This window comes from Verruconis gallopava, assembly GCF_000836295.1.
Source record: "Verruconis gallopava strain CBS 43764 unplaced genomic scaffold supercont1.35, whole genome shotgun sequence".
In the NCBI taxonomy this organism is placed as follows: domain Eukaryota; kingdom Fungi; phylum Ascomycota; class Dothideomycetes; order Venturiales; family Sympoventuriaceae; genus Verruconis; species Verruconis gallopava.
Window position 1 is genome coordinate 1 of NW_015622171.1, and position 57,511 is coordinate 57,511.

The following is a 57,511-nucleotide window of genomic DNA, read 5'->3' on the forward strand; positions in this document are numbered from 1 at the left end:
ATGTATAATTTATTTCGATAGTCAGATGAACGCTTTTTTGAAGTTGCGAGTACTAACAAACTGCGACCATTTGCACTCAGACGCTTCGCTGAAGGGGTTTTAGGGTTTGGCGCGCTGTGATTGGTCCAGGAATTTAGAGGACTTGGCAGAAGTTCAAAATAGTTTAGCGTCAGCCACAAAAACGCCCCAGCGAAGCGTCTGAGCCTGCTGAGATAAACTTTCTCAAGTTCTCAACAGTCAAGTCGGGTAAGTTCGCACTTTGCTGAGGCGGAAGTTGCAGGTGGCACAATGCGCCTGCCGTTTTTGGATGATCGAGGGTTACCCAGATAAAAAGCGATCGTCCATTCTGTGAATTGCACGAATATCATCCTCACCGCACGTCGTCCGTCTGAAGATTGCACTTTGCAACGAAACGCTGCCAGCGAGACAACAGGCCGATTGGTTGGCCACTGCGAGACTCCTGTCGGTGCTCGCCCTGTCCTTGCCTTATCGCCTTTCCCCTCATCTGCTGCACCGTATCTGGTGCCGTTATCAATTTTGTTGGGTGCCCAACAGCTCGTATATATATATATATATATATCAACCCATCCCTTATTGTGTATTCCTGTACTTCACTGATTTTCCCCTCACCTACAGATTTCTTACTTGCTCACCCACCTGTTCTGGACATGCTGATTTTGATGCTGTAGTCTTCCCACACTTTTGCGCGAAAAAAGAGTACACCGCCGATGATCGGTCTCGGCCACACGAGAACCTCGGTTTCCTGTGCGATGATGACATTGGCTATTTTCTCTGTCTGATCACACGACGCTTCAGACCTGTCTCACCTAGCGAGCGTATAGTAGAACCACACGACCTTTTGCAGAGCGCTGCCGCCCCTACAACCAAGAATGGATGTGCCTTTTTTGCGGACCAGTCAGGTTCCACCGACGACTCCAGTTCCTGTTGGCCATGTGGTCTTTGCGTAATGACGTTGTCCCTGTGCAATGTTCGATCCGTTCGTCACCGCAGTGGCGGACACTATCCATCCGTACCCCATGCGCTCCTGCTTGTTTTGCGGTGTCACTGGATCTGAGGTCGGAAAAATGGCGCTGGATTATGACCGGCGTCGTGTGATCGTGTCTAGCCGCATGTACACACCGTTCTCAGCACCAATACGTTCTTCTATGTTCCGCCGTTGCCGTTTCCTCTTCTCCTCGTGATTTAACTCCTCGCTTTTCTTCACTTTCTTAACAGTTTGTAGGTTCTGACGGGTTTGTCACTTCTTTCGTTCTTTTGATAGTGTACAAGATGATTCCGTTGGTACCTTTCGTGGTTTTCGCTTATTTAGCACTCTACGCACTCGCATTTAGCATTCCTGCACACCTACTACCAAGCCAGAAGCCCTTGGGAAAGCAACCTTCCTGGTTGTCAAAGGAGAAGACCGAATTTGGGCCGCAATCGTCATTAGACGCATGGCTAGAAGAAGAGCAGAAGATAGCATTAGAAAACTTACTCAATAATATTGCGCCTGGCGGTGCGAGGGCTCCTGATGCTGCACCAGGCACTGTGATTGCAAGCCCAAGCAAGGAGCATCCTAATTACTACTATCAGTGTATGATCTTTGTCTGGTAATATATCACGTATGGTGCTGATGAAAACAAGGGATCCGAGATGCGGCCATTACGTTGGCAACTTTAGTCGATTGGTACGAGGAAGATCCCACCAGCTACCTCTCCTCGAAAATAGTCTCTATCATGGAGGCATACGCTGCATTTTCACATCGGCTACAGCACACTCCTAACCCGTCTGGCACATTTGAAGACCATCTATCAGGTTTAGGGGAGCCAAAATTTCATGTCGACGGTTCTGCGTTTACGGAGAACTGGGGACGACCACAAAGAGATGGGCCGCCACTCCGTGCGATCACGCTCATGCGCTACATGAAGGCATACAATGCGTCCCATGCGGATCTTTGGACGCAGCGGTCAGGCTTTTTCCAGGATTTATATGATGCGCGCATGCCGGCCAACAGCACCATCAAGGCAGATCTAGAGTACACGAGCCACTATTGGAGAGCCGAAGGGTTTGATTTGTGGGAGGAACTCATAGGCCTACACTTTTTCACCGCCATGGTCCAACTTCGTGCGCTGCGAGAAGGTGCCAGGGTGGCATCACTGTTTGCCGACCCCGGTGCGGCACGATGGTACGTCGACCAGGCCGAACGCATGCAGTCCGATCTTCTACCCAGGTTCTGGAGCGAGGAGAAGGGACATCTTGTAGAGACTCTTGACTCCGGTCGATCCGGCCTGGATTGTGGTATCTTACTCGGTGCCATTCACGGGACCACTACCGAGTGCAGCACGAACCCCACGGAGGCGGAGCAGTGCGTGTATGCTCCGTACAGCGACGAAATTCTCGTAACCTTGCTTAACTTTGTTCGCGACCAAGCCGCCCGCCATCCGATAAACACTCAGCCGATCATTGCGTCTCCTTACAAAGACATTAGCGATCTCGCTGGAGTCGGTGTGGGACGTTATCCAGAAGATGGCTACGATGGCTACGAGACAATTCCGGGGACTGGCAATCCATGGTTCTTGTGCACAAGCTCTGTGAGCGAAGTCCTGTATCGCACGCGTTTGCATCTTCAAACCACCGGCGTCCTTAATGTCACTGAGCGCGGACTCCCATTCTGGGAGGCGCTTATTCCGACTCAGCACCCGTCACCAGGCACCTATAAGAGGGGGAACGACGTCTTCGAGGAGGCTGTACGCCGCCTCAAGAGCGTGGGTGATGCTTTCTTGAAGGTAGTGCGCACACATGTCGATGGCGAAGGAAGGATGAGTGAACAGCTCGACAGACACAATGGGTACATGCGTGGTGCCACTGACTTGACGTGGAGTTACGGCGCGTTTTTGCAGGCGACAAGAGCACGGAAAATGGCTGCATGATGTTATTTGCCCACAAGGACACGGATGCATAGTCTGTATTCTTTTTTTGTACCCCCAGATTTGGATGGATTACGATGACATGATGGAACGAAAAGATATGATACCCTGGAACATTCGCTTCATGACTTAGATGCTTTTGGCTTGACCTAGGTTTATAACATACAGTGGCGCGGAGAAGAGAAGAGGCAGATACGTTGCAATGATTATGCGTCTAGCGTCTATCTTAACGTTCGCGCGAATCCTTTCCTTATATTGTGGCGTGAAATACAGACAGCCCAGATTCAGGGTGTTTTTTCCCATCCGTACTGCGTACAAATATGATTGTGCATGGGTGACTGCTTTCGAAGGAGGTTGACCAACTCGAGGCATCCTAATGAAACCTAGCTAGCCCAGTGAGTAGAATCGACTCATGTATGTATAAAGAAAGGTATCTTGTTACACAAAAGTAATAAGTGCAGTCGGTCAAGATTTTCACGCTGGACAAAAATGGTTAGACACGGCTTGTAGGTCCAAGTGCACATCGGTCTGCAATACACAAGCAGTGCTTCCCTCATTGGTCCTACAAGTTTATAAAACACATGTCCTCCGTTCCCAAACTCATACTCGTAGGTGGCATTTACTCGGAGTGCCCGTCCAGCCTGACAGCCATATCATATATTTTCAGACAAGTGCTCTTCCACGCGCACTGGAATCCTTGAACCAAAGATTTGAACGCCAAATACCAAGCTCTTCACACCGTGAGCCAAATACAAGTCCAAAACTCAAAGAACGGGGTCTTGGAGAAAAAAATTTTTTGAAAAAAAAAAAAAAAACGATGCCAATTCTTCGTCTTCGAGTTAACCAACAAAATCGGATTATCTGCATCACCGCTCTCTAGACCCAGGCATCCCCAGGCCCACGATCTCAAAGCCAACTGGGCACCCTTGCACCGCAAGGAAGGCAATACCTGCGTACACGACCAACTTGGTCACAACTTCGACATCGTACCTGACTCTAACTCGTTCGATTTTGCCGAAAATTTCTTCCTCCTCCCTACGACGCTCCTCCAAGAATTCCTTCTCGGCGAGCGCGTAGAAGGGAAACTCCTCAGTATGGGAGGGTAGCCGTGCAATTGGAGACACGCCGCCAATGGCCTCCGAATCGAGAGAGCTCATAGGTGGAGTAAGAAGCGGGTCAGAGAGATCGCTTGAGTGATGGAAATGCGTGTGAGATTGAACGCGGGAGGCGACGGGCGTAGGAAGGTCTGAGAAGTTGAGTGGAGAAGGCCTGGTTTTAGAGCTTGTGGGATTCTTAGAATCAGTCGTCTGGAATTTTGCACTTTCATCTAGATGGCCCGAGCGTTTGGACTTGAGCTGCTGTCCAGTTGGATCGTCGTTGTTTGTCTTCCCACTTCGCGGGTTTTCGTCCTCTGAACTCTCGTGCTCTACAATCTCCGGGAGAGGAGGCCGTTCCGGTTCCTTGCTCAAGCTGCGCCGCCGTTGCTCCTGCCTGTACGCGATCTGCTCATACGCGTCTGCTGCAGACTGCGGGCCTACGGACACGGCACGACCGCGTCGCTGGCGCACGTCCCCGATGATCTGAGGAATGTCTCGCGCCGAAGGAATGACATTGTCGTCTCTTTTCAGGTCAGGGACTCGCTTGTACTGCGATGCTTTGAGGAAAAATGAGCGCGGCAAGTCAGCTCCGATCTTCTCAATCAGACGAAATATCGGGGGGAGCACTCGGAAGAGGAATGGCTTCATAGTGGCGCGCCATACGAAGACGGTGATAACGCCGACAACAACGCGTAGAATGCTCTTGACCAATCCGATTTCTTCGTAAGAATATGGTGTCGTTCCAGGGACGGGATAGTTGACAGAGTAGGTTGTGCGCGGAAATGTGTGCAGCGCCGCCCAGGCGCCGATCAGAACGCCAGAGAACGAGACGCTGTCGTCAAAGCAGGGACAATCATCTGCCGGCTCTGGGTGCGCCCGCACAATGATCAACATAACCAACGCTGCGATTAGAGGGTTGACGTAGGTGCCGGCCCACAACCACTCGTGGAATGCATCTCCAAATGCTATCTGCACGCTGGCGATGATGGCGCCAAGCAATGAGCCAAAAATGCAATCAAAAAAGCCGTGCATGCCGCAGTACAGTCGTCCAAAGATGATGCTTGCTCCGTACACATAGAAGCCCACTTCCACCCAGAATTTGGCCCATTCGTCCATGCTATCTGTGTTTCTAAGGAGCCAAAGCACGTAGGTGACCACACTTGTGGCATTCGTGCTGTGTGTGCTGGGAAAACCGTACTCGAGCTGAGCAGAGCCGCTCATGGTTATGCGATGGAGAGGAGGACTCAGTGGCCGTGGCAAACACAACATGTCCTTTAGTACCCCACTAAGAATAACACCAAATGCCAACAAGTTGACGAGCGCGAGACCGAAGCTCGTGTATCCGAACCAAAAACAAAAGGGCAACGCGATCATATAGAAAGTGTGGGTACCCAAGTTTGCGGTGAAGGCAAAATACTGATCCAGCAGCGGCGTGCGCAGGCATGATTGCAGCGTTGCAAGATACGGTGTTTCTAAGCGGACAATATGGATGAGACGCTCTCTCAGCTTATACCGCCACAACGGGAGGGTGCTTGCGTCTAGGTCAAGAAACATTAGCACGTCCGGCGCTCCATACATAGCGGAGGAGGGTTGCGAATGCCGATATCAGCGTCAATCTGCATCAAAGACGAGAATAGATGCGGGAGAGCGACGTACAATGATCGAGCACTCTCGTTCCAGCGTCGGGACGCTTGAGTTGCCCATGATTTTGACAGGCCGGAGCAATTGCCATGGTGCGGCCATACAATTTGTTGCGAAGCTGCTAGTATGAGCGCATTGGAGGCGGAAACCGGGAAGTTCGAGAGGTCGGGACGAGGAAGGAGACGACGGCGACGACGGAGACGATAGCGAAACGACAAGTATTCGTAGTCGGGGTTCTGATAAAATCCCCCAAGAGCCGTGAGCCCCGTTGCAGTTTAACCGCTTGTGGTTTAGCGCAGTCGGCTTGAGGCTCGACAGGGGAGACCCTGGTGGTAGTGCCCAGGCGTTGCCGTGGCAGGCCCTCCTGCAGTAAACACATACAGTCGACTTACGTTCCCGCTCAGTCTACAAACCCTCTCCTTCGTCATCGTCATACAACAACAGCCAGCCTCCCGTCTCTCCCCTTCTTCTCACCTATCCGTTGTCACCACTTATCCAGCCAGAGCAGGGAGGCTTACGAATCTGAGCGTCAGCCACTGCATCTCGCAACCAACGCACCTTGGACAGACGTAGCGTGCGCCGTCGAGCGAGGCTTTCCTACATTATCATATCTCTTCGCTGTAACCGACGCAGTCATGGCATCAATACAGCCTGTTGTCCAGTCGTCAAATTATGACTATCTTCGCCGCAAGGACTCTTCGCGGGTCTCGAATGGGTCTTCAATTCAGAGAGACAACTCGTTCAGACAGCCGCACCCTGTTCGTCAACCCAACGAGCGTGTCAGCAACGGCACCATGAGCACCACTTTGACGGACATGACTGCTGCCTCGAATGCTGACACAGTCAACACCGCCACTACGGAGCCACCAGCGTACTCGAAGAAGATTGTCGTTGTTGGTGATGGTGGCTGTGGAAAGACGTGCTTGCTCATCAGCTATGCTGAAGGACGGTTCCCTGAGGTACCTTTTCTCATACAGCACCAGGCGGATATCGTGCGTTCTAGAACTAACGACAAGACTAGAAATATGTTCCTACTGTGTTCGAGAACTACATCACACACACGACTGTTCCGGGAACACATAAGCCCATAGAGCTGGCTTTGTGGGACACCGCTGGTCAGGAAGAATACGACCGTTTGCGTCCACTCTCCTATCCGGAAACGGACCTACTCTTCGTCTGCTTTGCCATTGATTGCCCCAACTCACTCGAGAACGTCATGGATAAGGTGCGTGACTAACATCATTGCTTCCTCAGCCCTTTTCTAGCGATATTTGCTCTAATGTTCATCTAACAGTGGTATCCTGAGGTCCTGCATTTCCTCCCTAACACACCCATTATCCTTATCGGTCTCAAGTCCGATTTGCGCCACAACAAGACCTGTATTGATCTCTTGCGCTCGCAGGGGCTTACACCGGTGACAAAAGCCCAAGGAGAGGCTGTCGCTCAGAAGATGGGTGCCAAATACATGGAGTGCTCCTCCAAAGAGTGGGTTGGCGTCGAAGAAATTTTTGACCAGGCCATTTTGGACGCTGTCGCTGCAGGCGAAGAGCTTGAGGCACGTATGAAGGGCCTATACAATGCCGGCGGAGAGGAAGGTCGGGATAATGGGTTGAGCAAAAGTAACGGAAAAGGTAAGCGAAAGAAGGGCTCCAAAGGATGCAAGATCCTTTAGATCTTTCTATTTCGTTTCTTCCGGCTCGCTCATATTATGACCTCTGAGTGACGGGCGACTTTCGATCTTGTCGTTGATTAATTGGGACATCGGAACAGCAAGCATAGAGAATTGGCGTTTATGTTGATGGTGAGAAACCGGGGCCGAACCACTCTGGGAAAAGGGAGTCGCATTGTTCCCTTTTACTCTCTTTATATTTTCTTTGAGCTTTTATTCAGATGGTACGATGAATGATAGGAACAATGTATTTGCATGAGCAGACTGCTCTCCCGCTGTCTGCACCCGAAAAGACGAGAAAGGAACGTAAAGTAAGGCAGGGAAAGAAAGAGAAACATATTGTACCCGTTGCACACGCTTGCTGCGTGAAAGATGAAGAAGGGCGTTTGGGCATAGCTTCAACACCAAAGCAAAAATCGATTATTTGTATACACGCACCATGCCGCAGTCTGGTACGTGTCTGGGTATCGTCAAATACACTATGCTTCTTTTATTCTTTCATAAAGTCCGGTTTCCGTTGCTCCGATGCGTCATCTTTCCCTTCCGCCGCTCCCCGCAAAGCCCGTTCGCACGATGGGTGGCGTCTCCAATGCGCTTGATTTCTCTTCCTCTCCTCCCCCTTCTGCGACCTGTTGCTCCGCATCCGCAGGGCTAACCTTCTCCGCGGCGCCAGAATTGCTGCTGCTGCCGTTATTATTGCTTCCCATCACGCCCTCAAACTGCGACCACAGCGCTTCCACATTGCTGAACTCGTTGCCGATGCTGATCACCGACTCGAGGGAGCGGTTCAGACGGTTGAGGTGCGTCAGTGTTGAGTCCAGTGCCTGTTCACTTTTCTGTTAGCGAGCAAATCACAGCTGCTGAGAAGGGGGGCATAGAATACCGCGGCGATTTCGTTGACGAGGTGGGCGCGCTGAGTGTGGAAATAGGTGTGTTGAAAGGGTGCCGCACCATTTGGTGCGGATTCTGAGGCGCCGAGAGGTGTTGACATTATTCCCGTGGATTGCGAGCTGGGTCTTGGCTCTTGAAGATGCGAATATGAATCTTTGAAGCGGAGACGCGGAGATGGTCTACAAAATCAAAGCCCGAGGCGCGGGGACGACGCGTGAGTCACGTGTATTCAGCAGACTCTTTTGCGAAAGTCAAATGAAGGTTTGCTTCATTCGCATTCTCAGCCTCAAGTGTCAAGACAGACCTATCATGAGGGAACGATATTTTAAGCACATTTCAAGTACGGTGTTTTTAATAACTGAAATAATCAATTAGCCGAACGGTGCGCTCACCAGGAACGCATCACAGACTTAACATCATTTTCACGGTGGATATTTTTGCTAAAGGAGCCTTTGGTCCAGAATTGCAGGAGAATATTAGGGACTAGACAAAGGAACTAAAACCTGCATTGGACAGACGGCTTCTACAATGAAAAGAAATCTCTGAATACTAACTACATTTGAATTTTCCATGAAGATTGAGTACGCAGTATATTATCTACCTGCACGTTTCATCTGAACATCCTGAATTTGGAATGAACATGTATCTGCGGCTATCAATGGCCTGACCCCAACTCTGACCAACCCTTTCTGTGTTCGATCACGCATGTGAAGTTTGATATAAGTGGCGAAAACGATGTTGTGCCATATGATGCTGCCTGATCTGATTGCGAGCCTATATTATGACAAGATACTTTTTGAATGCCTGTATTTTGTGCACCCCAATATTTAGTTCTAGAATCCCACAGTCGTGAGACTAAAATGTCTTGTCGATTTTGTGGAAGCCCTTAGTTGTGTTTTCTACTCTTCACGGCCAGCACATTGTAATCGACACCCACAGAGCCTGAATGGATCTCCATCCTATGTGCAAGAGGCCCTGTAAGAACTGCCACTGACGATCATATGAATCATTGTGGAAGCAAAACGGAGATGTCCGAACTACACCAAAGGTGCAACATTGAGCAACTTGCAGCTGGTCGATGTCGTCACGGCGAAGCTGAAGAAAGAGAATGTCTCTTCCCTTTTTCGCGCCTCCAGGGTTGGTATGATGAGTCTCCCAGTCGAAGTCCGCCTACAAATCTACCGGGCATCGATCGAAGGCGAGGGGAATACTGGATATAGGATCCATAGCTGGTTCAAAGGCCGTGGTTAACACGCGGGTACTGGTCGTAGTGCGATTCTCAAGCAAAATGCAATGTTCATATATGCTAATCGCACCTTCAATCCCAAGATTCTTTGTCTTTGCAAGGTCATTTACGCCGAAGCGAAAGACGAGATTTATCGTAATATTGACTTCCGAATCGAAGCAAAAATACCTTCCATCCATTTGGTACGACTTGACTACTGGCTGGCCAAGCATCCTTTCGGCTGTACCAAGTAGCTTTCCACCACAATGGATTTCCCAACCGACGTTTCAAAAGTAAGAGGGTCAAACAAGTGGTATTGGACGCGGCGTACGTACGTGACGTACGGATGCAACTCACATTTCCGCGCTTGTCAAGTAAGGTGCCTGGCTAGGCTGCTTTGTAACGTGCCGAACCTAGAAATATTCACCATCAAACTTTGCATGGATCCTTGTACAAAGCTGAACACCGGTTATTTGCTCATTTGACAGGCTCTGATCGACAAGGAATATGTAATGCGGCTCAAGATGCTCAAACATGCGTTACCATCATGCGTAGCTCTTCGCTTGGTTGTTTCATTTTCAGAAGGGCATCGTCAATCTCTCAGGCATGAGATGTTGGACGACAATTGCGAACAGAAGAATAAAAAGGAACGTGTTATTCAACACTTGATTGATCAAGGATTTGACGCCGAGTTGCTGAGTAGCAATAGATGTAGTGTGGCGCGCTTCTCCTGGGGAATTCGATAGAGTAATTGTAAGAGGATATTTGTCGACCTAATGCCGATTTCGTGAAGAAGAGACATTGGGAGTGATTGGATCCTCCGTTCGTATCTGATTGTATGAATACGCTTCGGGGACAAAGCCTAATACGATCAAAAGCCATGTTATGTGCGCTCCTTCGTACTGAGCACTTAGGGCCATCATCAGGCTGTTACCCGCTACCATTAGCGTGCCGACCCCGCCAATTTCTTTCAATGCACGTGCTACAAATCTGGGGAAGCGCCTGGCCTATGGAGACCTCGGTTCGCGGAGCTTGCCTTGGTCCCAACACAAACGACATCGCTGCATCGTAGACAACGGGCTCCCTTGGTGCAGATCATGCGGCACCATCTCAACAAATGCCCGCGTGTCGATACGTAATTTCAATTCCTCCTCAAGTACACCGCTTTCGTCATGTTTAGCCGGCGTCGAAGGCGTTGAAGAATTTGAACTCTCATCCATTCTTTTTTCTCTTCGAAATGGCCTCAAACAAGACCCCAATGCCTCCCTCAAGTCCCGAACCACTGACTCGTCCATCGGCTCCTGATCTTTCTATTGGTGCAGGCGAGAATGTTGGTATCCATCCTTCCGGTTATGTCGAACCCAGCACCAAGCGACAAGATGGCGACCACTCCCGCGAGCTCATCGAGACCATGGCGCGCTTCCGCAAGTCCCCCTTTGACTTCTTCCGAGAAGTCTCACTGCACATTTCCGGTACCGGTTGGCGAAGTTATGACAAGATCATCGGCACTCCGATCTACTATCCCGGCTTCAGCGAGCAGATGAAAGAGCGTGTGTTGCAGTCGCCGATGCTGTTGGACAAGATTCATGAACTTGCGAGGAGGAGAGTAGAGACGGAAGAGAAAGAGGGCCTTTTAGCCAGTCTTGGAGGTAGAGACAAGAGATGTCATGAGATTAGGGCCAATTTACTTGGGGTGGCTGAAGATATGATTGAAAAAATGATCTGCAAGATGGAGAGCAAGCGCTTTTTGCGAGGTGCATATTATCTAGCAACTCAGTTGTTGACGAGGGCCTACCAACATGGTATCCATGTCAGCAGCGAGGAGGTATTGAGACTTCATGCAGTCGCTGAGGAAGCAGCCAAGAAAAAGCAGTCTATCGTCTTCCTCCCGAGTCACAGGAGCCATGTCGACTACTTATCTCTTCAGATAATCTGTTACAGACTTGGTCTTGGGCTTCCTACTGTTGTTGCTGGAGATAATCTTAATATCCCGCTGTTGGGGCCGTTTCTGCAAAACGCTGGCGCAATGTGGATTCGACGGAGCTTTGGCGACGATCAATTATATCGTACTGTCGTTCAGGCTTATATGGATACTCTTCTGCAAGGCGGCTACAATATTGAATGCTTCATCGAAGGTGGTCGCTCGAGGACAGGCAAACTCCTGCCCCCAAAGTTTGGGATTCTTACGTTCATTCTTGAGAGTGTGCTCAGTGGCCGTGTAGAAGATGTGCTTGTATGCCCCGTCTCGACGCAATACGACAAGGTCATCGAGGTTGATTCTTATATATCGGAATTACTGGGACAACCAAAGAAGAAAGAAAATTTGACGGATTTTTTGAGCTCTGGAAGCGGTGTTCTAAGCATGAAGCTTGGACGAGTGGATATGCGCTTCCATGAGCCTTGGAGTTTAAGAGATTATGTTAACGACCAGTTCCGGCGGTATGTTGGCGAACCGGAGCGCGTTCCTACACCAGATGACTGGGACCAGGAGAAGAAGGTTAGACTTTTGAGGACTATGGGATACAAAGTTCTTAGCGAAATCAACGACGTCAGCGTTGTTATGCCTTCAGCGCTCTGCGGAACTGTACTGCTAACTTTGCGTGGCCGCGGTGTTGGCAAGTCAGAGCTTATCCGCAGAGTTGACTGGCTAAGAGAAAGAATAACTGAACGAGGTGGACGAGTGGCACACTTTGCTGGACTACCTACAGAGGTTGTTGTAGGAAAGGCGCTGGATGTTCTTGGACCAGAACTTGTGGGTACACTTCAGAACCTAGCGGAAGAGACATATTATGCCGTGGATAGGTACGTATCTCTACTAGCCAGATCGTTAGGACGACAAGTTGACTGTCGAACAGATTCCAACTCTCGTTTTATCGCAACATGACGATTCACCTCTTCATCTTGGAAGCACTTGTCTGCGCTGCCCTGTATTCAAAAGTCAAGCTTGGTGGGGCGCTTGAGCTGCAACGAATGTCTTATACGCAACTGAGGGACCAAGTATTCTTCCTTTCTCAGCTTTTCCGTGAAGAGTTTATCTTCCCTACTCGTGGCCTTGATGCCAATCTCGAGCAGGCTTTGCAATCTCTGTCCAAGGACAACGTTCTAGACGTTCATAAAGACTCGGAGGGAAAGATTGAAACGATTGAACTCAGCATGCAGGAGCGAGAGAATGGGAGAGAGAACTACGATTTCTTCTGCTTCCTGATATGGCCTTTTATCGAGGCGTCTTGGCTGGGTGCTGTGTCGCTCATGATCTTAACCCCCCCTATAACTCATCAAGGAGACCTGTGGCTAGATATGAAGAAGGTGCAAGACCAGGCGCAGCTCCTCGGAAAGACCCTGTACCATCAGGGCGATTTGTCATATTTTGAGGCTGTCAATAAGGAGACCTTGAAGAATGCATATACACGCTTCGAAGAAGAAGGAATCATCATCGTCACTAAATCCCGGGATTCAAAAGTCGGCACAAGCGTGCGGTTGGCCGATGACTGGAAACCACCTCGGTCAAGCAGCGGGGAGTTGTTGGCAGAGGGCAAGCTGTGGAATTTCGCTGACCTGATAAGTCAAAGTAGAAGAGAAGGAAAGAACCGCAGAGATGGGAAGACAGTCAGCACCAGAGTGCTGCGTCTAGCAGATTTGGTTGGCGCAAGGTTGTATGAGGAGAGTGTAGCTCTTTCAAAACGTACTGGAAAGGAAAAGGTTGATGCTCGGCCCTCGGAGGAGGATGCAGAGGAAGCGCGCCGTAAGGAACGACGGAGGAGAATTGTGGGCAGGAGCGCAAAACTTTGAAGCATATTCGGTCTGTATGTATTTTACGCCCTTTTTCGCAAGTAATCATCCATTGCGAATTTGAGCTTTCAGTCCCATGTACTCCAAATACGTAATCAACAAGGATCAATGTCCGCCGAATTACTGTGCAGAAAGCATATTAAGACAACTCGCTTCGATTATATTGGACCACGACTTCGGTCTGCTTCTCAGTTTCAAATGTTTGTGACTCCGCAAGAAAAGCAGAGTGGCTTGCTCGGGCAACAGTGTTTACAGACCTTCCTAGACCGCGATTAACGTATCAAATGCGTCCTTATCTACACTGTTGCCGTTGTCGCTTTTCGCAGTCTTTACTTTGGCAAGGCATCGAAAGGGCGCTCATTTGGATCCGATTACGATTGAACTAGGGAGGAAGTGAGATCAGACGTGACCACAGACTACAAAAAGTTTAACATCCATGATGGTACTCGGTCCGACGCTATATAAATGTGGGAGGACGCCACGGGTGTAGAGGACGTCGTCGAGGCAGATGAATCTGGTCCGTCACGTAGTCAAGTGGATATGCCTCGAGAACGCTACTACTATAGGCATCGCACTTATAGCAACAGAAAGACGTCTAGTAAGTTTCCTAAAATGCTGCAGGAGAAAGACTCGTCTACCAAGAATTACCAACCAAATAGTACGGATGCTTCGAAGTCCGTTTTCCCATTTCTGAGTGACGTAAAGGCTAGACGCCACATATTAAGCAGCGACGTGCCGCGGAACTGCTCTGATCCAATTTTGCAAACCCGTCCTGTCTAATAGCTACATTAATCCCACCTCATTTTTGATTCTGCGCAAGTCCTATTGGGCGAATCATGTCTTTGGCTACCGCGATAATCCCTGACAGATGTCAAAGCCTTGACAAACAGTGAACCTTCGTAGCAGTCGACATGCGTATCGATGCTGGAATCGACACGCTGGTATAGGATGTAATTGCAAAGCCCTGGGTGCAAATGATATCAGATATTCCTGTCGTGCCAGCACGGTTATTGTTGAACAAGATAATGTCGAACCGTCTGCTACCCTAGGCTACTCGTTAACTGGCGAATCTTGGCCGCGAATGGTACAGAAGTTGCCAGCGTCTCATACGGATTCCGAATATTCTTTGGTATCTTCCAAGATAATTGAACGCTTGCTGATGGAAGGAAAATTTGGCGTACATCTTTTTAGCGGAGTGAAACAGCTTTGAAGCATTTAGCAAGCAGTGTGATCGATGTAAAAACTAAAAAAGCGAGCTGAGAGAAGCTGGTAGTTGGCTTAAATTTTGGCCAAATACTCCCAAGATCAAGAGTGTGACCATGACATATAGGCCTAGAAATGTACAAACAATCTTAGGCGAGAACGAGTCGCTAAGACCCACATGGATTATGTGTTCTTTTTTTCTTGATAGTCTTGAAGCTTTGCTCCAATCACCCATCACCTTCGCCACTTCCCAGACCTTCCACATCATTTACTGGGTTGGCTGGAACTTCAAACATAGGTACCTGCTTCAGGTTCTTTGCCTGCAGCCCTAACTTTTCCGGCAGCGAAGTCTCACTTTGAGAAATGCTTGGCTCTCGTTCCCGGGTTGCGTCACTGTCTGCTCTCTGGCTCTTCCAAGTTCCACTCGGCGAATGTGTCATTCCCATAATTGAAGCAGAGGTTGCTGAGACATTGGGAATTGAGTGCATAGATATTAGGCCAGAGGCGGTTGTTGACCCTCCAGATATCGATGTTCGCCGCCGAACGTCCTGTGCTGCGGAATGTAGCATAGACGCAACTGGGGAGGAAGATATAGCTTCCGATATGTTTGAGGCTGATACAGATGTATCGATTTTTGGTGGCAATTCATCATTCGCCTTGCCAATCCCATCTGATGCCACTTGGGAGGGTGAATCCGGTATGGTGGTCGAGCCTTCCATGGTATCCACGCCCTTGACAGTGTTGATCTCTGTCGCAGAAGCTGAAGGTGCCGTCTTTCGTTTTGCTCTGGCCTGAGCCACAAGATCCTCGAACTGACTCTTGTGCTTTCCTGTCCATTCGTTCCCATCAAAGTCTTTCCGCATAACAGGAGCGGGTCCCGATTGACCTTGGCCCGGTGCGTGCCCACCCTGCGTCCTCTCCCACACGTCCAAGTCTCTTAATAACTCTCTGTTGCTCCTTGGCCTCGGCGAATCCGAGTTTGCGTTGAATATATCAACCCACTGTGTGTGGCGCCGAATTAGCAGCTGTCTGTTACCCCAGGACGGTATTCCAAGCTCCTGAAGTTTCTTCCGCAGCGCAGTGTCTTTTAAAAGGCTGTAGTTCAGGTGGGGTAAATGCTTTGCAGGGGAATTTACGCGCTGCTGGGAAGGTCTGGCAGGTTGACGGGGATGTGGAACGTAAGTCGGAGTATTCTCTTTGACCTGTTGGCCGTTGCAATGATCGAGATGAGCGAACACAGCCTCTTCCTTCATTCGTCTGTTGCACATGGGGCATGCAACGAGGCCGTCGTTTGGCTCTGGTACTTGCTCGTCGTGTCCAGGGACATAAATATCCTCCTCTTCCTCGCTATCCAGCGCGATTACGTCCTGAGATGCAGGCACGCTTTCTCGGCCCTCTATCCTTGCAGAACTTCGAGTCCGCCGTGCAGGAAGTGTCTCGGAGGCGTGAGGACTTGAATTAAAATTGCTGAGCTTCCGCCTTTTGCGCTTTGGGTGATCGTCCACCTGGCGACTGTTTTTGGCAAGATCCAACATCGTCTGCCGTGATTTAGAAAATGCGTCAACACACTCCTGCATCGCCCAATTCCGCCTCAGCTTGCTACTTTGATCATCGCTACGGCATGTTGGACACTTTCCGTCGCTTGAAAGACAGCGTCGTATGCACAGAGAACAGAAAGTATGCGAGCAAGACGTGATCATAGGTGTATCGTAGAACTCTTTGCAAACCTGGCAGCGCAATGCAGAATCTAGAGCAAAGAGGGAGGAGAGTGAAGTATCCAGCCAGTCCGTGGGATCGGATACTTCGACCTCCTTAACGTCCATGGTGGTGTTGGGCTGTTCAGAAGTTGCGCCGCGGCAACATTGGTCGAAGTTTTGCTATGACGCGCCGCTTAATGAGACGCGCCCGGATCACGTGCTCTCGCGGCCAAGATGCCATTTTAGGAATTGTAATTTGTGTCAAGAAACAGCAACTCCTTCTCAATCAATACTAGAAAGTCTAAGCCATGGAGAGAGACATACATAGTAGACTGGGATATTCAACAAACCGCCCTAAAGGGCATATCTAATTTTCTACATCAAGATGGACGTGCCTGCAACAGGAAGCATATTCCTAGAGTCCGCAGATAGGTTTCGTCTACGTCACTTTGAAGGAAGTGTAAAACCACGTGAAGATGAGCAAAGGTGAAGGAGAAAATTGGAGACAACGAGTTAGGCGAAGAAGACGTGGCAACAATCTATACTTGGTTTGCAGGTAAACGTCTTCGACAAGCCAAGGGCACAATTCCTCTAACCCGTCCTCTGCTTCCTACGCCCTACACGTATCAATCAACACCACTAGTGACCAAGGTGACCAATTTTTAACATGTGATGTCGCCTGTCGTCTCCTCGCTGGTACGCCAATTGTTCGCAAGAACCTTTTACTCACTTCACTAACTGATTTGACTTCATGGAGTCATCTCATGTATCGCTAACGACCATGACACAGCCAATCGCAAACCAGACCCAGTCTTGATACTCGTAGAGATTGCAAATCTTCCTAAGAACGTAGCGACTGCAGCAATGTCATTTGGAAGCGGCTCAACAGATGTGCAGAGGAGCACGCTCACCTTACAGCAAAAGTTCGAGCAGCTCCGTGACGCATACGCTATGAAGGGGGTTCCCATAAAGACGACGGTACACTGGAACTGGTCGGACAGTGGCATGACCAGCAGCCCAAAGCCGTAGAGGTTGACAATATGTGAGAGGGCTCCCATCAAGGACCACGAAACAGAAGGAGACGGTGCCGGATCGAGAAGACTACGAGCTTGCAGCGTAAATACTCATTGGCGAAGTCTTGAGGATAATGAATGGAGGCGAAGCCTAGAGCAGGACCAAGGGGATCCACACGGCTTCCAGGTAGTGGACCTCCGGTTGGAGGTGAAAGATACAAAATCACCATGCTTCGTGGTGATTAGACGTCAAGCTTAGCGCGATCTGGCAAAGATCAAGCGGACGAGCACAAATAATCATGAGATCAGGACAGGAGGATGACTCGTCAGGTTGGGTGTGTATTAGCTGGCGAGGAACGGGGTTCCATCATAACCAGCATCAAAGTGTGGCGGTGACCAAGCTAAGGGGACGTGGAACTGAATGGACGCAAAGTCGTAGCCGCTCAGGACAGAGTCAACTATTGCCAGGTCAAAGTTCTGATGTGGTCATATAACACGGACAGGCGTCGGGGTGTCAGGCCAGCGGATGTCGAGCAACGTCTCTCCGTCGAACCCTGCACACTTGGCACACGCCTGACGCCTCACTGGGCTAAACTTAAAGTTCACGTATCTGACGTCCACGTTCACAACTCCGAGGTCCCCTGCATGACTAGATTCTGTACAGCCTGCAATGTTTTCAACATTACACACCACATAAGCTGTATGAACCTGCCCAAAGTACCTTTCGCCTCTAACGAAAATCTCCGCGACCGATGCGAAACAATCTACGAAGCGAAAAGCGTACACGACCGACACGGCCGCCGCCGGCGGGCAGACGATGAATCCTACACAGCACGATGCGGCGTCCACAGCTTCGCACCCGCAGCAACCCTATGCTGAAAATGTCGAGCGGTCGCACGCCATTCCGCGGGAGCGCGCAGCATCTCCAGCGAGCTCGATAGCCTCACTGCCATATAGGCGGGCAAATGCCTCCATTTCGAATCTTTTCGCCTCAACCTCTTCTCTACCAGGCTCCGGGCGTAGCTCTGGGTCTAACACGCCTACCGCGCTAGCGTCTTCGGTGTTCTCGCCTGGAGGCGGAACCGCTAATGGAGCTTTTTCGCCCAGTACATTTGTTGCGCCAACACAAGGGCGGGCGGACGAACCCCGGAATCTAATACTGAAGGCGTTCGTGCCCCATGTTGGCGTGCTGGCCAGCCCGGACACGGAGGATATTCTCTTGGAGAAGGGATTCAAGGGTGGGTTCTTGGAACTGCTTAGACCGTTTGGAGAAAAGATAGGGGGCAAAGTTACCATTCGCAATAGTGTGGGCGCAAGCACGACTTGGGACGATTATGGAATTCGATTCACTGGTATTAAAGATGGCCTGGGCTTTCCACCTCGTAGGATCAGCCAGGAATTCAAGAATGCAAATGCACGACTCAGTGGGACTAAAGAAAGCCCGACTTTTGGCCCAAGTAAGCTTGGAGGTGATGTAGCGGTCATTGAGGAGCTGGTGGATAGGCATTTGCAATGGGCTGAACTTGTCGGCCCGTCAGCAACCTCCGTCGACTACATGAATCATCAAGCCATGGACGAGAATGCTACACCGAAGGTAGGCGCAAAACCTTGCGGTGAGAGCCTCTCTCCCTTCTACACCCTCTACTTTAGGAGACTGCTGTCAGGCTTGCCGATGACGCCGCACGAGACTTTTTCGCATCCGGTCGCCTGTGTTATCGTGATCAGTAGCCGGAATCCAAATCCCATTGGCGAGTTGAAAGAGCTTTATCAGAGCACGAATTCTGGAGATGACCGCTTACCGCAGTGGGTGAACAACGAGTACTTGAGGTATTATGTGCTGGTGCACGATGAGGACAGAGATGATATCGCAAAGAGCACCTCACTTTACGAACAGATGCGACGGAGCTTTGGACTACACTGTCACCTACTGAGGTTGAGAAGCACGCAATGCTTGCCTTCAGATGATGACAGCGTCCGGTTGCCAACGTGCGAGTGGTTATCCGCAGGCGAAGAGTTGGCAGAAATACAATATCGAGGTACTCTTTCCGAGCCCCCGCCTTGTTCCTTCGGAAACATATACTAATCGAAACGACAGAGACGGCTGATGACGATGAAGACCATACCCCATACCTCTTTGAATCAGATGTCACGGCTATTCGAACATTAATCCGCGAACTGGTTGCACAATCCATCATTCCCAGCATGGAACGTTCTTGTGCACAGTGGAACGATCAAGTCGCCGCCCGACGGCGAGGTATAGGTGGCCGTCTCATGTCATTAAGCAAACGATTTGCTTTTGGCAGCGGAAGTCGCAACTCTTCATCTCCAGTACAGAACGCAAACAGTAACTACGATTCCTTGCAAGGCTTTTATCGACCGGACGCTCCTGAAGCGGTGATGCGGAAGTTAGCTGACTACGCTTTCATGTTACGCGACTTCAAGCTCGCACATAGCACATATGATCTGTTAAGATCGGATTTTGACAATGACAAGGCGTGGAAACACTATGCAGGAGCTAATGAAATGGCTGCTGTGTCCGCCCTTCTCAGTGCCCAAGCAATCACAAGCAAATTCCGCTCCGAAACACTAGACCGCATGCTCGAATCAGCAACGCACTCTTACATTCATCGTTCGATGACACCATATTATGCTCTCCGCAGCTTGATGATGTCACTTGAGCTCCTCAAACTTCGGGGCTCTAGTGCAGTTGACGACGCAGCTCGCTGGGGTTCTCGTGCACTCGAAGCTGGACTTGTTGGAGACGTTGGCCAGGCCCTCTTGAAAGAGCGAATTGGCGTCTGCTATGCCAGCAGGCAAGGCATTGGGAGCATGGCTTGGGGCCGGCGGCGACGGAAAGCCGGTTTGTGGACTGTTCTTGCTGCGGATAATTTCATGAGGCTGGGGAAGACAGTTCAGGCTGAGAAATGTCTTTCTGAAGCGAAAAGATTATATGGCCTTGATGACGAGAAGATGGTGGGAAACTTGGCATTTGGCGGCATGGGTGAGCTGCTTAGTCAATTAGGAGAAGCCATCGTAGCTGCAAGGCTAGCTGCCAAAGGCCAAAACGACGAGGATCAGCTAGACCAGGACTTTTTTGAAGCGGAGAAAGATACGATCGTAGAGGTGGTGAGTGAGTCGTTGGATGGACGGGCGCATCGACGAAGTATTGTTGGTGCTGTAGTGCCTGGGCTGGATCCTTTAGGCGTCATGACAGAGCCGCTCAGTCCCGTAAGACTGAGAGCAAAGAGCGCGTCGCAGACTGACGATGGGTTTTCGTGACGTGTAAGGCATTCGAAGACAGGAAAGTGACAGCTTTGTGTGTTTTCTTAGCGTGGCGTTTCTGGCCATATAGTGCGGGTAACATGCATGGGATGGAGCCGACATACGCGGCTTGCGATTTCGCAATAGACAACTATTTGCTACAACATTTGTCGAATCTCTGATCCTCGCTGTGTCCCATCTTCATCTTCTCTATATAAGGGTTGTTCCATGTTGGCATGTGAATCGCTGGTAGAACGTTTTGTGGGGCTGGAAGCGCTGAATCTTCTGAGATGCGTGACGCCATTGGAGTTGTTTACTCTTCAGCCAAACGTCCTACTAAAACGACCCGTCCAACTCTCTTTTCTCAAGATCGATTGCCTCAGTTCGCCGTAAAATTTTATGTTTTGCTCTGCGGATAATGTCAGAACTACTACATTTCATCCAAGATCGGGAAGCCGCGTTCAAAAAGTATGTTATTCTCAGTTGTCAAGACTGTTCGCCAGGCGCCACGAACGTTACCAAGGGCGTAAAGAAACCCGAAACTAACCTGCTCATTTCGTCTTCTCTAGCCAAAGCCGCCTCGCATCGCTATACTCTAATTTCTCGGCTCAAAAGACGCTCAACCCGTCAGGTTACGCTGCGAATCTGTCCGCGTGGAAAAGGGCCCTGTTTCACGCCTGTCGCAAGGGCAAAGTCCCCGCTGTCGCAGCAGCAAATACGCAAAGTATCAAGAGAAGAACAGTAGCGCACGAGGGAGGTAAAGAAGAAGAAGAAGAAGAAGCTGCAGCGACAGATTACCTATCACTGTCTACGGGAGAAGAGCTAGCTCGTGCCCTCGAACTCCGGCCCTATGGACGGCCCACCGGGTTGGAAGAAGTGATAAAAGATGCAACGGAAAAGAAGGAGCTGGTGCCTTTGAATGAGTATCTACAACAGCACGAAAGCATATACAGCAAGCGATGGATACCAACTCCGTGGGAAGTCGTGCGTTGGGGTATTCGCACTCTCACCCTGGGGCTGCTTTACTCTCAACCAAGTGACTTTACCATAGGCAGATTCGTCGTCGTCGAGAACGTTGAGTTGGCGTCGCAGGCAGTTCTTGAGCTGCAGCGAACCTTGGATAACAGCAGCACTGCAGGCATCTACTCGCTCAAGACTTTCACAAGCACATTCGAGCGCGTTCTGGGCCAAGGCAGTGTGTTAAGCGCTGCAGATATGCAGGTGCTTCTCAGATTCATGAGCAGAGATCGCCCGAGTTTGACTTACGATGCTGAGACGGGCACCATCAAATTTGCGAGCAGTGAGGCATCGAAACCCCCGCCAATAGAAGCGAGTGACGTCTCCATAGCGCAAGTCAAGACGCTGCAGCTCTCACTGTCCCAGGCTGTCCCGCCGTTGGAAGCGCGATACGCGGAGTTGGACGCACGTGTACGTGACGCAGTTGCGAAGAAGCAAATCTCTGCCGCAAAGTCTTTCCTCAAGGCAAGAAAGTTGGTCGAGTGCACGCTTGAACAACGACGTGCCAATCTCCTGCAAGTTGAGGAAAGCTTGCACGCGATAGACAACGCGGCAAACAATGTGGCGCTCGTTGATGCGATGAAGGAGAGCACGAAAGTTCTGCGTGATCTGAACTCGCGTGTTGGCGGAGTAGAAGGCGTAGAACGTGTCACAGATGCGATGCGTGAAGAGATGGCTACTGTGGAGGATGTTAATCGTGTCATGGCCGAGCCAGTTTCTGATACGGTCATTGACGAGGAAGAGGTTGATGAGGAGTTTGAGGCCCTTCTTGCGGCCGAGAAGGCGAAGGAGGATGCTGCCAAGGAGGAGCTGCGCAAAAAGCAGGCCGAGGCGGAAGAAGAAGAGCGTAGGAAGAAGGCTGAGGATGAAGAGAAACAGAGGTTGAAGAAGTTGGAGGAGGACGAAGTGAAAGAAAGGCTGAGGAGACTGGAAGAATGGGAAAAGTTTCAGAAGGAAGCCAAAAAGGCGGAAGAGACGAAGGCCGCAGAAGAACAGGCCGCCAAGGAAGAGCTGGAGAGGAGATTTGCAGACCTGAAGAAGCAGGACTTGAATGCTGAAGATCACCCAGAGGCTTCCGAGCAAGATGTTGAGAGCACGAGAGAGGGCGTTCAGGATATACGTCTGAAAGACAATGGTGCGCGGGAGAGTTCAAAAAAGACTGAAGAAAAGCCAATCAAAGAGCCGGTCGCCGCATCTTGATTAGAGAGGCGGATCCGTTGGTATATCATGAATGAAGCACCGGATACTCTCGGTATATATAATATATGCAAATACCCAATGTTACTTCGTAAACTAAACTTCAGCTTGCAGTCTTCCCATCAGTAATGCGTCGACGCGGCTTCCTTTCTTCAAAACCTCCTTCTGCACAGGGAGACAGAGCAACGCATTAGCCCCCTTGAAACTGCCAATCCTACTACTCCGCTGCCCGCCTGTTGTCGTCGCGTGGATTGTCCCATCCTGAGCAACCACGGCGACGGCTCGGGCATACTCTGCCCTTACCGCGTCACAAACTACATCCTCATCAACGGTTACCTTGACCTTTGGCAGACCAGCAGGTCTCTGGCCCGCAAGCTGATGCAGACTCGGCAGGACAAAGAGATGATACGTCACTACCGCACTGGCCGGATTGCCCGGCAAGCTGAAAATGAGTTTGGTACGGCGAGCTCCAGACTCGTCCTTGACTGGAACAGAAGCGAAGGTGGTTGGCTTTCCCGGTTTCATCGACACACGACCGAAATGAATTGTCCCGCCCAGGGCACGCTCGATGGTCGGCTTGAGGAGATCGAGTTCACCCATAGACACGCCGCCACTGGTGATGAGAACGTCCGCGCGGGAAAGCGCGTCTCGCATGAGGGACTCGAGGGCGCCGGCTCTAGGTTTTGCTTTTAGTTTTCCATCTACGCGCTGTCGAAAAAGGGAACGGAACATACTTGTCGGATGCGATGCCCATATCGAGGGCTTCAAATCCAGTTCCTCGCACAGCGGTGATCAACGTAGGCCGATTCGTGTCGCGCACTTCGCCTAGGCGAAGAGGACCTGCATGGTTGTGCGGCACGATCTCATCACCCGTGCTTAGGATGGCGACGACGGGCTTTTTGTATACCTCAACGGTGCTGACACCAACACTAGCAAGAAGCCCCAACTCGCCGCCTGCAGATGTAATTCCCTCTCCTTTGCGGAGAATGATAGACTTGGCTTGCACATCCGAGCCGATTTCCCGCACGTTTTCACCCTTTCTGACTTCCGACGTGAGGATTTCGACTGTTTTCTCCTCGATCCCGTCGTCTGTCATGGACTTCAAGACGGTGTCTTCCACCATGACGACAGCATCTGCGCCAGGCGGCAGCGGCGCACCCGTCGTGATGCGAGCGATATGTCCTTCACTCAACTCGCCGAGGTCCACAGCTTGGGCATGTGACACCATAGACACGGGGTAAGTTCCTTTCTCAAAGGTCCCGCTGGAAGGAATACGGATCGCATAGCCGTCTACAATGCTTGCTCGAAATGCGGGAACAGCTTCGGGAGCTTCAACGTCGGCAGCAAGAACATAACCGACTAGATCTTCGTTGACCGTACGCCGGATGACAGTCGGCGCCGGGGTGTGCTCCGCGACGAGCTTCAAGGCTTCGTCTACAGAGAGCATAGGGAATGGAGATTTACGATAACGCCTTGATGGACCTGCCAGCGGGTCATTAGACTGCGGTGGCCTATCTTCTGGTCTTGTATGCGCTCTTGGGATAGCATGGCCTGCATGGCTGTGCCTGTGTCCATGGCTGTGGTCATGATGATGGTGATCATGTGTGTGCGACTGTGGACGAGATTCAACTATTGCAGCTCGTGTTAGCTCGTGTTCATGATCAACAGGCTTCCGTCAAGCAAAACAGGGAAACCAACTGGCACTTGTGGCTCTGGAAATGTTAGCTTCTTTTTCCAATCTCTTGACACCGCCTGCGTGGAGAGTTCTTGAGTCCGCTCCAGCGGCTTGGGTGCAAGCGTGCGGTAGGAGCTTGATCACCGCCTCCAGGTTCTCCCTTGCACCTTTCGGAGACCCGGGCAATGTCAATATCAACGTCTGGTTTCTGGTCCCCGCAACAGGACGAGCCATCGCAGCAACTCGTACAAAGTAAGTAGCGAATTTGGCGTAAAATCTGCTCAGGGATCTTACATGGAGTCACTGCGAGCGACGTTGACAACATTGTATGGCTTTCACGTAGACCGTTAGCACACTGTACATATAATCCGACATGCACAGCTAGATACACCTACACCAAGCCAGATGCATGTCTATGTATAAGCGGCCCAATTGCCTAACCTATCGTCAACTTTGTTTTAGACTCAACTGCATCGAGCGAACCTCTGGCGTCAGATCTTTCACCGCGAACCCGGTGCCGCCACTTGTCACCACAAGATTGACACCGCTTTCACTGTTATCGGTCCAATCCATGACAGATCTCTGAATTACAAGTACATCATCAGGAATGATCTTGGTTTCAGCTATCACCCACTGATCATTTCCACTAGAAGTAAAAACCGATTGCAGGGCAGAGGCGGTTCGGTCGGTCGAAGCATCTTTAGATGCCGTATCCGATATGATGAGAATTGCTGCTCTCAACTTCTCTGGCGAAGACATTCTAGGCCTGCCGTTCAACGGACGGAAGCACAGCTGAGGGCTTCTATGACGCTCCCGTGCTCACCAACGGAGAGGTGTTGTTGTTGCCTGAGGCACATTAGAGGGACCAACTACCTACGGTAGTACGTTTCAGTGACGAGAAGACTAGCAATCCAGCTACGGCTGGCACGTTTTCACGAACTATCAACCAAGGCTTTGATCGCGCGTAGCAGATTGTCTTGCCTTATCATGAAACTTGTCATGTTTGCTTTACTAACTGAAGGATAAGATCGCATGCGTGGTCAAAGACTGTTGAAAGGTAGAGATGCCTTGCAAGTTTCGCTTTAGGAGAACACAGAATGTCAAGTATCAGTATCAACCATAGCCGTCCCATTTTTGGCAGTCCCGCCATCTTGGAAGTCTCAGGAGCCAGTTTGGACAAATTTTTGCCGCACACATGCGCAAGGTTTGGTGATCGACAGAGTACCGGCTTGGGTGCCGCGATAGACCGAAGCCTGTTCAGAAGGATGACTTGTCATAAACCGGACCCGCGGATCGAGGCCGGCCATACGACTGCCAGCATCAATAATCTCCCTTGAATGATATGGACATAGCTCAGGAGTAGCTGTGTCAAGCACAAATTTGTCCACCGCCTTCATAGCCCTATCCACATCTTGAGCCAAGCTATCATAGTCGTCGGCATTATTTTCAAAGGTTTCCTGAGTCTGCGGATCGACGAGCCGATGACTGAATTGCCCAAACCACTCAATCATACGCGAGAGGGTCTTGTGCTTGCTGTCCTTGATCCTATGGGTCGTGTTATCCGTCTGTTCAGTCATGGCCATAAGCTGGTCGAAGACCTGCTGCAGATTGTTTCCCAGTTGGTTGGGGCTGGGAACAGTACGTCAGGACGATGACCAGCAGTATTCGATAGGGGACGTACGCCTGCTCAACATCGTGGCGGCCATTGTTTTGAGCAGACACAATCGTCTGGCTTGGTGGAAGCTCAGCCGTAGTGTCAGACGCCGCTACATGAAGCTCTGTTGCATGAGCAGGCATTTTCCTGGTTACTAAGATATCCTAGAACAAGTTGGATTGAGATGATGGCCAAACACATGAAAGTAGATTGAATATGGAACTTATATGCCACATGGCGCGTGAAGGTCTTCATACATATAGCGGAGCAAACGTCGAGAAGGAGCAACGCCCGGTCAGCTATGAAATTGAATTAGAGTCAGGCAACAAGCTGCAAGCAAGCTGATGTTGTGCTTAATGATAACTCTTTTACTTAGGAAAGGAATGCTTTGCTCTCTAGTTTAGGGAGCGAAATCTAATCCCTGCACTAGCCTTTGCATTACAATGAAATTCAAAGTCCGCTTTCGAGGGTCACTTACTGGACATTCTCCTTTTGTCAACCGGGGTTATTCTGTGTAATTGGCTGTTCTTGCATGTTAGCATAGCAAGGATTGCCAAATCTCCTAATACATAATAGGTTCGAGCTGTGCAGCTTGCTTTCGTGGCTCGTCAGTGTCCCATGAACTGTCCAATGAACAAATGACATGCACATGCAGAAATATCCGTGGAGAATAAGAAGAAAAGCGATCCGAACAGCGAGGCTATACCGCAGTACGAGCTTGATCGTAACAACTGAAATCTATCGGCAAGGGGTATCGTCTGTATCCCTTTGACCCTAGGGGTGCAAAGAGTACAAACGATCAGAGCGGATGCTCAGATCATTCAGCCAATGTTACTGTCCGCTGGTAAGGGTATGTGTTCTTTCGCGATGCATCCTTTCCTGATTCCCGACCAGGCGCAGGGTATGGAGTTCAAGACGTGTCATAAGGCCGCGCTTTCATTCTCGTCCCTGTATTTCCACGGTCTACTTTGGCCCGTCGAGATTTCAGACGAGCCGTTTTGTGGCCTTCATCGGGGGCCTCAAAGATGTCCCCCCGCCTCACTTTTACAAGAACCCACACTGTGCACAACATGTAATAAGGCTGCCCTCCCTTTCTCATCCCCACCCACCCACACACACAAAAACCTTCTTGGAGCATTCACCTGTTGCACTTTCGTGCAAAGGCTTTATAAAAATGGATCACACCACTCCCATAGACCTCGATCAACCTCAAGTTGACATACATCAGAGTACTTCCCCGGTCTTAGATCAGCCTCCCCCAACGCATGTTCCATTTAATGAGAGGTGGGAGGTGCTAAAGCCATACATCGAGGATCTCTACCTAAATAAAGATAAACCCCTTTACGATGTCATCACAACGATGCGCAACCATCATGGCTTTGATGCTATGCAAGTTCACCATCATCCACCGCGTGTCTGTAAGGCCGTGTTCTGACTCATGCAGAGACCATCAATACAAGTACCAGTTCAAGAAATGGGGATGGAAGAAAAATATTCCTAAGAGGAAGAAGGACCAGATCATCAAGCGGATTCAGCAGACAGCGACTCCCGGCAAGCTCGTGTCTGCCACGTACAAGGGACGCCGAGTTGAGAGCAGCAAGCTTTTTCGATACGCCAGAGCAAGAGGAAACGTTAGAGAGCTCTTCTCTCAAAGGGATAGCAAATTCAGCAGATTTCTTGCCTCTCACAGCATAGCTGGGACAAATCTGTACGTAATGCTCTACTCAGGAGAGTTGTTCTGACTTCCAGCAGTATGTTGTTGAATTGGAACCTACCATATCAGATCTTGGTACGCAATCTACCCCAGATAATGACGCATCCTTCTCCAGCATCAGCTTCCTATTCGTCCCCGAGCGACATCTCCATTAAATCACCTGCGGATACTAATTCAGCTCGCTCACCCGGGATTGTCCGTGCTGTAGACATCAGGCGAGCAAGGGAAAATGCTACTCTCTTCATAAGTGGCAACTTTGATGGATTGCTATTTTCTCTCGACAGCTCGCAGAAACGGTACGTCACATAACCCTACATAATTTAGTAAGGCTAAATATTCTATGTACAGCGTCATGACGACATGGATGTATCAATTTCGGCATTTCGCATACATGAGCGCAAAGCACTGGGGGAGGGGCCCACAAACCTGGACTGCTTCCGAGCTTTGGAATATAGCACAAGACATTCCGTCGCCTAGCCTCCTTGCAAAAAGCCCTATGCTTAATCATCAATCACCTTACAGTCAGGCATCAAGTCCACGAAACCATACTCAGAGGAGAATTAAACAACCAGAAACGTTATGCCGATGGTCAATTCACGTATCTGACGATAAGGTAACCGGCTTCATTGACGGGCTCGATGAAGAAATGGTCTGTCCGAGTTTATACAGTGGCAAGGATACCCACCAACAGTGGCCCAAGCAATGGTTACAGGCATCTTTCAAGCAGAGGCTCCAGGATGCAATTAGTTCGAACTCTTTCAGTACTATAGAATCTGCCAAATTACCTATGGATCTAAGCCTGGTTGCCCAAGCAATTCGCAAGTCAGATGTCGAGATTTTCAAGGAAAGCGTCGGATTCGCAATCATAGGTGGTAATATAGACCTTCTGGAAAGGCTCTGCTATGATAGAGCAAAACTAGAACATCTTTCAGAGATGAACCTACTGCACCTAGCAGCAACCTATATTGACGGAAGTAGAGCGTGCTGCAAAATCATGGACTTTCTCCTTCAGATGGCATGCCCGCGTCCAAACGAGCGCAATCACTCTGGCTATACTGTATTCGACACTCTCATGCTCAGCATATTACGCAACCATTCTAACGCAACACCGGAAACTGTTGATAGTAATTTGAGAGATGTTAAAACTTTTGCGGGCCAGGAAGTCAACAGCTGTGGGCTATGGGACCCAGAGTCTAAATCGTACCAGGACTTGGTGGATCATGGCGTCTCGGAGATTCCCTTCGAGTGGAAACATCGCTTCTGCCACACTTCTATCCAGGCTGTATGCCATTGTCTGATTTTATGCAATGTCGAGACTCCAAAACTGACAATCAGTGGTCTATTTTCGGAGAACTGCTTTAATTGTGGCCTGAGGACCGTTCTCCTTCCGCTTCATGTCCTGGTATTAACTGGGCGTCAGCTGTTTAAATATGGGAAGGATGACGAGGATCTTTTTGGCATCATCTGTTCTCTCCTTGCGTACGTCGCTTCAGCTAGTCTCGGGCCAGAAGACTTCGCAAGAGCTGAAATAGCTGGATGCTACTTAGAGGATACTTCTGAACCGGAAGGCTGTACACACAGAAGACTCTCACCGGCTGAGCTGGCAAACTGGTTTACCCAAGCTATTAGCAATCAAGACCCCTCGCCAAAAGAAACGGGATGGATTGCTTTTGCAACGGTTCTGCAACGCATTCAAGGCCAATACGACTGGGTTAAATACTTTATGCCACCTGAAGGATTTAAAGAAGATCATGAAGATTTTACAAGACTCTTACTTGACGAAAGTGATGGAGAGGACGAGAGTAAATCAGAGCAACTATTTGAATTTGTCTTTGCAGAATGTGAAGATTTTGCAGGCAATTTTCATACCACTAGATTTGGCAGGGACATAGTATTAGGCGATATTTGGGCAGCATGTCAGGCTGAGCTCCTGACCCATCGACGGACATCGGAACATAATTCTTGGACATCGCCACTTCTGAGCGTTAAGAACATCCTGGACTGTCTCAACTTAAATAATCCGAGCTGCATTCCGCTTATTAGGGAAAAGATGCTCAATAACTATTGTAAATGCGGAATGTTACCAGGATACCCATATCCTCGGCGCGAAGATGCATGTAAAATCTACTTCGGGAACTTGGATGATTGGCAAAGATCAACATTTCTTGTAGACTACGATGAGTACTAAGCTGGTGAGAAAAGCGACGGAAGTGACGTGCTTTACTTTGTTTTTTGCGTGCCGATGACAAGATGGAGAAGGTGGGTTAGAGGAAACGAACTTGGAGTCGACTTTTTGAAGATGATCAAGCTGTAGAAACGCTGACTGAGTTCAATTAAAATTAAAATGTTTCGATACTTGAGAAAATCGAGTATCAAAATATGCTAAAAAATATCCTGAAGTCGCGTAAGTTAGAGCTAGAAAGATATCCGGTAAATGATTTGTGGGCATGTTAGGATGCATTACAACGAATGCGTACTTTACGGCTCACCCAGGGTTCACTTGTTTCCGGCCATAATGTGTATCTCTTTATGAGTGTTCGCATCTATCTCAGCTTATAAAGAATTTGAACGCGTGTGATGCGGATCGGTTGTAGCCCCAGCACAACGTGCCGTTGCTTCTTCTGAGTGTACCTTCGTGTATTCAGATCTTCCATTCCCGACTGCTCTTGGGTTCCGATGTTTTCACGACTTCGCGCCTGGCGGCCAAGTTTTCGTTCAGTTGCCTATCTCACTTGACAGCTCGTCCTGGCTAGTTCACCTACCGCAAGCCAAATTTGTCTTTTTGAGAACCTGCGACGAGAGAGTAGAATCAAGTGGAACAGTGGTCGATGCCGAGACGCTTTGCCTCGCTGTTGATGGAGACGTTCTCTGGACGCCGATGGCCCCAAGATGGGCAAGTTGTTTATCCGACGAGCATGGCAACGGGGCATCTTTTGAGATGAATCGTGCTCGTCGATTCTGGATTATGATCCTAATTTTTGTTGCTGATCGTGACCGTGAGTATCGAAGGAGCTATCAACATCTGAGCGCCGACGTGCTTTGATTCATTCTCTGCGACCAAACACCGCTTTACTCGCACTCCAAAGGCAGTCTTTGCGATTTGACGTAACAGGCCAGGCTGGAACATCTGGGATCCACGCGAAAATCACAGCGGCTTAGCATTTCCGCATCATCCCAGTCGTGACTCAACCTTTTGGTCTGAATTGCGGCTAAGACAGGGAGAAAACTTCACCCTCACGTTTTGCACTACAAGAGTAGCAATTCAATTTCAAGGCGAATTCATTAGCCATGCTAGTTTGTACTTCCATCTATATCGAGAGATAATAAGAATACATACAGCTAGGAGCGAGGTGGTCTGTCCGCGGGCTGCGAAAGACGACAGATGACTTCTCCGGCACAAACCCTGTGCTGAAATCACTCCCTTATTTACACAAAGCCTCTTGCAATATGGAAGCTTGCATTTTCCTTCGCAAAATATGCCTCTGCTTGAATCCACTAAGCGTCAGCAGTAAAAGCCATACCGCAATCGGATTGACATTGCAAGGACGCAATTCCAATGCGTTGCTACCCCGGCCTTGGAGGGACTTCTCTTTCTTCTTGTTCGATTTACAATGCAAAATATGCACGGTTACTTGAAGTCCGGAGCCTTGCCAGATACGAGCAAGCCGATGATGAGGCCAAACAAACCCAAGACAGAGCTGAAGATCTCGATGACCAAAATCTTGACGAACCTACAACTCATTAGAACCGCTCTCGATTAAAAGAGCCCGTCTTGGAAACATACAAGCTAGGATCAGCCGCATCTGCCAGCGCAGCACTGCTTCCATTGATGCCAACGCTGACACCACATATCAAGTTGCACATGCCCACGGTGATGCCGGACCAAAACAAGGCATAGCCCGCGTAATAGTTGCCAGCAGAATGAATGTTGTCTTGTGGAACCGCTTCGAGTTTCGCAGAGAAGACGATAGACATGATGACGCCGTAGATAGCAACGACCTCACAGAAGATAATGGAGATAAGGTTCTTGGTTCGTATTCTCGGTGCTTTGACACCACCGCCGATGATCGAGGAGCCGGTGATGAATATTCCCCTGTACGCATTAGTTTCATTACTCCTAACACATCCTCAAGGAATCGCAGAATGTACCATGCTGCGCCGACAACAGAAAGACCAATGCACAGGGCTATTCCCAAACTCGCCCATGTGTATGGTGAAATGCTTTCTAGAAAAGCTCCGACCTGGCAATCAAGTCAGCGCAAGGGCAATTTCAAGCCATTGGGAGGCGGTTAGATACATTGAACTGCTCCCCCTCGCCATTAAACAGCATATCTACACATCGTTAGCTTCTGCCTGCTACGGTTCCTGGTGTGTATGTGCATACATAGACCGACCACGGTCAGCACTGTCGACGCGCCTCCGACTCCATATGTGAGACCTCCCATCGTGCGAGGTAAGAAAGCAATCAAGCGATGTTAGATTCGTTACGCGAAGCTAGACGCTGACCAGATCGATCCAGCCATTGATGATGCTGGCGGGAAGGTGAATGCACCCGGAACCAGGCGACAAGGCATCCAAGGCGCTTTGGTTGCTGATACGAAGCTTTAGTGAGCAAAAATGTACTCTAGAACAATTAAGACTTTATTTTATTTGCACTGATTATATCGGTTGATGTGAAGGTAAAATTAAGACAAAAAGGTCGACGAAAGCGTCATCTTTTTGCTGTTGGCGAGATTCTGGCTTGCTAGCACAAACGTTGGGCGGCGCTGCTTCTGGAACCGCAGAATCAGTTTGCGAGCCAGACAAGGAATCAGCATCCCGTGATGGAAAACGTTCCAATTTATATCATCTTCTCATGGGATCAGGAACAAAAGGCTGTGGTAACGGGCCCGACGACGAAATTTTTGAAGTCATTCTTTGTTTCTAATGGCAATGCGACAAGTAATACGGAGCATATTGTGTGCATGAAGTCAGTCGCCTCAAGTGTAGCAACAACTATCGTAACTATCAAGCATTCTAATCTGCCAAGGGCAAGCATTTAAAAGAGAAAATTCATGGCGAGAACGCACAAGCTCATGCTATTGGTCAATAACATCCATGAAATTCGACACCAACGTCTCAGCTATACGTTGTCGTTATGCCCACGGCTTTTCGCCAATGGTCGAGAGCCTAGAGCTCCTTGGGAGTTTGTACAGCTAGTTCTAGTCGCTATCTTGTTTCCATTCTTCCTTGAACTGGTTCTGATACCTGACATCTGAAGAATGCAGTCAGCATCTCGTAAGCTTTATGGCTACTTGTCTTCTCGTGAGAAAACGAACGACGCAAACTATGTTGCAGGAACTTGGCGGCGTCGTGAGAGATGCGAAAAGTTCGGAATCCAGACTGAACCGTCAAGAAATATTTCATTCCAGCTTTATACGCTAAAAGCGCTCCAAAGAATCAATCGTCCCGGGAGATGCTGCAGCTGACCTGCATCTTATTGACGACGAACAGACCATTGCCTTAATATAAGGTCACATTGTCAGTGGATGTTCGTGTCCGGACGAGGCTAGTGTGTTGCCCAATTGGGATCGGAGGCGACCAGATAGGCGAGGCAGCAGGTGGGTATGTGCGAACACTCTGGCAGCAAGCCTCAAAGGCCATTTGAGTGTCAGACAAACCCGGATGCGGTACTACCTTTTTTCAGTGGTCTGGACATGTCGAGCATCCATCTCAGGTTGACCTCGCTTCAGTTTCGGAGTCAGATGTTGAGGATACCGAATATCAACTTCACGGATAAGCAATCCTGTGGATATATGCGTGCTTAAAGAAAGAATAACCTATAGCCGGGTCTGTGTGTTGGAAGATGCCAACTCGATACCTCGCTAGTTGATGTACCTACGACCAGGTCTCGAGGACCAGTAGATCCTCTTTTTCAAAGAGAGCGTCAGGTACGTGAAGCGCACGGAAGTTTGCGAGTGCAATTGAGTTCTCGCCCTTGGTATTGTCTACCAAATGATTTTCCGCTAGCAGTTATTGTGAATATACGACTGGCAATGAGCACATATGCTCTTGCATCTCGAAGCTCCAAATTCCCAGCTACTTCATAAATTGTATGAAATATTACGTTTAAGAGTTCGATAACGTCATGCCCTACCTGGAAGAATGAACAGTTCGAAATACGATGCAAAACATGATGTGAACTGAGATGTTATTGACGTCGTCCATCTTTCATATCATTTATAGCACTTCCTTGGTTTTTCAAACTGTCGGAAAGAAAGTATTCAGCTTGATTGGGGTCCATAATAGTACGACGGTGGATGGAGTGTCAGTTGCGTGCATTGATTTGCACGACACATGCATAAAATGAAGTTTACCGATTGCGAAAATGCAAATAAAAAGGGGACAGGCATGCGGTTCGGCAGCGAACTAGATACGCAATCTTTCATGCTGATTCTAATACATACTAAGACCTATTTGTGCAGAGAAACGAGGCAGCATGAGATGAGAGTACTTGGCCTCATTGAGTCCCTGTGAAATGACATGCAATAGTATTATCCATAATGTCTTTATTGTTTGTGGCGAATGGGGCCGGCAAACGTAGTCTTGCGCATCCTCCAGGTGTCACCCGATGATGAAGCGTAGATCAACTGGGATGTCCACCTCAGCTTGGTTCGGTTATCAACTTTATTCATCAGTCTCTCAACGCGCGAGCTGATTGGGAAAGTCGATAAAATCTCGGTCGAACCAAGAGAACGTCGAGTCCGGCACTCTCAATCCGTGGAAGGCCACAGGGAGAGACCCTCTTTTCACAGATATGTGTGCCCTATGCCCTTGGAGTGTGTCGCGTCTCGATCACATCGTGACGACAGCCAGGACAGTTCGATCCGCTACTTAGGTCTCTCCAGGCTTCTTCGCGTTCATGGCGACGATCTTGATCTTATCCGAGTGCAGGTTTGTCGAGTTTTCCAGCTTGAAGGTGATGTCTTTGATAATAAACGTCCACACTTCGTCGCAGAAGCGATATGTGTCCAAGTGGCCCTGAAGCGCTCACAATCAGCACCCCGCGCCGTTCTGCCAAGTCAAATAATGCGAACGAAGATGAATTTGCGCACCTTGAAACTGAGTCTGGCTTTTACCTTTTCGGCAAGCACCTCCGCGACAACGCGATCGAAGGTGGCCAGCACCTTGAGCGCGACCTGCGGCTCCATGCGGCCATCAGTAATGAAAGTGTCGAGCGCATCCGTAAGCGCAGTGCCGATGCTGGTATTCTTAGCCCATGGTGAATTTGAAGCAGCGTCAACCTCCGCCTTAGTGTAGTTGTGGATGACCATCTTCGCCAAGCGAGATGCACAGACAGGATGCGCAAAGCACCGCGTCTTCGAAATTCTGGTTGAGAAGGAGTTGCTGGTGTTGGGATGGCAAAGGGTATGTAGTTACCTGCTGCGTCGATATAGTTCGTAGAACTCGGGTTTGCCACTCATCCTGGTTGCCGTGGCGCAACGGAGGAGAAGGCAGAGGAAGGTGCGGAGGCAGGCGGACGACTTGTTCTCGTTGTTATTGCACCGAGCAAGAAGGCGGGCGAGGACACGCAGAACAACGGCTGGAGTGTGTCAGAGCGTTGCTTCGTTCGATGTTGCGGAGTTGTGAGTGCACGGCGGGGGCGGCAGGCAGACGCGCTAACAGCCCGCTCGGCCTGAGCGACGCCGTCAGCCCTGATATCGGCACATCCTCACATGGAACTTGCAGGACCTCGCTGCTGAGCCTGTGGCCTCCGCAACGTAAAAGCCAGTTCGATCCAACAACCTGCTCGGGGGACGTTTGCGCGAGGAACCAGCCGCACTGCCTCCCTGCCATTCTTTTCTCCCTTTGGGAACCCCCCATGGAGAAGCAGCATTTCGTCGCTGCTCCGTAACCCCTCAGCATACATCATCTTCATATCCGGCATCATGAGGAATCTCACGCTAGGCATTGCGCCTTCGCTCGACGACCTGATCCTGCTCCCCCACCGCGCTGCGGAGCGGGCGAAGCAGTTCGCCTATTACTACGGACTGGACGACATCTTCGGCCGCATCAAGGGATCCGGCGCTTTCATCGCCGAGAATACGGGCAACGCAAGCAATGTGTCTGCAAGTTTGACCAAGGAAGCGCTTGCGAAGAACACAATTGCCGAGGCTGCTCTATCTGCCACCAATGTAGCGAAGGCGAGTCCCGGACCTCGTGTAGCCGCCGTGGCGACGGGTACAGGTCTCGGAGGAGCATTCTCACAAGGACTCAACGAGACGGGTGTTAGCAGATTCGTCAACGCTCTGTGGCACGCCTGGCGAAATCTCGGTGGCATCCTGCCGTATGTCATGTCAAAGTGGGCCTTCATGACGGTTCTGATGGTATAGTCTCCGACCGCAGCGACGGTCCGACCAGTGCTAATGTTGCGTGCAGAGCTTCGTTGTCAACCGCACCCAGTTCTACGCTTCCTCACGTGTTCCTTTGCATCTCTGGTGGCCTGTTCGATTCGGTCTGTTCCTGGCTCCCATTGCGGCTGTATGTATACAGGTGTTGTGGCTGCTGGAAGGCATGCGCTGCCAAACCTCTCCGGACTATGCCATATACAGATACGGCAATGCGAGCAAGGTCTTTGACTTGGACTACGGTGGTGAGGGCGGGTTTATCTATGCTCTGAGCTCGTCGCTGACGGCTTGGGAGACGGATTTCGATGCTTGCGTCAACGTGGGCATGTCTAATGCAGATGGGGTCAAACCTGTCGGATCTCTTAGCTTGCTTTGGCCGCTGTTTCTATCCTTGTGCCTAGGAGCATTCACAGATACGCTGTCGAGTGCTTTGCAAGGAAGACCGCCCTTGTCGGACTACAATCTCCTCGAGCTCTCATTTGCTTTCAACGAGGCCGAAGCCATGGTTGTTCGAATATTCGAGGCTGCACTGGCTGCCTCCGAAGACCACGACGTGAACAACTTTGATCGAAAGCTTCTGGTGCGTGCTACGAATACTTCGCCCGATATGCTTCTCATCGCAGCCATTTGGGGCCTTAGCAGTCTGACAAGCATGCTTTTGGGCATTTTCGGCAAGCGCCACCAGTACCGTCTATTGAACACTGGCTTTTGGGGTATCGCGTACTTCGCTGCACTATCGCGCAGCATTGTCCTAATGTGGCTTCGGATGCCTGAACAGGAGGCGTTTTGGAGCGGCCGTATCCCAATGATTCTGTTGATGGGCTTCGTGCCACACTTTATCGTTGTTACGGGTATGGTCACATGTGCTTTGATTTATGGGGCTGCCCTGATTACAACTGCACTCTCACTTCCTCCTGCGGCCGGCCGTCCAGCATCGTTTAGAGAGGCGCTATCCATAGCCTATAGTAACCTACAGGCCAACGTTCACTTCTCAAATGTTTCGTCTTTCGGGTTCAGGATGACAGATGATTTTTACACAGCGCTTCTGAACACAGGATTTACGCTTTTGACCGCTGCAAGTGAAGCCGTCTACCTTAACGAGGGCGCGAAGGTGCACGTCAGCCAGCTGACATGGCTCGAGAGGAAGAGGATAAAAGAGCTACAGCAGGGCTTGTTATTTAAACGGACACGTCAAGCGATTCCAACCGAGTTACGCGCAGCCATCAATGATCGTGTCGAGGCAGCAATGGGCAACCCTCAGCCCTCCGGCTACAGCGTCGAGCGCAAGATCCGAGGACAGGATCGTGAAGAAGTGCTTGCCGTTGTGAAGGGTAACGCCAGCTTGCCTGTTGAGCGGGGTTCGCGCTACAACATGGCTCTAAGGCTTATTATTGGCACCTTCTGGCTTGTTGCCGGTTTCAATGCGAAGCTGATAATCATGTCACTTGAGCTTCTTGGAATTACCTGGCGTCCCAGAATCCTCCGCAGACTCATGGGGACCCCAAAGCATCGTCATAATGCGGAAGACCCAATGCGTAACAGGCAGGGACGCCGTATTGATCTATTAGTTTTTCCAGACGATGAGATTGTGCAAGTTGGTGGAAACCCCAATATTGATATTGAAGCCGAGTTCAAGAAACACAGCGTGCCAGACGCTGACGTTGATGACAGCATGTACACGTGGTGGCGTCAAGGTGGATATTGGGGCGAAATAGACACAAGCGGCGAATACACGCCAAGTCAAATGGATGATGACGCAACAAGCATGATCTCTATGTCTACGGAATGCGCATCTACAGATGGGGACGAATGGTCAGACATCGACGATAGTGGCCGCCGAACACCCACCCAACGTAATCCATATCCATCAAGTCGTGAGGCAACGCCCATAGAGTATGATGGCGCATTTGACAGCGAACAGCTGGCTCGACTTCTTGATCCCAGGAACAAGGATGAGCAGGAAGAAGCCCGCATTTTGGCGCGGCGGCTCAGGCATCGCGGTATCATGACACGTTCGCAATACAACCGCGAGATGATGAAAGAGCGCGCTGCTCTCTTGGCATCCTCTCGATACGGCCAACATGTTGCTATATCGCCCAACGGCGGACTTCTCTCCCCAGAGGAGGAAGAAGCGGCACTTGAAAAATTCATTCTCGAGCGTCGAAGCCAAAATATGCGAAAGAGAGACTCCAACGAGGAGGACTGGGCTTCGGGTGCAGCGGGCATGGGCGCTTCGGGACCGCAATGCGTTGTCTGTCAAGACAATCCACGCACAATCCTTCTTTGGCCTTGTGGTTGTTTGTGTCTTTGCGACGACTGCAGGGTTAATATGGCGGCGAGAAACTTTGGGAGCTGCATCTGCTGTCGGACTGGGACAATGGCATATTCAAGGCTCTACGTTCCATGAGAGGTGAGGCTATGTATATTTAAGGATTATGGACTTTTGCATGCGTTAGGAGTTTGCTATTGTTAACCGAGAGTTGAAATTGAGCGGCTTATAGACTCAGTCATAATTCTGGCCTTCATTAGATCGCGACTAGAAATGCAACGGCATATTCCGCTTCGTCAATATTTCCTTGGCTCGCCCCACATTTGATACCACTGTCTCAGCTCCTCACAAGCAGTTCGTGGCATAGTACATCATATCAACGAGCGAACTTGGGAAAGGCAGCAAATAGTGCTCCGAAATTGCCACCATAGAGAGCTCCTCTGAGACTCAAAATGACCACATCGTGGGATAAGCTCGGCCTCTCTGGCTCCGTAGCCCTTGCAGACTTCGCATCGGTCCACAATATTTCTTCTTCCCAACTCAATTTCACTCAGGAATGTTCCCAAACTGTTGCCTTCTTCACGAGTGCCCAATATTGTAGCCCAAAACATATGCGTCAATGCGACCGCTACCCGACAAACAAATGGTACGCCGTCAACTCTGCGCTTCCCGAATCTGTTCGCATGGAGCAAAGCAAGAAGACGTCTAACATGAGCGATCTGAGACTGTTCTGGACGTACGTTGATGAAGAAGGCGTGCAACGCGTTGGATGGGGAATCGTCGGCTTGCACCACCACTGGTACGACGGATTCACAAACATTGCATTGGAGAATGGGAAAGAGACCATAGACCAAATGCTGGAGGCCAGCCTGTCTGAGTGTTTACCGCTGTACTGCCAGCAAGCTGGGTTTGTTGGCAATCCGGATATCACGGGCATTGGGGTGAGAAGAGCCGTTTCATTTTCGAACTTGAGGGCCGAAGAAAAAAGAGCAAACCGTCGAACTTTCTCTGGCTGCTCCCGTCTGACATGGTTTTGAAACGCATGCTAACTTCCTCAGGCGTTTATTTCCTATATTGTCATCGCAGCGCTCACAACGGTGGTCAACTTTATATGCATGTACTTAACCTGGGCGAGCACCAAGCCATTGGATGATCCGGATGTAAAGTCATCACGAGTGTGGACTGCCACCATCTCCGCCTCCCTATCTTTCTTGGACACCCTACTGTACGCAAACATCATGATTTCCGTCGCAGGATGCCTGTACCACAGCCTAGGGAAGAGCGTGTACGAGAAGAGCACGAGCATGCTGGTGGCTGACCTCGCGGCCAGTGCAACGTTTAGCGCCTCGATACTGTATCGCTACAGTCACGAAGGTATGCTCCTCCAGATCGGACTGCAGACGTTGCCGACTTTGATACGGTTCTTTTTGGTCTACAGTGGGATAAACTACATGGAGGCAACACCGCTCGCAGACAGCCTGTGCATCGGCAGGCCGAATTTCGCGTTGAGCCACTTGAAGACCTCGTTCCGCGTGCAAATGGTGTTGGCAATGTCGATCCTCATCATAAGTGCACTCGCTTTTTTCGCACATGTCCTGCGATCGCCGCGTTCGTCCAACACATCGAAGGGCGCTTCCCAGCTCAGGCAGTCCTGGGAAAGATTTACAATGTCTCAGACGTCAAGAGTTCTGTGGTTCCTAATCTCCGTCAGCCTGATGGGGTATATGTGGATGTGTCTAGCGTTCATTTCGCAGATCCGATCCAAAGCGCGATACTGGTTTGCCAAAACTTACGAAGACAACGAGATGGGATACGGTCAGATCATTGCGATGGGATTCTGTGTGCAAACCGTCGTGACCTTCATTTATGAGTTGATCGGTACGCTATTCTCAACCCCATTTTTGCTAGATCTGAGGTAACAACGATCAGTTTTCAAGGTCCCTCTCAGAAGGACTTCTACCACGCAGCTCCTGGAACCGCGTCCAAGTCAGCCTTCGGCTGGCACGTCACCATCGTCCACGACAGCTGCAGCTGGCACGACCACCCCGTCACAATCGAACAATGCTACATCAAGCTCTTTGACGTTAACTTCTACATCTGGGCCAAGCGGAACGTCAGTCTCAGGAACCCCCAGCGCTCCACCATCGTCCGGGTCAAGTGCCAAACTGATTCGCCGTAGCAGTTCGAAGATGACCAACTCATAGTAATACACTGGCCTATTCTTGATGCCAGCGAGAAAATTTCCTAAACCAAATTTGATTCTGCTCCATAATAACAGCTTTGTAGACACGCTTTTCGACAACTGAAGAGAAAAATGCATGCTATGATTGACCGCACCTTTGGTGTTTAAGTTGCTTCCGAAAACTTCGCACAAGATCAACCAAAGACTCTCCAGTTGACTTGACCAAACTTAAAAGTAATTTAATCGATGCTTTTGCTGCGTGGGAAGATTGCGTGTGATTTTTTCCCCCACATTTTCTTTTACTTAATTGGCTATTGGAAGGGTTCGGCGATATGTAATTCTAGAAGTTATGCAGCCCTAAAGATTGATGTCTATAGCACTAAACTGATTTTGAATACTTATTTACCCGCGCACAGCATCTGAAGTTCATCTGCTAGCCTCGACAAATAAAAGTTTGCAATTTCCTTCGGGAAGCTGCTTGCGCTGTGAAGAATTCTATTGATCTCCCTGACCCCCACTTGCTGTCCAGAAGCTCGCTGATTGTTTCTCAAATGCTCGGAGAACTCCAAAAGTTTATCAGTTTCAGAATCAGTAGAGTGTTCACTTCCGAAGAGTTTGATGATCTTGTTGATGTCTCTCCTGCCATTCTCGTACATTGCCAGATCCCTGTTTCCGTATACATCTCGCCCAGCAGCGTACAAGTTGCCATCAAGACTTTTGAAAAAGATGTTCACTGCAACACTGAAATTACCGTCCTCGCATTGCATGGATGGTGTTGTAGCATGCGGCCAGCAAGCGGGTATGAAAAGCACTTCGCCAGCAGATAAAGTGGCTTCCATCGGTGAGCAGTTCGCAAATCTGGTTCCATCGACTGCAAATACATCCAAATTAGATGTAGTTTCTCCTGGCGGAAACTCAAGTAGAGAGATATCCTTTGGTGGGAAAAGCAAAATGCGTTTTGACCCCCTGATTTGACACAGTACATTCGACATCACGTCATAGTGCAGCCACATGTTGACGTTGCCTGAAATCCGAAGAACGGAGCTATGCTGATATTCCTCTACGAACCCAAGCTCACCTGGAAGTGTGAAGTCTTTTGCTAATTCTGGGTAGTCGACAGACAGCCTCGCTGGAAGTCTCGAAGGATTAGAAACGGACAAAGCGCGCATGTAAACGTGGGACCCGGCTTTTGCTTCGTCCATGAATTCAGCGAAGGGCACAGTAACGTAGCGAAAGTTTTTTTCTCGGAATGATAAATGGGGGCTGTTGGAATGATGAATGATAGTTGGCTTCTCCGGTCCAACCTTTTCTTTGAGGTATTCTGCGGTCCATAATTCAGTGCACAAGCCAAGATCCAAATTCTCGAGAACAATTGGGAGTGATCTTTGCCTGTGAAGAAACTTATTTATTGTCGATTTGTCGGCTAGGCGGTCAATCTGAGCACCTCTAATGCCTGGAATGGTACTTTCGCTTGACTGTGAGTGCCTTCGCTGCTTATTTATATCTGATTGGCAGCCGCTTGGCGGGTTCGAGGGAGCCGTAATTCTGAGGTCATCCTTTGATGATCCGCTGATAAGTGTCCATTGATGATCTTCTGAATCGCCCGAATTGAACGATATTTTTAGGAGCTCTTTATTCCAGTAAACGCCGTAAGAGTAGCAAACAACACCGCCTCCAACGATAATAAATTCATCATCGGTTATTTTGGCCACACTGTGGCCAATAAACATCGGCAATGGATGGGTAGGGCTGATATTCAACTGGTATGATTGAACAGACCAGTCAGGCTTCAACAAGATAAGTTCTTCATTACGTTGTAGTGGTCCAAGAGGGCCAATCCCACCGATTATCAACGTGCCCGCACTCGTTTGTGTTGAGGTCGCCCCGAAACGTTGCAAGTTTGTTAAAAGCCTGTCTCCCTCGTTCTTCGCTTCTAAAAAGGAGACACTGGCTTCAAAGAGACCCGCGATCGTCGCCTGCAGCTTCCAATACCAGAAACCAAGGGCTTGGCCAGTTGCAAACTTCCCATTCTCATTCAACCCTCCAACGAGCACACCGTCGTCAGAGCCAATTGTTGCTAATGTAGCACCAAACAGTCCTGGTGGTCGGCAACCAGAAACATGAAGAGTATGCCATTTATTGTCCAAAAAGAGTGACCAGGTATCCAACACCATTCCAGATACGGTTCGACCTCCCACCACAAGCACTCCAGGTTGATCCGCAATAGTTACGGCCGCAGCACAATGTCTGTATCTCGCAGGCTCAAGAGCGGGAACAGATATCCACATTCCATCTTGGTACAGATAGCACTTTTCACTCGGACGAATTGGCGATGTGCGACCCCCAGTGAGCAAGAATGCACCATTACTCATAGACGAACATGTGGAGTAGCTTTGATCTATCGGAGGCCGAACGAGAGAAATTGAGCTAGAGCCAGAGCATACATATATGTCATAAGGACCTTGTCGCGGGTTGCTTGTAGATCCACCACAATGAATCAACGTACTAGCATTCGGTGATATAACGATGCCATTCGCTCGGCCATGATTTTGCGGAAGTTCTGTCATCTTAACATTGATCAGCATTGGATTTACAGAGGATTCGCATTTGGAGATTGTCATATTCGTTATTTTTTGTACCCAACATGAAGCGGCGAAGGAAGCATCCGCAGTCGTAGCTAGCAACAATAAGTGATGTCCGGCGAAAAGAGCAAATCCTTCGTATTCGTCAAAAGGCTCGAACTTCTGTAGTGATAATCTCTCTGTTTCATTAACGAAGTCATCATTCTGCCATAAGCTCCAGAGATCTGTTGCTTGCACCTCGTGCCAACCGGCATTAAGAAATCGTTCCCTCTGTGCTTTAATGTTGCAATAGACTGAAAGACCTCGTAGTGGAGTGCGCTTGTCGAAATGATCGATCATTGTTCGAGCGAAAGGGTGATCAGCTCCAGCAGGAATATGGTTTTCAAGCAAACAAAATCGAGCTAAAGGTTTGGAAGTCAGCTAGATCTCCAGATTAATTTTCGACTCACCATCCGCTATATTGCCACAGATCTCAATCACTTTCGTAGACTCTTGATGCGGCATATATACAATCGAGACTTCACCGATGAACAAGACAGCATCGTGGCCAAGCTTGAGTCCATTTAAAAAGACGTTTTGCAACTTCTTTTGGTCCCCAAGATCACACCCCACTGCGTAATACTGCGGGCTCGAAAACATGATTGCCGGGAACGACATGTCCTCTGTAGGCTGGTGACCCAATCGCTGGTTCAGAACGGGTTCTTGCTCGATAATTTGGATCTTCTTTGCGATGAGTTCTGGGAAGTCTATGTCCACAAATCTCACATTGTGGCACTGTGAAGGATACTTCCATAACATGCGGAAAGCTAAGGGTTCATATCCACATCCAAGATTCACAATAGCCTTGCTCTTATCCGTCTTCTCGTCAAGGAAATCCTTCACAACAGTCTCAATCGCTCGCATCCGTAGCCAATATCCTCGATTTATTAAAGGGGTTCTTCGCTTGAATTTATGCACAAATGCACGATAAAACTCTGGCTCGTCTTTGTAGTACAGCTTTTCAACGCTTCTCTTCGAGACAATGCTGTAGTCATTTGTGCCGATGATGGCTTCATCTTGTTTCGCTTTTGCTTTGGGAGCGCCTTTTAAGCTCGCTTCAGATTTTGTCATCTTCCCGGCCACAGGGCGGCTTTTTGGAATGTTTGCTCTTTGGAGCTTTTATCATGAATTTCAACAGAGGCTGATCATCATCGGCTTTTGGTTACTATTTCGACTGATCAAGATGCAGGCGATTCGAGAGTTCCCGATTCAATTTTTTTCCAGTTCCAATGGTCCTTTTGATCTCCGACCCTGAGACCGTTGTGTTCGAACGTGTATATTTTATGTGCCATTGTTCATGAGGAAGTTTTGCGCGCGTTCACAAGAGGCCCTGTATGCCAAGCCTTGTGGCTGGTTCGGTCCACCTGACTCCACACTGGAGCTTGTGATAGCCAGCAACTTGCACTCGTCAATCGCCAACAGATGTTTATCATAAGTACATGGTTGTTGCTGGATTCCTAAGCAGATCTGGGATCGCTATGAGACTGCCTTTGGTTCGGTGACAATACACCATCGCCTGTCACAAAAGCAAAAGACACAAAGCTGGGGCTAGAACAACGGGCGACCAGCAAAGATGAGTATCAACTCTCTCACGTTCAACCAGGATTTCACTGGGATCGGAGTTGCGACAAGCAAAGGGATACGAATATATCATACAGAGCCTTTTACGACGTCGTATACAAGCCAAGATGGCGATATCTCGCTGATGGAAATGCTCTATCTCTCCACCCTTGTGGCCATGGTCCCAGCACCAAGACTATTGCGTTTGGTCAACATCAAGCGTGGCACCACCATCGTTGAACTCACTTTTCCGTCCAAGATACTGGGCTTGCGCATGAATAGAAACCGCCTTGCTGTTATTTTGGAACAAAACATTCACATCTACGATATCGGGAACATTAAGGCCCTCTACACCATTGACACACCTCCGAATCCCTTGGGTAAGTTTCGATCATGGACCGTTTCTATCTCGGTGCTAAAATGGGCAGCACTTTGCGCACTCTCGCCGGACAAGGACAAGAGCATTCTCGCGTATCCATGCCCTTTGCAGCAAACGCCCCTGCCTGCATCCGTGTCGACACCGTCACATGTCCCGCCTGGCAGTCAAGAATGGCACCATGCTGCATCCCAGAATGTTGGAGATGTCCGTATATATGACGCGCAGACTGGTCAAGCGCTTAACACAATACAAGCTCACAAGTCTGCCATCGGGTACCTAGCTTTGAATGCAAGTGGAACTTTACTAGCGACAGCATCCGAAAAGGGTACCATTATCCGTGTCTTCGAAGTTCCGGGAGGGAGTGGGAACCAACCTTTGTTTGAGTTCAGGAGAGGCACCATGCCTGCAAGGATTTATCACATGTCATTCAACGCGACTTCGACATTGCTGTGCGTGTCGTCAGCGTCAGAGACAGTGCATATATTCAAGCTGGTCAAGCCAGTCAAAAGTGATAGCATGTCGCCTCCAACGTCTCCGATATCCACCCACAGGCGAACCCTTTCGTCAAGTTCGAGAGAAAGAAGCGAAAGCGTTAGCAGCGAAGATGTAGCTGATCCAAGTTTCGCAAGCGAAGACGCTCCTCCATCGTTGGAGCGAAGATCGAGCGGCTGGTCAGGAGCTATTGCTAGCAAACTTCGACAAGCAAGTCAGTCGGTTGGTGCCGGTATGGCCGCCCGAGTTGGGGGATACTTGCCGCAGTCCGTCACTCAAGGCCTTGAGGCACAGCGCGACTTTGCTCACGTCAAGATACCGCGTACGCATGGCTCGAGTGGGATATTGAGATCAATCGTTGCAATGAGCCCGAATCATCCCCAGCTCTTCGTAGTCACAAGTGAGGGTCAATTTGGTGTATACAATATCGACCTTGAGAACGGCGGTGATGGAGTTTTGGAAAGGCAACACAGTATTCTTGATCCGCGTGGGACAATGATGTATAACACTGACGACTAAGGCCCGCAAACACGCATTACATTCTGCCATAAATCACGCAGGCTTCCGAACATGATCTAATCATATACAACTTATGTTAAGAGCGCTCAACTCGAGAGTGCAGTAGAAAAGAAAGTAGAGGCAGTACGACATTTTCAATGACGGAAAATGTCGGGAGGAATTCGAAGGATATCGTTGCTCTAATTTCTGGCCTGTTCGTGGAGCCTCCAATAGCTCTAAGCATCGTTCTATCAGAGATGTTCTACTAACCATACTGCGATCACTATACTTTTACATCTAACTCAAGTATGCGTACCTAACTGTTTGAATTGATGCCACGTCAATTGACCGCTACTGTTACATTAGGGCCATTTCGACGCCATGTCTGACATCATTCGTATAGGCTGCGTTACCTCGAACCCTAGACTTTATGTTGACGACGCAAAATCCTACGTCTACTCCATGCAGAGCGGACAAATGTTGCTCCAAAGACCACAAAAACTCGCCAATCATGTCCTGACTGTTATTCAAGCCTCCGACATCCGCCGGTAGAAATGGAGTCATAGGTCATGTGACCTAGATCCGCATCTGGATACAAATTGGCTTGTATGAAAGCATTACTCGGGCAATTAAATTGTCACCCTCAAAATAGCATATGCATGATCATTTGAACGAGGGAGGGAAAGAATGACGGAAACTTGGCGTCCGAAAGCAATCATCTTCGACCTGCTCACGGCCCTCCTCGACAGCTGGTCAGTATGGGATCAAGCTACCACTGCGGCAGGGTTTTCGGCTTCGCAAGGTCACGTTTGGCGCAAGCGCTATCTAGAAATCACATTCGGCTGTGGTGCTTACAAGCCATACGAGGAGCTTACAGCGCAAGCCGCGCGTGATGTCGGCCTTGGCGACGACGCGGCGCGGCAACTAAACAAGAAATGGGGTGAACTCGAGCCGTGGCCTGAAGTACGGAAAGTTTTGGGGCGTCTTAGAGAGAAGGGATACAAGTTGGGTATAGTCACGAACTGCTCGGCTGAGTTGGGAAGACGTGCGGCGGGCAAAGTGGGTGTGGATTTTGATGCTGTGGTGACGGCTGAGGAAGCTGGGTACGCTTTGTTGCAAAGTGAACATTGGTGTAGATGCAGTTTGCTAACGACAATCCAGCTTCTACAAGCCTCGCGAGGAGGCGTACCAGGCCGGTATAAAGGCTCTTGGCTTGACATCTGACGACGTGCTCTTCGTTGCTGGTAGCAGCGGCGATGTGGTCGGCGCAGCAGCAGCCGGGATGAGGGTGGTGTGGAACAATCACATCGGGCTCGAGCCGAAGCCAGGTGCTAATCCGATGCGGGAAGGTAAGTCGCTTGACGAAGCCCTCGTCGATTTTTTGTAGCCACTGAAGTACATTAAAGAGTACTCTTTTCAAATAGAGCATCGTATCATTACCTTTTTCAGGGACACGGTTTTACCACCGGCCGAGACTATGTCTGCCAGTGTTTTCGTACAATCATTCATAGATCTTATCCTTCAACCCGAAAGAATAAGACCCGGAATGATTTCTTCTCGGGTATCGTGATATCTCTCCATTTCTCGTCGTTCAAGTCTCCATCTCATCGTCAAGCACGCCTCCTGGTATCTTCCCTTCGCTGAGCATTCTCTCCAACTCCTCCATCTCACGAATGCTCTTTGCATTTTTGATCATTTCTTCAACTCTTTTCCGCTCCTTCGGTGTGAGCTTAACACGAATCTCGCGGCTACTGCTTGAACCATTGGCGGTGGGCGCAACGTCAAACGTCGCTTTGGACTTGATGCTGAGGATCTACCCTCGATTGCTTAGCGGATCCTGCTTTCGTATCGACAAGCACAACTTACCTTTGCGGCGAGTGCAGTTGGTTCTTCCATCGAACCAAAGAGCTCATTTGCCTTCTGTCTTTCCGCGTCTCTCACTTTCTGGTAGTCTAGGAATCTCACCTTGGGACATCGCCAAATGACCCACAATCGATAATTTTCCTTCGTCTTGACTGGGTTGTCGTTGAGAATGAGGTATGTGAGCTTTTCCAGTCTAGAAAGTGGTTCAAGGTCTGCAAGCTCGACGATGCGGTTCTGGGTGAGGACGAGCGACTTCAGATTTGGTATTGACCGATACAGCGTCGGTTGTATGCTCGAGATGCGGTTTCGTGTGAGAAGGAGAGTCTGAAGGCGAGGGCTCAGGGGGAAGTTGCCGAGCACGCTTATATCATTGTCGGTGAAGTCTATGCAATCTTGGTCCTATTTTGTACTGCATGAGTCCATGCTGCTTACGCAAGCACCCCAGCGGTCGAGGAAACCAGAGACTTACTCGGGATGCAACACCCATGTTCTCAATAGCAGGTATCTTGTGGCCTGTTCTCGGAAGAATACTTGTAAATACAGCTCTCTCGGCTTAGAGTGTAGCATCTGTTCCTTTCGACGTACCTCGAAGGTCCAACTCACGTTCGCCCAAAGGGTTGATGTACGAGAGGGAATTTTGGATTAGCTCCGCCGTGAGCCTCATTTTCGCTGCAAGAGATGTGTCGCCTGAAGTTAAAAATTCAGAGCACTTTTCTTCGAAGCGTGTATGGGAGTCCAATCGGTGTAGTAAGAAGTGTTGATTCTGGTAGTCCCACGCATGCGATCAATAGCACTTTTTTTGAAGCAAGACGAGCGGATGCTGCGATGGCGCTAGTCCCATTTCGGTGTAGTCTGAAGACCTTGCCCTGCCATAGTCGAGGCTGAATATAATGAGATGTGAAATAATAAACGTCCAACGCTTGGAACAAATCCGAAAAAAAAAGGATCTGGCTTCAAGCCAGCATACGGGTTCCATGTATCCAAATTTGTCATTTTAGGGCACCGAGATACTTATACGTCCGTCAATTCGATATTGTCCGCAAACGCAATTAGTCTTATGCGTATACCCAGCGTCCAACGTAATCATGGCCAAATCATATGCCACAGCTGTAGAATGAGTTGCCGTTAGATCCAGTCCACAGCATGTCTGGAAATGATGAGAATGATCGGTGTAGTGAACTTAGCTCTGCCTTTTTCCCTACGACCAAAAACTCTAAGCGGTGAGTACAACAGCGAGCATTCCACGTCTTCACGTTTCTGGTATCATATTTCGTAACTCTATTCTCCATTTTAGCACCTGTCATGATTCAAATGCCTGTCGTGTATTTACAGACACAGTCTTAAGTCCATGAAATCGAGAATAGAACTGGATAGTACATTTCGCGCAGGTGTAGCATGATCAACGAGCTCAATCTTGGCCTCCAACGCGTACCTACCACGGACGCGAGCATTTTTCACGCTAGAGTTCTGGTCACGCGTTACTGCGTCACATTTGTCGGTACAGGTCGAGCCTTTCATTCTCCTTTCATGAGACTACCATTCTATCGTCGATTCTTTTTTTGACATTGCATTGTTTGCATCGAAGCTGCTCAGACGAGCATAGGTTCTTTTTCAGGCAGTTAAACCGCTTGAAGCTTAAAATCCCTGAGATGGCATTATATGAAAGCTCATTGGTTTGTTGTCTCTATAATCCTGAACCAAGATAAGACTCACATATGGTTCTAGCACAGACGTGTGCTGAAGCATGTCCTTATTGTCAATGATTCACAAGCGAGCACACAGCCATCAAGCTCTGTAGAAGAGTTCGAGCGGCTTACTCGTTCGAAAACAAGTGATGGTGATTCCATTTTATCTCTTCGTTCTTGTCCGCAAATCAGACAATTTAGACGGCGTTGGTCGTATCAAGAGAGGCAAGCTCTTGTTCTCTTATATCGAATGTATTCATTCAATGGCTTCAAAGATATCAGTAGGCTGCTTAATGCGATGTTTCCCGGTGTTGCCACCTTTAATGGCGGCATGGCTGCAAGCCAGTACGCCGGCCTTCGAGGCGGACATGAGAATGATGAAGCGCTCAGAGCTTACGGCTCTGTATGGCGGCATTCAAGAGATGATCTTAGCGTGTCGTTTGCGTACCGCTTGGCAAGGATTAAGGTTGTCGCACGAGAATGTAATATTGAGTTACAGCCAAGAGAAACGGATAGCCCGTTCGAAGTCGAAGCAGCAAATCGAAATCGACGAAAATTTCCGACCGCCTTTGAGAAGGTCGAAGAAGACATCTACAGGGCAGAAAGAGATACACCGGAAAGTCTTACTTCAGAAGATCACTCGACTTTTTCACGATCGAGATCCTCGAGCTCAGCAGCAAATTTAATTGCCACTCTAAAGCAAAGAAGGATAGCCTCGCCATCATCGGCAACATCCCTATCTCTCTCCGTCGGACGGTCTGATGGTATTTTGCCAAATGGTTCCCTCCCAACAGGTAATAGCCTTAGATGTGTTTCTCGCAGCAGCAGACTAACGCTTTTCAGATAACACTCTTGCGTTGTTTGACCCCGATCATGACCTGCCTTGCATTCTGTTTAGGACGACCTGTACATCCACTCCGGGGATAAGCGAAGCGGAGTTTTTATGTTCTGGAAGGCATGCAATCTTCCCAGAGAGGCCTACGCCTCTGTATTATGATGTCGAATTCCATCTGGATGCGGCGGAAGCTCACCTTGGCAGACATTTGAACATCCACAGTCCTTATTTGAGTTCAACACCAAGTTTTGTAAGAAAGCTCTCCACCTATGGATTTGGCAGCGCTAACCCACCAGGCTTGGGCATTAATAAAATGCTATCAGAATAACGGCGACGAAAAATCATTTATGTACGCAATTGATGGACAGGTGCGAACAATCCACCGTTTCGCGATTCTGTAGTCGAGAAGCTAATCACTGAGAAACAAGGCCGCCAACCATGAAACACACATATTTTGGGCACATTCTTTTGTCAAAGCGTGGTGAGCCTACTCTCATCAGAATGCGTGTAGTTGACGATTTATAGTTTGCGTGCCAGAGGCAGATTCAGGCCCTCGGACATTTGCAGCGCCTCCCAGCCCGGCACGAGACTTCTAAGAACGAAGTTCCAAGGAAGATACGAGTATCTCATTGTAGGTTCAGTGCCTTAAATCCGAGTTTAGAACTAAGATCCTTATAGTGGGGACGAGTAACAGCATCGGCGATACTTCGTCGGGTCTCGCTCGCCGACATCGAAAGCTTAGCGGCTATTCCACTGGGCAGGAAATGGCTTGCATGCTTCCAAGACTCTAGATGTTTGCATACATCACTTCGTCGGCTTCGTGATCTCAAGGTTCAACTGGATGCAGAGGTTGCGGCAGTTTTGGTGAAAATCATGGTATGCAGTGCACAAATGTTTGCGCATATATGACTAACAAACCGTTCAGCGCCTGTTTGGAGTGAAGACTCACGCAAAATCGGCAATCATTACGCAATTCTTCCACCAATTGCTAGGAGGCTTCGAGATTTTCATAGGAGAGGAATGTTCCACTGCAGCTGCCATAACGTCCTTTGTCGACACATTTCATAAAACGGCCCAAATACCAGCGAATTACGAAGTGAACTTGCGGCTCCAGCGTTGCGCGGAAGATGCGGTGAAACTTCGCATGCACGACTTAAAGCGCAGGAGAAGCCAAATTACGGAATGATGGTGTAAAATGGGCGTTACTCTCTGTCATCTCGAACGCTCATGGCCGTGTTGGAAGGAGTTGTCTAAGAAATGATGTTCATGAGGAGAAGCTCTGGAGAAGGTGAAGATATATGAGCACCTATCATATGTGATGTTGGCGGTCGAGCTGAGTGCAAGATTAGCATCGAATTTGCCACTGTTGCTTAGATTTCCATTTCATTTACTCGTGGTCTGTTTCAGCCTTCGATTCTTGAGAATGGCTACACAGAAAACGTCCTATTCACTCCCTAGCTTCTTATTTTACTTGTTTGTTCTATCTGCAGCGATTCACGGCTTCATATAAAATATACGCCGTGTCTTTGAAAAAATAAGGCTTTTGTCAATCATTTGCAGTTGACAGCTGGGTTCGGAAGGACTTTGAAGATGTGCAAGCAAAGGGGTCCAGTGACCCGGACGAACAGTTCCGTGTACAATTCTGTGCCTGGATCGACGCAGGGACCCCCAGATCGGCATCTGCCCCAAAGCAGGCTAGCTCTGCAAGATTGTTGAGTTTCGACCACCTGCTCCACATTCCTTCCTTCCCACCCTTTGCGACAGTAGCAAGATTGGCATTTGCGACAGTCTCGTTGATATACAGCCTCGACATGAGCGTCACCACAACTGTGACAGCGCGCGAGCCGATCACGGCGGATAATGTGCTCCGCCTGTTCGGTGAGCAAGTAAACACGGCAGTCATAGGCACGAGGAGGTCGGAAGCAGACGACGCTGAGCTTCAGGGCTACGACGAAGAGCAGATTCGGCTCATGGACGAAGTTTGTATCGTTCTGGACGAGAACGACTCGCCAATTGGCAGCGCAAGCAAGAAGACATGTACGCCACCACCCCGCTCTGTACACCGCCGTCCCTCGTCCAAAATGCTCACGCTTGGGTTTTAGGCCACCTTATGACGAACATCAACCAAGGTCTCCTCCACCGCGCTTTCTCGGTTTTTCTCTTCGACCAGGACAACAGGTTGCTCCTCCAGCAACGTGCCACCGAAAAAATCACCTTTCCGGACATGTGGACGAACACGTGCTGTTCGCACCCGTTGGGCATCCCGGGCGAAACAGGCGACACTCTCGAGACCAGCGTCCTGGGCGTCAAGCGTGCGGCACAGCGAAAGCTCGAGCACGAGCTGGGTATTAGGCCCGAGAGCGTTCCAATCGACGAATTCAACTTCTTGACGCGGATACACTACCTAGCGCCGAGCGACGGAAAGTGGGGAGAGCACGAGATTGACTACATTTTGTTCATCAAGCCGTCCAAGGGCGTGGAGTTGAACATCAATCCGAACGAGGTGCGGGACACCAAGTATGTGAGCCAGGAAGAGCTGAAGGCGATGTTCAAGGACAAGGATCTAAAGTTCACGCCGTGGTTCAAGCTTATTTGCGAAAGCATGCTTTTTGAGTGGTGGTCAAACCTAGACTCGGGCTTGGAGAAATACATGAACGAGGCGACGATACGGCGAATGCTTTGAGGCAGGATAAAATGACGGACGTTTTAGCCAAGTAAGGGGATGATCACGTGCCGATGTACAAAGGGCTCTTGCTGCTCAATGCAAATCCACGTAGACACATTGCGAGTAGTTAGGGTCTTCACAAGGGGAAGAGGGGAGAGAAGCGGAGGACTGCTCGTCCCTCAGTGACTGCTGTCGCTATCTTGATATCCACCGTAAGCTTGTTTTGAATCAAAGCCTTATCGCATTCGGCTCCACGCTACGCTCTCTCCGTGCCGGATGTGGAGCATGGTCGCTGCACGGCGGCCAACCGTTTGATGCATCCAGGATCGGCTTTTCCAATGACCAAGTCCCGAACGCCTGCCTAGCACAGTGCAAAGCCAGTCGTAGCATGGTTGAACGAATGGCAAGTCCAGTTCCACAACGTGCAGCGTGCGCGAGGCAGGTGACGCCTATGTCCGCGCTCTTGATGCGAAGGCCGGCGCCGTCGTCCTTCCCTTTGAGCCGCATCTGTCTGTCCAGCCGAGCTCTCGCCCTCTGCGAGCGCCAGGCTGCTGACAGAGAGCCATCCGTGAGGCGAGGCTTCGCGGATCGCCATCTTGTCCAGGCGAGGGAGGTCCTTGAGCGGATGGACTGCGCTGTTCCGCACCAGGCCCAAACAAGAAGCTCCACGCGTTCCTTGGTCAGTGTTTTGTGGGGTGGACCGGCGGACGGCATCACGTCGCTGCAGCAGACCACGAATCGCTCGACATTGTTTGGTCAATAATTGCTTCTTCTTATCGTCGTTCGCAAGGCCCCAGCCGGCTGCTCTGCACGCGACGATTTGCGCGGCAAAGACTGTTAGTACACCGCCGCGACAGACGCTTGATTTGAAGAGCACGCGATCCGAAGCGGCTGTCAGCGGCAGCGACCCTTGAACCCGTCCAGCTAAGCGTATAAGTGTATCCGCCATCCTCGATTCCACGGTGCTTCTCTTCTCTCCGCGCTCACAGCCCGCTATCCTCGAAGCCTTGACGTGTCTCTGTACTGCCCTCGGCATCCGGAACTGCCAATCACCCCACGCTCTGAGCGCTACAAGCAGCACCCTTGCAGTAAGACGTCCTGCAACCGCTCTCTTACCTGACCCAACGGCTTCAAAAGATTGGATCCCCGCTCTGGCGCTGCTATCTTTACGTATCACCTGAAGTCTTGTGATCTAGCACCTACTCTTTCTCTTGCATTGCAGGAAGACCACTCATACTTGATTGACTGTCCCTCTCCGCCTTCTTGAGTCCGACGGCTCTTCCAACCATCTTTTCGTGACCCGAGTCTCGCAGAGCTGCCGCATATCAGCTTTTCGTTTGTCTTCGGGACGGGGCGTCTACCCGTCACCTCTTCCTCCACACCAGTATCCGCTCTTAGAAGGACAACTTCGACGACAGGTACATTGATGTCGGTTGATCTGCGTCAGGCTTTTACATCACTTCGGTTTCCCAAGCGCATTGCCACGGTGTCTCGCTCCCAGCTTAGTATATCTCACACAGGTGATAGTACTGTTTATCCTGAGCCGTGAACTAGTACGCATAGACTTTAGACTGCTGCAGTACGTACATAAACTAGATAGCAACACTTGACTTGCCGTCCCCTTCCTCTGCTAACGCTTAATCCAAGTTGAGCAAGTACTCATTCACCAAGCATACCAATCCAACATCATCAGCACCGTGCTGTTGCTAGACCGGGCGATTGCGCCTTTGCATCAGAACTAACAGGCACGCTGGCTCTCCATCGAAATCCAACACCCATCACGAAACACAGTCGCTCGCACAGTCACTTGAGTAGTAAAGAATCAAACACAAGCCACCCAACATGGCTACCACTCTCGCGTCAATTTCCATCAGCCATCACGGCAGCCATGCCAAAGAAGCCATGAATATGAAAACCACCGTCAAGCCATCCACTATCGCCACGGCCGCCTCCACCCCATCTGCGTCCGTTAATGGCAACAATGATGGGGTCCGTGTGGTCGGCATCCACGAGTACAAGGAAGCTGCCTTGTGCCTTGCCGATGCGTTCAAGGACGATCACACGACCCACTACTTCCTTGATACGCCGGACAGCACGCTGACGGAGGAGGAAAAGTGGGATCTGCATGTTAGCATGATGGAATACATTACTTACGCTCACTGCTTGAAAGGACTTGTGACGACTGTTGGTGATTTTGATGCCGTTGCTCTCTGGTAAGTTCGCCGTTTCCGCAACACGACTTGCTTTGGACGAGAGCAGAGAATGCTGACGTATCCTTTTCCAAGGCTGCCACCAGGACAGAACATCGATGATCTTCTCACCATCTTTCGTTCGGGACTGTGGCGTCTCAAGTACAAACTTACCCCAGAAGGTCGCGTACGCTTCTTCAACGAGTTCTTGCCGCTGCTGGGCGAGTCCAAAGCACGTGTCATGGGAGACCGTGACAACGACAGCTGGTACCTCGTGTACATTGGAACACACTCGCGCGCTCGTGGCAAGGGATGTGCGAAGAAGCTGATCACTCACGTGACTGATCTAGCCGACGCTGAGGGGAAAGCGTGCTATCTCGAGAGCAGCAACGAAATCAACCCCAAAATCTACGCCAAGTACGGCTTCGAGATCAGGAGAAAGGTCTGGCTGCAGAGAGACGCGAAGGACGTCGTCGAGCTGGATCTGATGGTCAGGGAGCCGAAGACGAAGCGCAACAGCTTCTTGGAGAAGGAGAGCGAGATGAGGAATGAAAGACTGTAGACGAGAAGCTGTGACGATGCACAAGGTGTGGGGGGGTAGGCTGAGGAACGTTGAGATCAAATTGTCAAATTGGGTGGTGGAATCAGTGAATGAACACAAATTGCCAGCTAAGGAGGAGTTGGGGCTGCTTTTTTTTCTTTTCTTTTTGCATATCACATAACAAGCACAAACAAATTGACAAAGTAGTAACGAAAATATAAGTAGCACGAATATAAGACGTCTAGGTCACATTGCGTGATTCATGCATTTTTCCACCGGCGCGTATACTTATGATTAGTTCTTCAATAGGCTGCGCCATAGCCTCGAGATTTTCGAGCTTTGGCACTTAAACGCCATCGAGAAGTACAAGACAAGGACCATGGATTCACATTACATTTTAAAGAAAAAGAACATTCGTGTCAACGTCGCGGACCAAAGTGTGGCTACTGAGAACCTTGGGGGTTGCTGGGGCTCAAAGTCCAGAGCGGAGATTTCGAAGCCAGACTGACGCGCTACCTCGCACACGTAATCATAGCGTTTTGGAGTGGTGCCACCCTCTGCGTAAGAAGGAGCATGTTCGTCCTACCGTCTTTGATCGCTCGAGTGCGGACGCTCATCAAATCTTGAGATAAAGAGACGAGCTGGGAGCATTAACGTAGATGGTGCCTACGCGAACCTTTAAAGTGTTCTGCATTACTTGCAGAGGGGAATCGGGATACAATGAGTGTAGTTTGGAAGCAATTAGGGTAGCTGTGCTGATCTAAGCAGGCGAGAGGCACTTTATCCAGCATCGCATGAGAATGTTATGGCCGCAGATTTTGTCATTTGGGACCTTGCGACGCGCCAGGCGAAATGTTAGTGTCTCGTAGGTTCTGACTTGAAGTAACGGGGAGGGGAAGTCAGATCGGAAGAACTAATCGCAGACCGGACTTTGTCCTTGTGATTCCCACTACTCGGATATTGAGACGCACAATGTCCGTGAGGCCGGTTGAGCCATTCATTCAAACGATACGGATGCTTCTTCGATGGGTTTGGTTGTCGTGACCGTGACAGTCCCACATTCGAGCTCCGGAAACACGGACGAATCTCCAGCTAACTGTGCGCCATCAGACTGAGACGACAGACTCGATTTGGACAAAAGCCGGGCATGCAAAGACGGCGTCATGGCTGGTGGTGAGTATTCGTCTGGTATCAAGCACAACATGACGAGGCTGAAAGCCGGCTTTTGCAAAGTCTTCAACGCAGCTGTTGCACTGCTCTTCCGAGGCGGCGACGAGCCACGCAGTGATCAAGCATGCATTTCTGGGATATCCGAGAGAGAAGAGCGAGACTAGATGTAAACAAGACCACACACGGGATGATCTGGGGCAAGGCTGGAGAGGGGTTGCAAATGCCTGAGGCATTCGGTGTGGCTTGCCCGGGGTGCAGGTACCGACAGCCAGCAAGTTGCTCGTAACTTACGGTATTGAGCCGCAAACTGGCAGGGTCCCGCCAGCAAATGTGACTGCTCGAAGCTCTGACGCACACTGCTCATTAAGTAAACTCGTTGACTGGATTCTGGACGGTTGCAATCTCCAGCCATCCATCCTCTCCTTTGTGTAAAACCCTAGCTGTCGAGTCCCCCGCGCTCAGCATCCACTCTTTACCGTCTATGAGCGGTCGCCACTATTCACTG

General features: G+C 49.7%; 21 protein-coding genes across 23 annotated transcripts; 12 read left to right on the top strand and 9 right to left on the bottom strand.

The window, feature by feature from the left end:
- Positions 1-747: 747 nt before the first annotated feature.
- PV09_07949 (uncharacterized protein) lies at positions 748-1,081 on the top strand (the record flags this gene model as incomplete). The annotated part of the gene is made up of 1 exon (XM_016361784.1): positions 748-1,081. A coding segment is annotated over one exon (328 nt), but the record flags the coding sequence as incomplete, so codon positions are not given.
- Positions 1,082-1,290: 209 nt separating this feature from the next.
- PV09_07950 (uncharacterized protein) lies at positions 1,291-2,930 on the top strand (the record flags this gene model as incomplete). The annotated part of the gene is made up of 2 exons (XM_016361785.1): positions 1,291-1,594; positions 1,645-2,930. The coding sequence occupies 2 exons, from the start codon at positions 1,291-1,293 to the stop codon at positions 2,928-2,930; spliced, it is 1,590 nt and encodes a 529-aa protein (XP_016210289.1).
- Positions 2,931-3,326: 396 nt separating this feature from the next.
- PV09_07951 (uncharacterized protein) lies at positions 3,327-5,865 on the bottom strand. Its single transcript, XM_016361786.1, has 2 exons — positions 5,681-5,865; positions 3,327-5,562 (listed from the first exon to the last, which is right to left on the bottom strand). The coding sequence occupies exons 1-2, from the start codon at positions 5,754-5,756 to the stop codon at positions 3,794-3,796; spliced, it is 1,845 nt and encodes a 614-aa protein (XP_016210290.1). The 5' UTR covers positions 5,757-5,865; the 3' UTR covers positions 3,327-3,793.
- A 213-nt stretch (positions 5,866-6,078) lies between these two features.
- On the top strand, positions 6,079-7,814 carry PV09_07952 (uncharacterized protein). Its single transcript, XM_016361787.1, has 3 exons — positions 6,079-6,624; positions 6,687-6,890; positions 6,960-7,814. The coding sequence occupies exons 1-3, from the start codon at positions 6,301-6,303 to the stop codon at positions 7,335-7,337; spliced, it is 906 nt and encodes a 301-aa protein (XP_016210291.1). The 5' UTR covers positions 6,079-6,300; the 3' UTR covers positions 7,338-7,814.
- On the bottom strand, positions 7,681-8,369 carry PV09_07953 (uncharacterized protein). The gene is made up of 2 exons (XM_016361788.1): positions 8,218-8,369; positions 7,681-8,158 (listed from the first exon to the last, which is right to left on the bottom strand). Exons 1-2 carry the CDS (start codon positions 8,323-8,325, stop codon positions 7,865-7,867), a joined length of 402 nt encoding a protein of 133 aa, XP_016210292.1. The 5' UTR covers positions 8,326-8,369; the 3' UTR covers positions 7,681-7,864.
- Positions 8,370-10,500: 2,131 nt separating this feature from the next.
- On the top strand, positions 10,501-13,397 carry PV09_07954 (uncharacterized protein). The gene is made up of 2 exons (XM_016361789.1): positions 10,501-12,252; positions 12,306-13,397. Exons 1-2 carry the CDS (start codon positions 10,688-10,690, stop codon positions 13,237-13,239), a joined length of 2,499 nt encoding a protein of 832 aa, XP_016210293.1. The 5' UTR covers positions 10,501-10,687; the 3' UTR covers positions 13,240-13,397.
- Positions 13,398-14,111: 714 nt separating this feature from the next.
- On the bottom strand, positions 14,112-16,294 carry PV09_07955 (DNA repair protein rad18). Its single transcript, XM_016361790.1, has one exon. The coding sequence runs from the start codon at positions 16,263-16,265 to the stop codon at positions 14,670-14,672; it is 1,596 nt and encodes a 531-aa protein (XP_016210294.1). The 5' UTR covers positions 16,266-16,294; the 3' UTR covers positions 14,112-14,669.
- A 1,496-nt stretch (positions 16,295-17,790) lies between these two features.
- PV09_07956 (uncharacterized protein) lies at positions 17,791-20,577 on the top strand. Its single transcript, XM_016361791.1, has 2 exons — positions 17,791-19,188; positions 19,248-20,577. The coding sequence occupies exons 1-2, from the start codon at positions 17,970-17,972 to the stop codon at positions 20,429-20,431; spliced, it is 2,403 nt and encodes an 800-aa protein (XP_016210295.1). The 5' UTR covers positions 17,791-17,969; the 3' UTR covers positions 20,432-20,577.
- On the top strand, positions 20,572-22,728 carry PV09_07957 (uncharacterized protein). Its single transcript, XM_016361792.1, has 2 exons — positions 20,572-20,881; positions 20,983-22,728. The coding sequence occupies exons 1-2, from the start codon at positions 20,832-20,834 to the stop codon at positions 22,628-22,630; spliced, it is 1,698 nt and encodes a 565-aa protein (XP_016210296.1). The 5' UTR covers positions 20,572-20,831; the 3' UTR covers positions 22,631-22,728.
- Positions 22,638-25,085, bottom strand: PV09_07958 (uncharacterized protein). Its single transcript, XM_016361793.1, has 6 exons — positions 24,786-25,085; positions 24,698-24,738; positions 24,597-24,634; positions 24,326-24,544; positions 23,362-24,256; positions 22,638-23,303 (listed from the first exon to the last, which is right to left on the bottom strand). Exons 1-6 carry the CDS (start codon positions 25,059-25,061, stop codon positions 22,724-22,726), a joined length of 2,049 nt encoding a protein of 682 aa, XP_016210297.1. The 5' UTR covers positions 25,062-25,085; the 3' UTR covers positions 22,638-22,723.
- Positions 25,086-25,462: 377 nt separating this feature from the next.
- PV09_07959 (uncharacterized protein) lies at positions 25,463-26,099 on the bottom strand (the record flags this gene model as incomplete). Its single annotated transcript, XM_016361794.1, has 2 exons — positions 25,463-25,931; positions 25,984-26,099. The coding sequence occupies 2 exons, from the start codon at positions 26,097-26,099 to the stop codon at positions 25,463-25,465; spliced, it is 585 nt and encodes a 194-aa protein (XP_016210298.1).
- Positions 26,100-30,931: 4,832 nt separating this feature from the next.
- Positions 30,932-32,232, bottom strand: PV09_07960 (V-type ATPase, C subunit). Its single transcript, XM_016361795.1, has 5 exons — positions 32,055-32,232; positions 31,968-32,002; positions 31,820-31,911; positions 31,455-31,763; positions 30,932-31,401 (listed from the first exon to the last, which is right to left on the bottom strand). Exons 1-5 carry the CDS (start codon positions 32,113-32,115, stop codon positions 31,299-31,301), a joined length of 600 nt encoding a protein of 199 aa, XP_016210299.1. The 5' UTR covers positions 32,116-32,232; the 3' UTR covers positions 30,932-31,298.
- A 1,829-nt stretch (positions 32,233-34,061) lies between these two features.
- Positions 34,062-35,301, bottom strand: PV09_07961. Of its 2 annotated transcripts, XM_016361797.1 has the most exons (3): positions 35,090-35,301; positions 34,765-34,912; positions 34,062-34,690 (listed from the first exon to the last, which is right to left on the bottom strand). In XM_016361797.1, the coding sequence occupies exons 1-3, from the start codon at positions 35,131-35,133 to the stop codon at positions 34,544-34,546; spliced, it is 339 nt and encodes a 112-aa protein (XP_016210301.1). In that variant the 5' UTR covers positions 35,134-35,301; the 3' UTR covers positions 34,062-34,543. The 2 variants fall into 2 exon arrangements, with proteins under 2 accessions (XP_016210301.1, XP_016210300.1); XM_016361796.1 differs by having other exon boundaries at positions 34,765-35,301.
- Positions 35,302-35,376: 75 nt separating this feature from the next.
- Positions 35,377-38,628, top strand: PV09_07962 (uncharacterized protein). Its single transcript, XM_016361798.1, has 2 exons — positions 35,377-36,036; positions 36,089-38,628. The coding sequence occupies exons 1-2, from the start codon at positions 35,599-35,601 to the stop codon at positions 38,462-38,464; spliced, it is 2,814 nt and encodes a 937-aa protein (XP_016210302.1). The 5' UTR covers positions 35,377-35,598; the 3' UTR covers positions 38,465-38,628.
- PV09_07963 (uncharacterized protein) lies at positions 38,608-40,909 on the top strand. The gene is made up of 3 exons (XM_016361799.1): positions 38,608-39,267; positions 39,385-40,204; positions 40,256-40,909. The coding sequence occupies exons 1-3, from the start codon at positions 38,779-38,781 to the stop codon at positions 40,528-40,530; spliced, it is 1,584 nt and encodes a 527-aa protein (XP_016210303.1). The 5' UTR covers positions 38,608-38,778; the 3' UTR covers positions 40,531-40,909.
- Positions 40,825-44,404, bottom strand: PV09_07964 (uncharacterized protein). The gene is made up of 2 exons (XM_016361800.1): positions 43,540-44,404; positions 40,825-43,491 (listed from the first exon to the last, which is right to left on the bottom strand). The coding sequence occupies exons 1-2, from the start codon at positions 44,198-44,200 to the stop codon at positions 40,907-40,909; spliced, it is 3,246 nt and encodes a 1,081-aa protein (XP_016210304.1). The 5' UTR covers positions 44,201-44,404; the 3' UTR covers positions 40,825-40,906.
- A 298-nt stretch (positions 44,405-44,702) lies between these two features.
- PV09_07965 (uncharacterized protein) lies at positions 44,703-46,079 on the top strand (the record flags this gene model as incomplete). Its single annotated transcript, XM_016361801.1, has 2 exons — positions 44,703-45,069; positions 45,118-46,079. 2 exons carry the CDS (start codon positions 44,703-44,705, stop codon positions 46,077-46,079), a joined length of 1,329 nt encoding a protein of 442 aa, XP_016210305.1.
- Positions 46,080-46,745: 666 nt separating this feature from the next.
- Positions 46,746-47,445, top strand: PV09_07966 (haloacid dehalogenase, type II; the record flags this gene model as incomplete). The annotated part of the gene is made up of 2 exons (XM_016361802.1): positions 46,746-47,161; positions 47,220-47,445. 2 exons carry the CDS (start codon positions 46,746-46,748, stop codon positions 47,443-47,445), a joined length of 642 nt encoding a protein of 213 aa, XP_016210306.1.
- On the bottom strand, positions 47,138-48,689 carry PV09_07967. Of its 2 annotated transcripts, XM_016361804.1 has the most exons (5): positions 48,507-48,689; positions 48,391-48,434; positions 47,925-48,320; positions 47,499-47,871; positions 47,138-47,448 (listed from the first exon to the last, which is right to left on the bottom strand). In XM_016361804.1, exons 1-4 carry the CDS (start codon positions 48,583-48,585, stop codon positions 47,650-47,652), a joined length of 741 nt encoding a protein of 246 aa, XP_016210308.1. In that variant the 5' UTR covers positions 48,586-48,689; the 3' UTR covers positions 47,138-47,448; positions 47,499-47,649. The 2 variants fall into 2 exon arrangements, with proteins under 2 accessions (XP_016210308.1, XP_016210307.1); XM_016361803.1 differs by having other exon boundaries at positions 47,138-47,871.
- Positions 48,690-52,180: 3,491 nt separating this feature from the next.
- Positions 52,181-53,362, top strand: PV09_07968 (isopentenyl-diphosphate delta-isomerase). The gene is made up of 2 exons (XM_016361805.1): positions 52,181-52,478; positions 52,544-53,362. The coding sequence occupies exons 1-2, from the start codon at positions 52,253-52,255 to the stop codon at positions 53,122-53,124; spliced, it is 807 nt and encodes a 268-aa protein (XP_016210309.1). The 5' UTR covers positions 52,181-52,252; the 3' UTR covers positions 53,125-53,362.
- Positions 53,363-53,867: 505 nt separating this feature from the next.
- On the top strand, positions 53,868-56,093 carry PV09_07969 (uncharacterized protein). Its single transcript, XM_016361806.1, has 3 exons — positions 53,868-54,685; positions 54,754-55,319; positions 55,392-56,093. The coding sequence occupies exons 2-3, from the start codon at positions 54,949-54,951 to the stop codon at positions 55,855-55,857; spliced, it is 837 nt and encodes a 278-aa protein (XP_016210310.1). The 5' UTR covers positions 53,868-54,685; positions 54,754-54,948; the 3' UTR covers positions 55,858-56,093.
- The last annotated feature ends 1,418 nt before the right edge of the window (positions 56,094-57,511 follow it).

Excerpts from the sequence above, each read along its gene's own strand:
- PV09_07951 (XM_016361786.1), bottom strand. The coding sequence starts at position 5,756 with ATGGCAATTGCTCCGGCCTGTCAAAATCATGGGCAACTCAAGCGTCCC. Across the intron at positions 5,563-5,680 it reads AACGAGAGTGCTCGATCATT|ACGCAAGCACCCTCCCGTTG; the intron begins GTACGTCGCTCT and ends TTCTTGACCTAG.
- PV09_07952 (XM_016361787.1), top strand. The coding sequence starts at position 6,301 with ATGGCATCAATACAGCCTGTTGTCCAGTCGTCAAATTATGACTATCTT. Across the intron at positions 6,625-6,686 it reads CTGAAGGACGGTTCCCTGAG|AAATATGTTCCTACTGTGTT; the intron begins GTACCTTTTCTC and ends CGACAAGACTAG. Across the intron at positions 6,891-6,959 it reads TCGAGAACGTCATGGATAAG|TGGTATCCTGAGGTCCTGCA; the intron begins GTGCGTGACTAA and ends TTCATCTAACAG.
- PV09_07953 (XM_016361788.1), bottom strand. The coding sequence starts at position 8,325 with ATGTCAACACCTCTCGGCGCCTCAGAATCCGCACCAAATGGTGCGGCA. Across the intron at positions 8,159-8,217 it reads TCGTCAACGAAATCGCCGCG|GCACTGGACTCAACACTGAC; the intron begins GTATTCTATGCC and ends AAAAGTGAACAG.
- PV09_07954 (XM_016361789.1), top strand. The coding sequence starts at position 10,688 with ATGGCCTCAAACAAGACCCCAATGCCTCCCTCAAGTCCCGAACCACTG. Across the intron at positions 12,253-12,305 it reads ACATATTATGCCGTGGATAG|ATTCCAACTCTCGTTTTATC; the intron begins GTACGTATCTCT and ends ACTGTCGAACAG.
- PV09_07955 (XM_016361790.1), bottom strand. The coding sequence starts at position 16,265 with ATGGACGTTAAGGAGGTCGAAGTATCCGATCCCACGGACTGGCTGGAT.
- PV09_07956 (XM_016361791.1), top strand. The coding sequence starts at position 17,970 with ATGAATCCTACACAGCACGATGCGGCGTCCACAGCTTCGCACCCGCAG. Across the intron at positions 19,189-19,247 it reads GGCAGAAATACAATATCGAG|AGACGGCTGATGACGATGAA; the intron begins GTACTCTTTCCG and ends TCGAAACGACAG.
- PV09_07957 (XM_016361792.1), top strand. The coding sequence starts at position 20,832 with ATGTCAGAACTACTACATTTCATCCAAGATCGGGAAGCCGCGTTCAAA. Across the intron at positions 20,882-20,982 it reads CGGGAAGCCGCGTTCAAAAA|CCAAAGCCGCCTCGCATCGC; the intron begins GTATGTTATTCT and ends CGTCTTCTCTAG.
- PV09_07958 (XM_016361793.1), bottom strand. The coding sequence starts at position 25,061 with ATGTCTTCGCCAGAGAAGTTGAGAGCAGCAATTCTCATCATATCGGAT. Across the intron at positions 24,739-24,785 it reads TGAAAGATCTGACGCCAGAG|GCAATTGGGCCGCTTATACA; the intron begins GTTCGCTCGATG and ends ACGATAGGTTAG. Across the intron at positions 23,304-23,361 it reads ATGGGCATCGCATCCGACAA|AGCCGGCGCCCTCGAGTCCC; the intron begins GTATGTTCCGTT and ends AGCAAAACCTAG.
- PV09_07960 (XM_016361795.1), bottom strand. The coding sequence starts at position 32,115 with ATGGGAGGTCTCACATATGGAGTCGGAGGCGCGTCGACAGTGCTGACC. Across the intron at positions 31,912-31,967 it reads GCGAGGGGGAGCAGTTCAAT|GTCGGAGCTTTTCTAGAAAG; the intron begins GTATCTAACCGC and ends CTTGATTGCCAG. Across the intron at positions 31,402-31,454 it reads GATGCGGCTGATCCTAGCTT|GTTCGTCAAGATTTTGGTCA; the intron begins GTATGTTTCCAA and ends AATGAGTTGTAG.
- PV09_07961 (XM_016361796.1), bottom strand. The coding sequence starts at position 34,983 with ATGGTCATCCACAACTACACTAAGGCGGAGGTTGACGCTGCTTCAAAT. Across the intron at positions 34,691-34,764 it reads AAGCCAGACTCAGTTTCAAG|GGCCACTTGGACACATATCG; the intron begins GTGCGCAAATTC and ends TGAGCGCTTCAG.
- PV09_07962 (XM_016361798.1), top strand. The coding sequence starts at position 35,599 with ATGAGGAATCTCACGCTAGGCATTGCGCCTTCGCTCGACGACCTGATC. Across the intron at positions 36,037-36,088 it reads CCTTCATGACGGTTCTGATG|AGCTTCGTTGTCAACCGCAC; the intron begins GTATAGTCTCCG and ends TGTTGCGTGCAG.
- PV09_07963 (XM_016361799.1), top strand. The coding sequence starts at position 38,779 with ATGACCACATCGTGGGATAAGCTCGGCCTCTCTGGCTCCGTAGCCCTT. Across the intron at positions 39,268-39,384 it reads CGGATATCACGGGCATTGGG|GCGTTTATTTCCTATATTGT; the intron begins GTGAGAAGAGCC and ends TAACTTCCTCAG. Across the intron at positions 40,205-40,255 it reads CTTCATTTATGAGTTGATCG|TTTTCAAGGTCCCTCTCAGA; the intron begins GTACGCTATTCT and ends AACAACGATCAG.
- PV09_07964 (XM_016361800.1), bottom strand. The coding sequence starts at position 44,200 with ATGACAAAATCTGAAGCGAGCTTAAAAGGCGCTCCCAAAGCAAAAGCG. Across the intron at positions 43,492-43,539 it reads CTGTGGCAATATAGCGGATG|CTCGATTTTGTTTGCTTGAA; the intron begins GTGAGTCGAAAA and ends CCAAACCTTTAG.
- PV09_07967 (XM_016361804.1), bottom strand. The coding sequence starts at position 48,585 with ATGAGGCTCACGGCGGAGCTAATCCAAAATTCCCTCTCGTACATCAAC. Across the intron at positions 48,321-48,390 it reads ACATGGGTGTTGCATCCCGA|GACCAAGATTGCATAGACTT; the intron begins GTAAGTCTCTGG and ends AGTACAAAATAG. Across the intron at positions 47,872-47,924 it reads CAACTGCACTCGCCGCAAAG|ATCCTCAGCATCAAGTCCAA; the intron begins GTAAGTTGTGCT and ends AATCGAGGGTAG.
- PV09_07968 (XM_016361805.1), top strand. The coding sequence starts at position 52,253 with ATGAGCGTCACCACAACTGTGACAGCGCGCGAGCCGATCACGGCGGAT. Across the intron at positions 52,479-52,543 it reads CAGCGCAAGCAAGAAGACAT|GCCACCTTATGACGAACATC; the intron begins GTACGCCACCAC and ends CTTGGGTTTTAG.
- PV09_07969 (XM_016361806.1), top strand. The coding sequence starts at position 54,949 with ATGGCTACCACTCTCGCGTCAATTTCCATCAGCCATCACGGCAGCCAT. Across the intron at positions 55,320-55,391 it reads TTTGATGCCGTTGCTCTCTG|GCTGCCACCAGGACAGAACA; the intron begins GTAAGTTCGCCG and ends TCCTTTTCCAAG.